Source organism: Trifolium pratense, linkage group LG7 (assembly GCF_020283565.1).
Source record: "Trifolium pratense cultivar HEN17-A07 linkage group LG7, ARS_RC_1.1, whole genome shotgun sequence".
Lineage (NCBI taxonomy): Eukaryota > Viridiplantae > Streptophyta > Magnoliopsida > Fabales > Fabaceae > Trifolium > Trifolium pratense.
The window spans coordinates 37622754-37694842 of NC_060065.1; the positions used below are offsets into that span (position 1 = coordinate 37622754).

The 72089-nt window shown below is 31.5% G+C and overlaps 5 protein-coding genes across 24 annotated transcripts; 3 read left to right on the forward strand and 2 right to left on the reverse strand.

The window, feature by feature from the left end:
* The first annotated feature begins 1030 nt into the window (after nt 1-1030).
* Nucleotides 1031-6893, forward strand: LOC123898127 (protein N-terminal asparagine amidohydrolase). Its single transcript, XM_045949015.1, has 9 exons — nt 1031-1226; nt 3011-3187; nt 3676-3740; nt 3864-3963; nt 4087-4125; nt 4227-4418; nt 5203-5381; nt 5812-5931; nt 6373-6893. The coding sequence occupies exons 1-9, from the start codon at nt 1161-1163 to the stop codon at nt 6476-6478; spliced, it is 1044 nt and encodes a 347-aa protein (XP_045804971.1). The 5' UTR covers nt 1031-1160; the 3' UTR covers nt 6479-6893.
* A 2282-nt stretch (nt 6894-9175) lies between these two features.
* LOC123897490 (proteasome subunit alpha type-6) lies at nt 9176-16133 on the reverse strand. 4 transcript variants are annotated; one of them, XM_045948151.1, is made up of 10 exons: nt 15764-16133; nt 15014-15119; nt 14796-14890; nt 14629-14710; nt 13801-13897; nt 12065-12123; nt 11837-11919; nt 11038-11133; nt 10573-10632; nt 9176-9504 (listed from the first exon to the last, which is right to left on the reverse strand). In XM_045948151.1, exons 2-10 carry the CDS (start codon nt 15087-15089, stop codon nt 9412-9414), a joined length of 741 nt encoding a protein of 246 aa, XP_045804107.1. In that variant the 5' UTR covers nt 15090-15119; nt 15764-16133; the 3' UTR covers nt 9176-9411. The 4 variants fall into 4 exon arrangements, with proteins under 4 accessions (XP_045804107.1, XP_045804108.1, XP_045804109.1 ...); XM_045948152.1 differs by having other exon boundaries at nt 15014-15226; nt 15764-15920; XM_045948153.1 differs by having other exon boundaries at nt 15014-15124; nt 15784-15917.
* A 2427-nt stretch (nt 16134-18560) lies between these two features.
* LOC123897553 (protein FLX-like 1) lies at nt 18561-28227 on the forward strand. 17 transcript variants are annotated; one of them, XR_006805065.1, is made up of 9 exons: nt 18569-19249; nt 19804-19973; nt 20134-20216; nt 24746-24807; nt 25880-26060; nt 26864-26943; nt 27042-27597; nt 27904-27928; nt 28057-28223. XR_006805065.1 is itself a non-coding variant. In XM_045948244.1 (4 exons), exons 1-4 carry the CDS (start codon nt 18639-18641, stop codon nt 22736-22738), a joined length of 963 nt encoding a protein of 320 aa, XP_045804200.1. In that variant the 5' UTR covers nt 18561-18638; the 3' UTR covers nt 22739-23046. The 17 variants fall into 17 exon arrangements, 1 of the variants encoding a protein (XP_045804200.1); XR_006805066.1 differs by having other exon boundaries at nt 27042-27220; nt 27351-27597; nt 27904-28223; XR_006805071.1 differs by lacking the exons at nt 27904-27928; nt 28057-28223 and having other exon boundaries at nt 18561-19249; nt 25880-26064; nt 27042-27220; nt 27533-27820.
* An 8702-nt stretch (nt 28228-36929) lies between these two features.
* LOC123899415 lies at nt 36930-44080 on the forward strand. Its single transcript, XM_045950530.1, has 7 exons — nt 36930-37637; nt 37973-38025; nt 38126-38171; nt 41423-41500; nt 42308-42415; nt 42862-42941; nt 43789-44080. Exons 1-7 carry the CDS (start codon nt 37242-37244, stop codon nt 43862-43864), a joined length of 837 nt encoding a protein of 278 aa, XP_045806486.1. The 5' UTR covers nt 36930-37241; the 3' UTR covers nt 43865-44080.
* Nucleotides 44081-66298: 22218 nt separating this feature from the next.
* Nucleotides 66299-69417, reverse strand: LOC123897654 (homeobox-leucine zipper protein HOX11-like). Its single transcript, XM_045948371.1, has 4 exons — nt 69009-69417; nt 68402-68793; nt 67604-67683; nt 66299-66807 (listed from the first exon to the last, which is right to left on the reverse strand). Exons 1-4 carry the CDS (start codon nt 69286-69288, stop codon nt 66474-66476), a joined length of 1086 nt encoding a protein of 361 aa, XP_045804327.1. The 5' UTR covers nt 69289-69417; the 3' UTR covers nt 66299-66473.
* Between the last annotated feature and the right edge of the window lie 2672 nt (nt 69418-72089).

Genomic DNA, 72089 nt, shown 5'->3' on the forward strand with positions numbered 1-72089 from the left:
TGTTTGGTGATACAACAGGATATGATAAGTTAATCCTGAAGCTTATCCTATCCTATCTCTCTAGTTATAATTCTTATCCTGAATTTGAGCTGGTTTACCAGCAGGATAGGATAAGAAAAAAAATTACTGATTTATTTTATAAAATATATTTTAAAATACATAAAATAAAATTAATAAAATATAAATAATAAAATAATTAATTTTTAAATATATATATATATATATGTGTGTGTAATTTTCTCACAGGGGTAATTTTGTAATTTATATATTCTAAAAAATCAAAATTTTACTAAAATTATAATATTTTAAAGTAAAATGATTATTAAAAAATTGACAAATAGGGATATTAATTTAAATTTTATAAAAAATTAAATATAATTCTTTTGCAATAGTAGTTTTATTATTTACGTATGAGATGTATCATATATTTATTTGGCTTATCTAACATGTATATATTATTGAGTTATTTATTTGATCATGATTCATATAAAAAATTAAACTTGATTATTTTCTCATGATTTTTATTTTAAATTATATAAAGTTATTTGATTACTTATTTATATTTTTTATTTATAACATTCAAAGTATTACAAAATAATTTTTAAAAAATAACAATTATTTTACAAGAGTAATTTTGTCAATTAAATATGTTATATAACTTATCATATTATTATGAGCAAATATGTATTAAAAACAAAATATAATAGTTATCATGTTTGTTATTGTGTGCACCAAACACAGGATATGATAACTGAGTATAACTGTTATCCTGCTGTTATCATATCGTATCATTATCCTGTTTTATATCTTATCCTGTCATTATGCTATCGTGCGCACCAAACGGGCCCTTAGAGTATATTTTTTCTCAAAACGACCTAGTATAACTTGAATTGAAATCGAGGGAGCATCAAACACTTCGAAGTTAATAGCTAATTTATAAACCAGTTTATCAGTTATCGGCCAAAAAAAAAAAAAATTAACTTATGAATCAAAATTACTCGTGCTGAGCTGAGTAGTACTATATTACTAATAGTGAGCGCAGCACATGCAGCTGTTGAAGAAGCTTATTTTCAACGCCAAACCAAACCCCATCCATCATTTTCTTCTCTCATTCTATTCTCTCCCCATTCATCTACCCATTCCATTCTCTACCCTAAATCATGATATTGATTGATGGCCTTCCATTCTCTACCCATTCATCTTCAACGTCCACATCCCATTCTCAGGTCAGTTCTTTCTTCCACTTTTCCTCTTCCCTTGCAAATTTCCACATTCCAGTTGCAAATCCAAATTTCTTCATTTATTAGGTACCTGTTTTTCCCTATTCATCATAAACAACAAAAAATTGTAAACAAATAATATTCGATTTTACGTTGCTATTTGCTTTTTTTTTTTTTCTTTTTTTTCGCAGCCAGTTAAATCTGGTTTGGACTTCTGACATCAAATAGTTTTAGCCCTCTCTTGATCGCGCGCAGTTGCGGGGATCAAACCTGTTATTTGCTATTTTAAATTGAAAGGAATATATATTAGTACATCACAAAATGAGTAAGCGCAATAGAGAAATACTGACAAACCCCCAAAGGGAGAAGTAACCAAGTACAAAAACTAACTGCAATTTTTCTGCAACCTATATTATGGCTCTGTTTGGCAAAACATTATAAGCTTATATAATTAAAAAGATCTCTCAGAAGCTTATAGCTATTTTTTACTACCTTATAGTGTTTTTAATAAGCTAATTCAGGTAGCTTTTTTTTACTACCTTATAGCTTTTTCTTTTCTTTTTTTGTCAAAAAGCTAATTCAGGTAGCTTATAGCTTATATTTTTTTTGCTATCTTAATTGAAAAGAAAAAATATCAATTAAACATTTTTTATGTCATTTCATATTCATAGGTCAACAAAACAACTAATTTTTTACCAAAAAGAGAGTATTCTAGAAATGATGAGCTTGTTTGGTTTTGGTTTTATTACATGTGCCCAAAGCTTTTAATCTGTGACTACGATTGCGGTCGTGGCATTAAGATTTTAATGTCGATGCCCGACCTCAATTGTGGCGACAACATAAGGCGTATTTGGCTACAATTTTCCAAAATATCAAGGATTGTAACTGAGGATTTAAATCTTTTACATGCTTATTAATTCATAATTAATATGAATTTTTCTATTTTTGTTTTCATCACTTTAGTGGTGAAGGGTTCATTCAAGTCATTGTAGAGAGTTAACTAGGTAACTTTTTCAAATTTCAATAGCTTACGTGATTGAGAAGAAGCTTTCTGATTATATAACTTTTTTTTTATTTAAGGATGTGGCTGATTCAATGAGTTTTACTGAGAATAAAATCTAAAAATTGCCACTTACTAAAAAATGCTAACCTACGCCTCGAAGGAAAGGAATTACAGAAAGCTTGCAGTGATGTCACTGATTATTACTCATGTTATGCCAATGAACAAAATTGTCAAATAGCGGCTTCTATAGCAGAGTGAAATTTGAACAAATTGCTATTGTTCCGCAATGCGCTATTAGTATAAAGTGTTGTCAGATGATTGCTATTGTGGCGCTATAACATCATTATAGTGTGGCAGAACTTGAACAAACCACTATTTTCCACAATGCATGATTGACAACACTGCCAATAAATAGCTCTTGTGAGTTATTGGCTGCATAATGGTGAATCAGGGGTTTGTCGTGAAACTAAGAGCCTGTTTGAAACAATTTTGGTTTTTAGTTTTTAAAATGTGGTTTATAAATGTATTTTAGAAAACTGTTTTTAAAAAGATAAAAGCAAAACTCCTTAAACCTGTTTTACTTTTTCAGTTTTAAAAACTGATACACAGAAAACAATTTTTGAAAGCACTTTCGTAAAATTGGATTACCAATCAAGTTTTTTAGTTTTTAATTTTTAAAAACTAAAAAACTGTTTTTGAGAAGGGAATCAAACAGACCCTAAATATCTGATTTTAGAATCATTGGATAAACATGTGAAAAGATCTAGCTTTATGTGCTTATGAACAGGGAGTAGATATTCTACTTGCTTTGTTGAAAAATCCCATTCTGGTATCTGCCTCAAGCTCTTTGAAGGAAAATCCAGAGAGGAAGTTCTCGGCATCTGAGGAGTCTACTCCAGAGAGATCAAAATGGGTTTATTTATTCCAAAGAGAATATGCTACTGTTGATCCAGCATTTGTCAATGTACGCAACTTTTTGACCCTTTGTAATGCTGTTAAGCTTATATCTAATATTATTTCGAGAGTAAATATTTTATTTTTTCTTTAGTGATACATAAGAGATGATGCATGTTTAGTTGTATATTTAGTTTTAAGTTGGTCTGTACTTCATTGTAGCATGCAACTATTAATCTTTTGCATGCAATTACTTCATACTTGATTAGATTGTGTTTGTGAGTGACATAACCTTGGAATTTCTGTTACCTGTTGGCATTCGTTTTTGTTAGAGAAACTTTTACAGAAGAATGAGCAAAATCCTAGGAGACTCTTTAAAATATGATGTTTTAAATCATTTTCTAACTTCCAAATTAAATCAATAACTCCATGCCATTACTTTTTTAATTATGTTAGCAAGTTTTACGTTTCAAATTCAATCAGTTGTACCATGTCTGACAATTCTTCAGTGACATTGTATTTATCTGCTTTTTTTTCCTCCTTCCCATGCATCAATAGTTTGTTGGCACTGATGAAGCGACAACGTGTGTAGGAGTTGTTATTCGAAACCCAAAGAATGGAATGTAAGGATTGAGAATTAGTTAATATATAGATTAAAAGTCTACTGTATTTCAAGTTTTACAGATTCTTCCACTGGTTTTCAAATTTCAATTACTTATTTTATCATTTTTAATTTGATACGGCAGGACATCGGTTTCCCATATGGATTCACCAAAGGTTGTAGAAACAGGCCTCTCTCAAATGTTATCACTACTTGTTGACGGCAGTTTGGAGACTGAGTTTGATGTGCTTTTCATATTCTTTGTTTCTCTACTATAGGGATTTAGTTTGTCATTTGGTAGTTTAATTACTCCTTTTATCTAACATATTTTCTGATGTAAAACATTTGCTTTATTGATAAAAATGTAGGTGCATCTAATTGGAGGTTTTGAAGAAGTCTCACCACAAGTCTGACCAGGGTCTTATGCTTTGATAGTGAATTTTCAATTTGTAGTTTCCGCTCAGAGACTGAATGATTCAAGTTGAATATGTTGTGACCTTTTGTGCAGCATGATAATGGTGGCGATGTGTCAGAAAGTGATGCAGATTTGGATAGTTATTCCCTTCCTTTGTGCTCAAAGATTGTTCACACTTTATGGTCAAGAGAGGAGAAGTTTCACATTCGAACTACCTGTGTTCTTGGACATAATACCAAAAGGGATTCTGAAGGAAACACTTATCCTATTTTTAATGGATTTGTGGTTAGTTTTTGCTTTTAAATATTCTCATTTCAGCTTGTTCATATACAATATTTGATAAACCTCTTACTTTCCATCATTACAAAACATATATACTTATTAAGGAATCATAGGTTTGACTGCTCGGGTTGGATGAGAAAGACGGATAAAGATCATAAACTGAAAATATAATTGATTGCATTGTTACGTTACCTTAAGCTAGTACTAGTATTGATACTAAGAATTATGTATAAGCCTAAGCCCCCTAACAATAAGACTAATAACCTTTTATAATATATTGAAACAGCTCATAAATTGCTTCCATGATCAGATAATTGATTATTCTACAATATCTTAAAATTTGTAAAATAATATAATTATATGCTAAATATTATCCACATACATCATCATTCATCAATGAAAATCTTAATTTTGTTCTGTCATTTCTAAAATTTATGTTATATCAATCGATGCATAATAATTCGAACTATTAATTGAAAACTTTAGTGATCAACATATGAGCGTGTATTTCTTTCTACCACTAATGAATTTGTTTGGATGTATTAGTTAATAACATACTAATTTTGATAAAATATAAAATAACTTGAGCTGGGTCAAAACACAAGTTAAACTTTCGAACTGCTTATAACTGGATAACATTTTCTGTATTATAAAATTCTATACAACATTTTCAAACCATTAAATGGGATTCTTATTTATTACATCCCACCGTATCCCTACATATGTGTCCTGTCATATCTTACAATGTTTCTGGGCTTCTTACATTACATCCTATTCACCATTACAGGTGGAGACTGCAACAGGAACTGTCATCCCTGCATGTTTTGATAGAAGTTCTAGATGCCCAGATGAAATTGTCAGAAGAATACGAGTTTCTGCTTCTTATGAAGATACTAGTTGGAATGGGAAGTTGCTAGCGACATATGACACTGCTACCGACTGCTTCAAAATTGCTCCTTGTTCCTGGTAATGAGGTTTCGTAAATTGTTCTTCTAACCGACAAGGAAAAAATACATACGAGCACAATACTGAAATAAGATTGAATAATAAAAACACTTCTTTAAAGTGTAATTTCCCTAAAGTGAGCATGTAATTGTTTGTCAATCTGAAAAAAGCATGCAATGCAAGTATGTTGTACATTCCCTTATATGAAAGGTGGATACACCTTGTTCTAAGGTCATGTTTTAATAAACAACTTACTTAATCGTTTATCATATAAGTTCTTCGAAGAGCTTTATTATCCATTAATAAATTGTGCTAGGTCTTCACATTGGTGAATTTTTTTTCCATCCAATGTATGATGTATTTTTCCTTATTGCTGATCTTTATATATCGTTGAACGAAATCCTTTTTTATATTCTGATATACTGATGCTTTGTGGCCCCATCTTATTTAGGACTCGGCGCCAATATCAAATTGCTTTGTCACTTCAGCATTATTCTGATTCAGAAATTCTTTCAATCTGTTCTACCTCGCCTACTGCTGAGGGCCCAGATTTTGTGGATAATTTAAGAAGGTAAAATTTTGATTAGTTTTGATTTAATATTATCTTATTTAAAAGTTCAGTGTTTGATGTGTTTGATAACAAAGTTTTTAGCATTATTACTTTATGTTATTGTAAATAATCCATTGTATATAAATGTTCCAAGGGTAACATGCTTCCAAAGACAGGCTCTAATACCTAATTAACAGTCAGATTTATACTTTTAATTTCTATGGAATAAATTTTGAGTAGCTATTTTCACATCACATATTTATGGATCTGATTTTCTTCTTTGGTATATTACTTGGTAGAAGCCATGGAGTTTTTGCAGGATTATAATCATTTGCTCGTTTTTATGCATGAGTACTAGCAGAATAATAAAATAAAATGAGATCTAAATATAGATATTGTTTTCGAGAACTTCATTTTTAATTGAAAATTGTATGAAATAATGATCACCTTGTCCATCTTCAGGCAGTGGAACTACTTGATTGAGCATCCACATTGGATGGAAACCTTTCCCAAGAAGCAACCTCGCATTTTTACAAGGAGTGCTGATGGAAGGTGGAAAAAGTGTTGATGATGTTTTATCGTTACTTGGCTAACATTATTCAAGACATGAATGAAGTTTGTCTCGTCTCAAAAGGGACATTTGCTCACATGCTATCCGGTAGCATGCATCAAGCTTTCTATGCTGAAAATGCATTTTAGCCAATTAGGAAACTGCAGATCTTAAGGGAATTAATAAAGTTTTCCTGAACATTTGAATTTTGAGTTTATAATATGATCATAGTAGTTACGAGTGAAATATAAGACTGTCAATAGTAAAATATAAGACTGCATTGACAGGTCACCTCACACCTCCTCTTAGACCGTCTTCAATGCTTCTTTCTTCTTACATTTTAAGGAGCTTCAATAATGGTTCGTAAATTTTTGCAGTGTTGATTGAAGGAGCTTGAAATAGCAATCATAGTGCAGAGTCTGTTCAATAAAAACATGTTCATAGCAATTGTGGGTTGGTTATAACCACTCATGATGAATCTCACAACATTCCTCCTAGCAATAGCCAAATTGTGTCATCCCAATCATTTTTTATCATACATTAGTGGCAAGTATGAGATGCTGATCCTACGTTACCTAATGCATCACAAGAATTTGTCATGTTAAATCATTCACTAATAATGTGGAACACCTTCCACAAGTTTTGATTTTCCCATTTCTCTTATGAAAGGTGTAATAAGGTATATAATTGTGTGGCATCTAAACTGAACCATCAAACAAGTGGTTCACTAGTGGATCGCTTTTATACACCAGATTTCTAATGTAGTCCACCTTATCATAAGTTTTGCTAACATCAATCTTTAGTGTTAACTCACCTCTGTGCCCGGTAGTTTTTCTCTTCAAAGCATGAATCACATTGATGGCAATAAGAGCATTATCAAGAATCAATCTACCATCCAAAAATGTTGACTGCTCCTGGGAAACACACTTATCGAGATAAATCTTCAACCTATTAGCAAGCACTTTAGATATCATCTTATAGAGGACGTTACAGAGAGATATAGGACGCAGGTCTTTCATAGACATCGGATTGTCACATTTAGGAATGAGACAAATGTTTGTTTCGTTAAGACTCGTGGGGGAGTACCCCCACTCCAACCAGTTAGATGCTGCCAAAAAAATATCATCACCACATTGCTCCCAGAACCTCTGATAAAAAGCTAGATTAAATCCATCAGGCCCTGGGGATTTATCCGAATGCATCTAAAACAAAGCTTGTTGAATTTCAACCTTTGTAATAGGCTCTACAAGGTAGATATTATCCTCATCTGTCACACGCCTCTGGATTAGATTAAGGACCGGTTCCTGTTCGCCATTCTTAGACTTAAAAAGAGCATAAAAATATTGTTTCGCTACCCCACAAAGCTCCTCTTGAGTATGAACCTCGGTGCCGCCTTCATCGACAAGTTTACTAACCTTCTTTTTTCTTGTGACGAGCAGTTGTCGACTTATGGAAAAAACTAGTATTCATATCACCTTTAAGCCAATGCATCTTCGTGCGTTGTTTCCAATAGTCCTCTTCTTGAACCATCAGAAGAGCATGTCGGTCATGAATCTCCTGATATCGTTTGCCTTCCTCCTCCCCCTGGTTTCCCCTTAACACTGTCATCTCTCTTACACATTCATCTATTTCCTCCTTAAATTTCACCTTTTTATGTTTCCCCATCTTTGTAGTCTATTAGCGCATCTAGCTACACGGTCCACCACCTCAATATTCTCGTGAACGCCCCAGCCATCAAGCACTACCTCCTCTAAATCGGGTTCTCTCAACCAACTATTCTCAAAGCGAAAAGAACCATTGAACCGAGATCTAAAAGAATGAGTACATTGCAACAATATCGGACTATGGTTTGAATTTGAGGCTAAAAGGTTAGATAACCTCACATTAGGAAAAAGATGGAGCCAACTTGTACTAGCCATCGCCCTGTCCAACCTTATGTTATCTATTTTTTTTACACACAAAAAATTTGATTGGATTTTTAGATAAAAAGAAAAAAATTGTGGGAGAAGTAACAAATAAAGTGGAGTTTTGTGGTTACATTGGGCATTTAACTCATATTAATTATATGTTGGTTCCAAAAATGTAACAAATTAATTTATATGATTTAGTGGTAAATGTAATAAGAATTGTAACTAAAAGGTTAAGGGTTCGAATCTTGATGAGAAATTTTTTAGCATTTTTCCACTAACTTTTTTTAATAAAGACACAAAATAACCCTAAATTAATTATGTGTCAAAAATGAAAAAGGGGCAAATTGGAAATTTCATATGTATCTTATCTTGTTATATAGTAGAAGATATTGCATAAATAGTCCATATAAATTTTTAAAAAAAAATTAAAAATCATTTGATGTGTTATTAGAACCTACCAAAATTAACAGTATTTAATAAAAATTCATAAACCGTTAATCTTGATAAATCTCAATAACATATCAAATGATTTTCAATTTTTTTTAAAATTTATATAAATGATCTATACAATATAAATTTTCTATCCAACTGTGAATTTTATAAAATTAGTATTCGTTAGAGTTATTGACAACTGGTGCACAGTGCACCACTTGTCCAACTCTTCCATTTTTGCCAAAGCCCTTTTTTAATCAAAATTTAAAAATTTGAGAATGAAATTGAAGATTACATGGGAATATTACAGTTACAGTATCTAATTTTGTTGACAAATTTCTAAATCGACCATGATGTATAACAGATAACGCAATCAGACAAAAGATTGAACCAGCTTTGCTCAATTTTTTCCCACACATGGGTTGGACAATTCAGGGATACAAGAGGAAACATGATTGATCGGCAAGCTCCAATTCGTAATAGAAACATAAATACAATGTTCAACATCAGTATTGAGTAAGTAGATACTCAAATATAACAAAAGGACATATTGATTTAGTGATCTCAGACAACAAGTAAATGATATAATCTAACATCAGTATTAAGAACTCAATCACGCTCGCTGATGGCAGTCAAGTGTTCATCAATTTCCTCGGTGGTCAAAACTCTAAACTCTGGTTTGTCATTTTGCACCACTCCAACCTATAAAAAGCAAAATACAACAATTTACATTAAAATCCTGGTGAAAAGCACTTGTTACAAATTTTAATCATTCCACAAAAATTTCAACAGTGATATGTGCCACAGCAACTATGTAATTTTAAAATAACTAAAGAATCTTATTGTAGAACAGCTAAAAATTACAATACATTGCACGAAAAACAAACCAATACTTATATTAGTTATTAATCATCCACAAAAAGTATGCCCTGTAATCAATCAACAACGACGTGCAACATGACAGGAACAGAAATTAGATTATAGACTATCATATAGGGATGACAATGAAAAATGACTAATGGACCCTATAGTGACATGCTAATATAATCCACAATGGGTAAGGGTAATTGCTCGCTTGATGATTAAAAAGTAATTAATCGCTAAAATGAGCGAGTGCTGGTGTAGGTACCTTAGTACACACATCCCATTATAATACCAGTAATAATTATTATATATTACTACATAGTTTTAATATTAACTTTGAAAATAACATAAATGCATGTTTATGAAATTGATCTAGAAGTTTGTTGTAACATTTAATCAATATTAAAAAATAATATTATGCATTGTATTTAATAAGCTTGTTGTATTTTAATCTTGTTAAATAGTTTAGTTTTAAATGGTCCAATGATTAGTCTGAAAGGTCTTTGAATATATTTTTTAGTTGGACTGTTAACCAATACTCTTTTTTTATGATAATTTGTCATAGTTAATTACAATGCAAGTAATAGTTAGGTATCCAGAAGGTAGGGTATTAAAAGTGCAACCTACACTGATACGAGTCAGAGTACAAGTGCTTTTCAAAATGTAGGTGTAGAGACAAAGATCATAGTACCCATGCAAGTATAAAAACTGCATGGCTATAGTTAGATGAGAAGGAATAAGTAGCTGCAAATAATCTACAATTGAAGATAATAAATTATTTGGCACTTCAGGGACTAGACAAGAATGAAATCCTTAGATAATTAAAATACAGACTTAATTTACTAAATTTCAATGAACAATGATGGTGTCACAAAGGTATTTGAGCATTTAAAAATGAAATTCTACCTCAATCTCAGTGGCCTTAAAATCCTCTTGAAGAACTGATTGCAAGGCAGAAATTGCAGTCTGAATACAAAAGCAGAGAGAACATATAATTAGAACCTTAAAAGCATGATCAAGTAACTTTTAGACAAAATTGATATGCACTCGACATAATAAACATAATAATAATAATAGCATAGTAAATACAATTTTATTTTTTGCAAAAGGCATAGTAAATACTTAATAAGAAACATTTTAAATTAGTTGGCCAGAAACGGGATAAAAAAATTTTTATTGTTTATTATCCTCAATAGATGGAAAAAAATGTTCAACATGTTTAAATATATCCTTGAAAGCACGCAAGTTCTCAATGACAACTAAGAACATAGTAGTCTCCTTTGTTTCCTACCAAAAAAACAGCTAAGCCTAAAAGACTGTCAATGAAATAATGTGAAAAATCAAGAGGGAAATAAAAAGCAAAAATGTTACCTGAACTGTCTCGTCATAGGTAAATGAAGGGTCGTTCTTCATCTTCTTTTCCAAGAAATTAATTGCCTCTTGATCCTTCGATCCAGCACTTGTGGCCTGAGTACATCATAATAAAATCTTAGAAAACAAACATTTGATTTCTGTCTACGAGTGCATATAATTACACAAACAGATCCTGAACATGTGAAGTAACGATGAAACAAGGAACAGTGTTCCTTACTTTCAAAGCATTAGAGGTTCAAATTTAATATGCATATGCATCACTATCTATAGTTGTTATCCGGGTAAAGATTTAAATTAGCCACTCATTAGATAAGTATTTATCATATATCCACTTGTATATAAACTATTTCTATAATCAGAGAGGTTAAACTATTTTAATATAAGCTCTAAAACTTGCTTTAGTCATTCACAACCCCCTTTACTATTTTATGATTATAATAATAGTAGTTCACAATGCATAAGATATTATGATAGATAATAGCTCCTTTAAAATCCGCAATTCAATTTAGAAAAGTAAAGCAATCTTAAAAATAAAATCAGCGACATAAACATACATAACAAATCATGGATATGTTAGAAATTAGAATATCAAGTGCTAATTTTCTTATCAATGGTTGAAAATTGAAATGTCATATTTCAATTTCTAAAGTATGCGATCAACTTTTAAGGTAGTAAAATTATATTGAAAAGAAAATCGTAAATTTTTATGCAATTAAATTATTGTGAGCAAGAAATTATCGTATGCACAGAAGAAAAACATTGACGTTGATCAAAGAAGATATGATCTCCTATGTACCTTGTGACCAAAGTAATGACCGGCGGGGTCACATTTGTAAAGCTGAGGTCCATTTTCGTCATCAATACCCAAGACCATGGCAACTTTGCAGCACGATAGATTTGAAATCATAGAAAGAGAAAATGATATCAATAATGACAGTACATATTTGAATTATAAAACATCATACAAGACTAGTTATATAATCATTCGTCCGAGATTGCAGTGAAAAGGCTAAGAAAAATTTACCTACTCCAAGTGGTCTCATATAAGCATGTTGAGTATAGACTTGTGATTTGTCTGCAATCCTGTTAGTGTAAAAGAATACAAAAGTCAGATACAACAAAAAAAAAAATTATCGACAAATTGTAAAAGCCTAAAAGATGTAAAGTCCTGTTGACAAAAGTTAAAATTATAATAATCAGGTTATTGCAATCTGTGAGCATGGTGTGAATTTTTTAAAAATAATTACTGTAGTTGCAGTAGCCAAGAAGCACATTCATGGTGCTCAATTGTTCGAAATATGTCCTGATTATGCACGGGTTTTTTCAGGAGGTGCCTGATAGAAACTGGCAGACATAGAAACTGACTGATCTAACAGTGCCATGCCACTTGCCAGAAGAAATTTTTTATTTAGCACATTTTATATAACTATTTCATAATCCAAAGAAAAACATATAACAGCATAGACAAAAATAATGTTGCGGTTTCAAATGTTTGAGCGAGCAGCCATGTTACGTTACATAGACCTCTTTGACACTCCTTTTAGAGATTGTAAAAGTGAATCCTAATAGAATAGAACAGACTAACCAATGATAATACAATGCATCCATACCCGGTAATGAAATCGAAAGCAAAAAGATGATAATTTATGAAGAACAACTAATGATAGTACTATAATAAAAACACTGCCAGAACCATGGAACCACTTGACATTCTTTCTCAAGAATTCCGGGAGTCAACTAAAGCATCCCTAGAACTCAAGCTCTACAGGTGCCCCGAATAAATGATATGGTATACTATCATTCGGTTACAAATATTTAATCATAATTGGCGCTATTCCGGTGACTGGGTGAAAACCTTGACATCATTATTACATGAACAACTAACAAGCAAAGCACATAACTGCAAAGAGAGAAAAGAAAAGTACAAGCCACTCAATTCAAACACTATTGACTTTACTACAAGATTTATACAATTAGGGGTTTATATTTTTATTTGGTGAATAAAATTTGAAGTTTAGGGGATGGCACCCAAGACTCCATTATTGCAAGGCATGGGAAAGCCACCAAAATGAAAAATCAAATAACACTTGCAGAGGATATACATTTATTTTTACCCCCTAGAGACGAGTCAAAACTAAAAGAAAGCGATTTGCAACCCTCAATTATCATGCCCAAATGAGGCATTTGATATGTGGATCTTTTCAATTCATGGGAATCCGGAATCGTGCTTTTTTGGGAATCATATTTCCTGGAAATGGCTAAAATTGCACTTGATGTGCTTAAAAACTTCACAGGAATTATGACAAATTGAAAATGTTTGCAGAAAGTTTCTCGCCTTCGTGTAAATCATGGATTTCCATTTCCCACCCCTCCCTTCCGTTTGGTAATATTTTGTCATGAAACATGATTGAAAATACATTCTTAGGAATATTGGTTTCCTGGGAATATTTTTTGAAAGATTCATACCAAATATGGCCTTCTTATACCGCTTAAGATTCTAAGAAAATTTATAATTTCTCTCCTACTCCACCCCCCGTAAAGTTAAATTGCCATGTTTACTATTGAAATAACTTTTCATTATTTATTATAGGATCCTGTCAGAACCACATTTGAGTAATCAATAGTTGGGGCTCCAATGACTTGCTAATAGTCATAGGTATATTGTTTTCTACATCAGAATATGTGAACAACATCTGTTTGGAACAAAAAGTAACAATAACTTATGCATTGTTTTAATACATTAGATGCTGAAAGAATTACCATTTAGCCAACACATCAACAGGCATCTCATATCCATATTTATGGCGAAACTCGGCTGCTTCATTTCTTGCTTGTTGAACCAGTGTCCTAGCATCAGCTGGAAAGAAGGGTTTCAATAGTACAAAGTGAAGGTGAGCTTAGTATGTTAAGATATTTTGTTCAATATATATATATATATATATATATATATATATATATATATATATATATATAAGCAAATATTCAGTTTCTCAGGTTGAAATATAAATATCTTATCATATGTCATATTAAACTGATAGAGAAACAATATATCATTGTCTATATATACTAACTCTGTAATCATATATCTAGTTGGCCATAGGCATGCAGCAGCTGCAGCACCCACAACTTTGATGGTAACATTCAGGTCTACTAGAACTATTTTCCCATCATTAATCATACTTTGGATTGAATTGCTTGGATTTCGTGACCAACATCAACACCCCAAATAAAAAATAGATGAGTGAGGCTTTACCATAGGTTTGGCTTCAGAAATTATCTCAAATAGCCCAAACCACCACAGTCAAGGGGAACGTTAAACATTCTAATATAAACATAATTGCCTTGTTATTTCCCCACTAATTGACAAGCTGTTTTAGGATGGAATCAGGTTATTCAAATCTTATATATATATATATATATATATATATATATATATATATATATATATATATATATATATATATATATATATATATATATATATATATAATTTACATAAACCAGAACTATATTTTTAACTGAAAATGTATGCAAAATAGATACACGGACCTACAACAAAATGATTAAGACATGCGACGAAAAACATACCTGTCATGCCAGTTGCCAGTAAACCAAGGTACTTTGTGATGGGAAAGAGGTGTGTAACACTTGTCTGATCCAAGAGCTTGTCCTACAATAAACATTTCAACTTAAGCATTCAGCCCAAATACTCATAAAAGCATAATAAAGTCTAACAGTCAACTTCTTGTACTCACCGGAACCTTTTTTTGAGTAACGACGCAAACAGAATCCTTTCCTCGGACACCAATCGAGGTTATCCCTGCAGCCTTAACAGCCTTGAAAGCATACTCTGTTTAACACATTGAAAATTCCACAAGTTAACCTACCAAACTAGTCAACTATTTCCAAACAAGTGAAGTAAAACAAACACAATAGGAAATTTTCGTGAATCTAAGGTGATCAAATTACGTACCCACTTGAAAGAGACGCCCCTCGGGGGAGAAAATAGTGATGTGACGATCGTAACCTCCTCCACTTCCTCGACTCATGTTTTTGGGTTACTTTGACCTTAGGAATTCCTAGTGGCAACAAGAAAAGAGACTGAAGTAATGATTTTTCTTTCTTTCAGAAAAGACAAGAAACAAGAAGATGAGGTTCTCCTACTTAAAGTATTGATTTCAGCTTTCTGCCAAAGAAAAGTGTTCTACATAAGGTTGTGAACAAATTGGGAAACTATAACCTATGAAGCACGGACACAGAGGACAAACACAGTCATAATAATTTGATAAAATGACATAATTTAATGTAACCATGTGTATTTGTGTCCGACTAATTCGAGGAGTGTTTGTGCTTTGTAGACTATAATATAAAAAAGTTTTCGTTGTTTTGGTTCCATTGATTTTGGAACTATCAACCAACAAAATTAATTGCAAAATTGTTAACATAACTAAGGCTATTTTATGAATAACATTAAACTTAATTATTTCTTTTTGTGATATGAAAGAATTTTTTTTCTTTCTATAGAACAGATCCACTATAGTTCAGTTCGTTTTCCGTAATGATCTATTTATTACTCATATTCAGGATGAACAAAAAATACAATCATGCACAGATCTATATTGTCAATCGCACCGCTTGGCAGCAGTGGCTATCGCGGTGGAATCGCATCCTCACGCGGTAAAGAGGAAGAAAAATCCGAAAAGGAAAAAGAGAAAAGAGAAACCTGGTTGATGATGATGATGATGATGATGATGATGATGATGATGAGTTTGTCACAACTCCGACTGGGTTGATATCAGTTCGACTCCCAATTCACTAAGCTGCTTCAGTTTCGTTGTTTTAGGGTTTTGATTTATAGATTTCAATTTTATTTTTTTTCAATACCATCGGGTTTTACAAAAATAAATAAATAAATAGGTGGATTCTAGGGTGATGGATCAATTAAGTCCTTCATCGGTGATGCATATAAAATTTACCGTTAGATCTAATTAACGGTTTAGATCGCTTGAAATTAAAAATGAGAACAACTAGATATTTTCACACACAACTCTACCTCTATCTCTTCTACGTTTGCTTTCTGTTTGCAAATGGAAGTAGCAGAACTAGTTTTCTTTTCTACTAACCAAATTAGTTTCTTTTAACCCTTTTCGCTTTTGTTTGTGTTTAAGGGTAGAAGATATTCTTCTCCCCAATTGTTTAATAGTGAGAATTTAATTTAAGAAAGAGGAGTGCTAGCAACACACTCTTTAACAAACACACTCTAACACACTTTTTTTTTTATTAGTTAAAATTTATATGGGTCCCATAAAAGTTATATGGGTCCATATTTTTTATGGGACCCATGTGAATTTCAACCAATAAAAGAGAGTGTGTTTGAGTGTGTTTATTAAAGAGTTTGTTGCTAGCATTATTCTTTAAGAAATTGATCCAAACAAAGCAAAACAGAACAAAGAAAAGTATTTGTCGGCTTCGTTCAATCTCACTTATGATGTGACCAGTGTTTATTATGTTAATTAACATAAACGAATGCATCCAAACACTTAACTTGAGAGGACCCATATGGACATCCCATTATATAGGCAGGAGCCCGAGTTTGAACCCGGAACACTCCACTTATTCACCTTTAAGGTGGATTTTTTAGCTAACAGACTACTTGACAAAAAAAAAACTAATCATTGTGCTCGTGCGATAAATAATTGTATATCGATTATATCATATATCATTGACTAATAAACAGAGTATTTCATATGCGTATAAATAAAAATACAAACAATCTTACAAGGTCAATAATTTGTTTTTGAATTGCCATAATCATTACTCCCTCAATCCTCTGCCAAGATAGAGGAAAGACGAATAAGAAACACTCAAATCGTATTAAAATGATTATCTTTTGGAGCCACTACCTATATATCGTGAAATATATATTTAAAGAATTTCCTCAATCCTCTTTTGTAAGCCAAAATTCATTTCCGCACATTTATTAAGGAGTAAGTTTTTGTCTTAATTTCATGTGATATTTTTATTAAAATTCTTAAAATGACCTTATAATTTGCATTATAACTCTACAATCATGTTAAAAAAAATAGAACAATTAATTATGGTACTTTTGGAAGAATATAACATTTAAATAAAGTCGACTTTGGCAACTTTTACTTATATTTAAGGCCAATTTTTTTTTTTTTACTTTTGTTTATAAATAAGACCGGACGGAATAATGTCTAATTAACGTGTACAAGGAAGGTCAATAAGACACAAATTCCCGCATAAATGTAAATCCAAGCTGGAAAAAAAAATCAGGGTGCGTTTGATCTATAAAAGAATGGTTACTGGACAAAACAGTACTTGACAAGTGACTGAGTTACATAACAACTTTTTGTACTGCACTCTGTTCGATGATCACTGCACAGGACAAGCAGTTTTGTACCGTACCTTGTTTATAACATATTAAGTACTGGACAAAATAATACAAAATTTACCATAATATCTTTTTTATACATCCTCCAAACAAGAAGGAAATAAAAATATGTGTTCATCATCCATTACAACTGCATAAGAAAAAACAATTAAAAAAACCATCAAGTAAAAGTGCTATAAAAATTAATCATACGGTGAATGAAGCAAAGATGAACATGAATTTGTGTGTATTGGTAGTAACATGCATATGAAGACAAAACAAACTAAACAGGATAAAGATAAACAATAAAAATTACAAAACTATTGGAAATGGATAGATAAATTGCAAAGCATAAAGCATGAAGCGTAGAGACATGATTGATTAAAGCTAAATCATAATCCATTTATCAAGAATTAATCTCACATTGTTCAAACAAAATACAATTCAAATCCCCTAAAAATTCAATCTAAAGAACTTACCAATTCATGGCAATGAGAAGAAATACAGGTAGAAGAAAAGAAGATTGAATCATCACAAGATGTTTGGAGGTGTTTCCACCCTTAATTCCTTGCTAAAATCCACTTCCAATAAGCTCCAATGACCAATTTTGCTTCCAAAATGCGTAACCCCTTTCCAATGGGTATTTTTCTCTTCAAATAGTGCAAAAATGGGTCAAAAGGGTCGCGCCTGCGCTAGGCACAAGATCTGCTGCGCCAGCCGCGGCTAACAGCAAGAAAAAGGTGAAAAATACAACTTAATTGCGCTAGGCGCAACATTTGGGGAGCAAGGCGCAACATTTTCAGCAACAATTTTTGACAGTTTTTTAGAGCTTCAGCAACACTTTTTGACAGTTTTTCCTTATTTCTTCAAACAAAAATCAACTCTCCAAAACCATGAATTTTACTTATTCTAAACTTAAAAATCATCAAAAGATCCTCTAAAATTTCCTTGAATTAAGTCACTTTTAGTGTGTAATAACAAAGTTATCAATATATCATCCTTTATATGAATATTTACCCAAAATTATTGTTAAACTATCGTTTAATATTACTCAAGAATTTTCATATACCTTACATTATTGCGATTATCATATCCTAATTTATAATTACATATCTATCTTAGGCACGGGTTGATTTTTTAAAACACTCAACCATAGTTCCACCGTCTCATATTAGGCTTTAACTTTCCACAAATCGTTCAAACCATGTCAAACAGAAACCGCGGCCACCCTCATCCTCCTCCACCACCACACGCCGCCTTATCTCCACAAATCCACGATCCAATCTTCGCCATGCGAGGTGGTGGAGGAGGCCATCCTCCACACCCATCCCTTCTAGAAGATTTCCGTGAATCTCAATTAGGGTTAGGTCACCGCCCTCTCCAACTCCACCCCGCTGCCGTCATCGAGGAGCGTCTCGCTGTTCAGCACGGAGAGATTCAAGGTCTATTAGGTGACAATCAGAGATTTGCGGCCACTCATGTGGCACTGAAACAGGAGCTTGAGGCTGCTCAACATGAATTGCAGAGAATGGCGCATTTTAAGGATTCTCTTAGGGCTGATACTGAGGTTCGGATGAGGGAATTGTATGAGAAGGCGGGTCAATTGGAGGCTGAGCTTCGTGGCGCCGAGGCAGCTAGGGCTGAACTTCAACAGATTCACGGTGATGTCAAAGAGCTCACTGCTGTTAGGCAGGATTTGTCTGGACAAGTGCAGGCTATGTCGCAGGATTTGGCGAGGATGACTGCTGATTTGAAACGAATGCCGGCTTTGAGAGCTGATGTTGATGCTATGAAACAAGAATTGCAACGTGCAAGGTAGTACTAGTACTAGAGTTTGATGTTTTAAATTGTTGTTGCGGCTGCGTGCCATTGTTGTTACCTTGTGATCCTTGATATTGAGAATAATTGCGTATGAATATTGAATATGATTGATGAGACCGAAATTACAGTTGTGTTGCAGTCACCGTGATGAGGAAAAATCTTGATATTATGTGATTATTATATATGCTGCATATGAATATGATTTAGTTATGAATTTTTTGAGTTATGTAGTTGGACATCTATTTGTGGAATAATTACTGAATACTGAATCCTATACATGGAAATTGTCAATATATCTACAAAAGTTGCAATTCTATAATCGATAATAGAGAGAACATTTTCACAACCATTAGTAGAGATAGTTATAGGGATCGAGTGATACTTCTTTGAAATGATGTCCTAATCCTATTATAGACGACAGATCATTTAAGTCTAAATAATTTTAATGGTTGTCGTATAGCATTATGTTTTGAATGTTAGGTGTGAGTCAGGTGAGGCTGGGTCTATATTAACACTATTCTTATTTTTTGTTGCCTCTTTCCCTTTAGAGCTGCCATTGAATATGAGAAGAAAGGATTCACGGAAAACTATGAACATGGTCAAGTGATGGAGAAGAAGTTGATTGCCATGGCTCGGGAGATGGAGAAGCTTCGTGCAGAGATTGCAAATGCAGAAAAAAGAGCACGTGCCACCGCTGCCGCCGCTGCTGGGAATCCAGGTATACGATTGTGCACGTCAGCACGTGTGTGTATTTATATCTGCCATGTGGAATTTCTGCTGATTAATCGACTAAATTTTACTTTTTCCCTGAAAATTAAGAATTTAGACTAATAGTGTTCTAACTTGTTTGATGTCCTTTGCTATGATTTTATTTGTAGGTCAAGGGTATAATGCAAATTATGGCACTGCTGAGACTGGATATGCTGGAAATCCTTACCCTGCCTATTATGGCATGAATCAGGTAACATAACATTTGTTATATTTCTTGGTCGGTTAACATTTGTTTTTTTTCCTTCCAAATGTATCTTCTTGAGCATAGTTAACCTTATAATATGCATTTGATCTGAGCTGATGAAATAAGTGGACCTTCCCTCATCATAGGATTGTTCAGTACTTTTGGTTGAATTGGGAGGAACAGCACAGCTGCATATTAGTAAAACCTTTAATTTGGAGATGGCAAATAATTTTCATATGATTTACTAATAGACTAGGTAAAATTGATTAATTTCTGATAGTTAATGGATTGCCTACCCTAGAATATCCGTTTGCTATCCACCAGTGACTCTGCTTCAACAGCCATTTAACATGTAATTAAACTCAATTGTGGATACCAATCATTGCTACTGTACTATGTGGCAGGATCAAACATGTCATTGATAGTGTGTGTACAAATACAAATTTCATGACCACAGGAGGATACATGCATATGTGAAAGATCTTTTCTATTGGTTGCATGTTATTATGTTCCCTAGTTGATCGTTAAGCGGATCGCCCGAGCGTCATTTGAATTGAAGCTACTTTCCCAAGCTTAAATTTATCTTGTGTAACAACATAAGGTGTAATGTCATCTTCAATGAGGTGCTTGCTGGTTAAACACCACCGACCATTGGGGTCATTCTAGTTCTTGATAAGAGCTAATAAGAACCAGTGTTTATTAAGGCACTCTTTTGAAGTGTAGAGAGGTATAGTGCTAGAATTAAGTTAAAATGTTAATGAATTGTAAGATGTGAGGTCATAATAAAGCCTATTTGGTAATTTTTTTTAAGGTACTGGGTTGAAGAGATGTGATGCTTAAGTTGTAAAAGGTAAAAATGAGCGGTGTATCCATAACCACTCCAGATCCCCAAAATGTAAAAATGTCGGGGGTTGGAGATACTCCAAGGGCCGTTGGGTTGAAATTGAACCTTACAAGTAGAGACAATTTTATTTTTTCCAGCCATTTTTTTTAACACGCTCTATTATCCAATTGTGAAGCAAGTAGAGCAAGTATTGATCTAGTGGCAGAATAGAACAGACTTCAAGAGGTAGCAACACATTTGGATCTTGAAACCATCAAATGTTAATTCCCAGGTTTCAAACCTCAAGGACAAGGTTGACCGTTTAGAAGAGGATATTGTTAGGCATGGGCCCTGAGCTCAATAGAAGCGATTAGGAAAGGAGGCATTGATAGTTTTATTAGAAACTGAGTTGTTTAGTTATGAACGGAGTGGTCCTATGTAAAGAGGTTTTTTCCTCTTGTTATTTTCATCGATTAGAAATCTTTCTTTTCGTCGAGTTTGCATACGAAACCTGATCTGTTTTTACCTAGTTTTCCTCTTACACATCAATATTGTAGTATTTATTTTTTATCTGGAGTTATTTTCCCCTTTTTTCCTGTATATGAAAGCTTTGTGCAAGATTCAGATGGTGAAATTTGTTGGTTAGAGGTTGTTATTATTAGGGCCCTTGCCTGACTTCCACCTGTTCTAGTGTTGTCAGTTTGTCGCCATGGTATTATATTATGGCACTGGATTTTCTGCCAGCCATTATAGGTCACAATGCCTATTCCATAGGTTGCAATGCCGTGTTTATATGGTGATTTTTTGGTTGACCTCCATAATTCGCCATTGATATCTAACCTCCAGAATATCATGTTTGATCTCTGAAACTATTAGGACCCCATAAATTTATTGAATAGAAAGAACACTTTTATCAAGAAAATTGGAAAGAATAGGGAGAGGAAATACTCAATGAATGATCTCCATCTTTTGGTGCCAAGAACGAAACCAAAACATTGTCACATCATCCATGCTCAATGCTCATGAACGCCCATTGCAATTTATGGAACCCATGAATTTCTTGCACCTCACATTTTTTTCCTCTTCCCTTGCAATCCACCTATTGTGGTCTATCCTCGTATGTATTGGCAGCTTCACCTTATGCACTTCCTCCATCTCGGGCAAAGCAACACCAGCACTCCTCGGTGATTTGACATGTTGGGCCAATTGTTAGGACCCCCGAAACTAGATTGAATAGAAACTAGAAAGAACACTTCAAATAGGAAATAATAGGGAGAGGAAATTCTCCTCCAAGCATTTCCCCTTCTACAATAAAGTCACTACTCTATTCGCTAAAAGTTTATAGTACACGATGAATGATCTCTATCCTTGCATTTTTTTATTTATAAAAATATTCTAACTAACGTTTCTCTAACAACTCTTAACTACTCTAATTCCACCCTCTTCTATATCCTAACAGAAACTGGTCAGTTTGAATTGGTCAATTTGTTATCTGTGGATGACAAAGTTGTATTGCATAGCTTAGTTCATTCAATACCCTAAATGCATTTGATTAGTTCATTTACAACCCTAAATGAATTTGACTATATGTTGGTGGAAATTTCAGGCACAGCCTGGTGTCGAGAATTTTCAGCAGTATGCACCAGCACCTGGACCTGTTGCTTGGGGTGCATATGACATGCAGCGAGCTCAGGGACATCGATAGGCTTCTATCCTGTTAAGAAATCTATAACCGGTATCCTGGGCTGCAACTTTCTAGATTGGTTAGGGGTTCTACTCATGGGCATCATGGGAAATTGTTTCGTAGATGCTCCTCAAAATGTATTTTTATTAGAAGGCTCACATTAGCTTGATCATGCAGTATATGATGTTTGTCTATGATGTCAATTAATGGATATTTTGCTTTATAATAGCTTATTTTTGAAGTGTGGCACTTATGCTAAGCTTGCTCCTTTGTTTTCAGCTTAAGTTTTCTTCTACGTCTATCTCATATTGATAATTTAAGGTTGGATATCATCAACAGTGTTGACCTACAGTTAAGATTTTATGTAAATATTAGATACTTGTTAACCATCACCACCACCAAGGAGAGAACACGGGAAATAGAAGTTGATCTTCTTTCGTCCTTCAGTTGTAATAGGTTTTCTAGAAATGATTTGAATTGCTTAAAATATACAATCTCTTTGAAGCTTGTTTTAAATTAAAAACTGAAAGTAGTTGGGTTTTATGTAATTATCAGCTGCTTGGCAATCATCACTAGCTGTCGAGAAAGCATGAACATAAAATTGTTCTTGTGAATTTTTTTCATGATTGGCTTTCTAGGAATCAGAGTGAAATTGCTTAGCACACGAAATCTCTGGTTAAGCTCTTGATAGTTAGGAAACCGAAAATATTTGCGGATCCTGTTGTACCTTAACACACAATTTTTTTTTTTTGTACACTTTGATTCTTTATTCTATGTTGCTATGCTATACATTACGAACTTGAGTTTAAGAAATACTTCTTGTAGCCATTTTACTTTATAATTTGCTCTAATCTGTAGCTTTTATATTAATGAGACTTATGTACCTGTTCAATGTTGTTGTTTTATATTAATGAGACTTATGCATTGCATTTTGTAGTTCTGGCCGCAGTTACTATTACTGTTAATTAGTCTATCCTCTTACTGCCTGCCTTATCTTCAAATACATGTGTTAGCCCTTTCATATCATTCACTAGTAAGGGTCTAAGGAGAAAATCTTACTTCATTTCAAGTTTCCTCTTTTTAAATCTAAAAAACTGTCTGCTATGTGTCAAAATAATAATTAAAGAGAAGTTCCTAAAATGGCGTGCATTTAAGTGAGAGGCCTCTGGTGAATTTGAATTTATAATGATAATTCTGTCCTCTGTTGTTTGTTATTGTCAAATATCCTTGGCATTCCCCTCTGTAGAGTTATTCCTCACAGCGGCAGCTTATAGAAAGATGAATCCATTAAAATTGGGGGTAGGTCAATCCAGCCATAACGACATCTTGTTGGGTCCTTGGAAATTCTTTTCTAGGTGTACACCTCTTTTAGTCCATTGACTTAAAAGCAACTAATGGCGATCTCATCTGATTTTTGGAGGATAATTCATTTTCAAGGGTGATCACTGTCCATCATCTCTCTTGTGCATCGTTCACTTACCATAATTTTTTATACTGAACGGCCATTTATTTGATATTCCATTCCTAAAAACTTGTGTGACAGAAAATCTCATGAGCTTGTGTTCCTTCTTTTCTTCCTTGTTTTTGTTGTTATGCATTGTAATTTTTTATTGGAGAATTTAGACTTTCGGTTATTCTATAGTTTCTCAGACAGATAGATAGATAGATAGATAGATAGATATGAAATGTCATTCTTTTATCCGGTGACATCCTATTGTTTACATTTTTTGAAGTATTAAAATGTTGAGAATCCATAGTTCATGTTATGAGCTTGCTGTAGCTGGAAATGTAGTAAAATGGTCTGAAGATTTAAAATCTTGTGATAGAAAGGTCTTGTTCAAAAGGAACATTTTACAGCACAGTCATAAGAACAACAATGCTCATGGTTCTACATATTGGGTGGTAGTAGCAACTATTGGGAAAAGGTTTTTTGATTTTTTGGTTGTATCTGTCTTGTTTTAATTTTGTATGATGGTTTTCCTGTTTTTAACTTGTGCTTTATTATGACGTGAATTGTTTTATTTCTAGGGTTATGAACTTGGGGCCCAAACTCCTGTCTGACGCTGTTACAGTCACATCTGCATGTTGAGGTATGTTCTATTTTCCACTTTTTTGTATCTTGATACACGGTTTCTGATAGGATCCAAAGTAATAAGGTAACTAACTAACTAACTAACTAACTAACTAACAGATAACACAGTAGAAAATAATGATGGAAATGGATGATTGTATTAATAAGGAATGGATCTTCCAGATTCAGTGTAAATCTGGGTAAGGTACAATGGGTATAAACTATGAAAAGAAATGAATAAACTGTGAAGATAGAGAGCCACTTCAAATCCGATAAATATCTAGTTGCCCTGAGTTTTTTTTTAATCTGAAAATGCTGCTTGTGGTGCTAAATTAGTAAATACCATCATGATCATCTCCACTAAGGGCCCGTTTGGATTTGGCTTATTTTTGAGAGTATGAAAATAGTTTATGCAAATAAATAAAGTTTTATGTTAATTCATAAGTTTTCACCGACAAAAATAGTATCTTTATAAGTTGTTTTCTCATAAACTACCTTGAAAAACTTATAATAATGCATAAAAACTTATTTATTTGTATAAGTTGTTTCGCATAAGCTCAAAAAAAAGTCAATCCAAATGGGCCCTAATAACAATATATTATTTTCTACATATACAACACGATAATTATATTAGTTAGTGGAGGAATGTTTATACAACGCAAAATGTTTGCCTTATTGTGGATCAAACTAAAATTCTGAGGGACTTTGCTTGTATATGCCAAACCATGGTAAAAATAAATAAATTTGTAGCAGTTCTTATTAATAACAACATCCCTCATATTTCCCCCCTCCTTTTTTCTAGCTTCCATATATATATATATATATGGGGAGGGATCAAATTACACCGGTGTAACATTTGAGTAATGTTACACCGCTCAATAACGTTTCAACGAATACAAATTTTACAAAATCCACCGTTGGATTGAAAGTTTATATCATATAGATCATCCATGTTCAATTCTATAAAAATCTAAAATCATTTGATATGTTATTGAGATTGATCAAGCTTAACGGTATATCATATTATTTTCCTCTAAATCATTTTTATTTATCTTTATCTCTCTAAATCATTTCATTTTTCTTTGTTGAAGTAGGATGCATGTTGGATAGGATCGTAGTCCCAAAAATTCAGGAGTTGAGATCCTCTCCATTTCTCAAAAGAAATAGAGTGGTCCATTTATGAGAGAGAGGCACATGTGGAAGATTAATACCATCGGAGACGCTCTCATGTGTGGGCCACATGCTAATTTGGAATGGTTGATAGATAGAATGGTTGGTAAGAATAAATCTCATAGCAAAATTTATTTTTACTCATTTAATTAAGAATCATTTTATAAATTAAAAAATAGAAGTAATAAGCTCTCAAAAAAGAAGATAAAATATAGTAGTGTATGTGAGTATGAGATTCATCCAACCGTTATCAATCATCCAGGTTTCCTAGAAATATAGATTGCCATGAATACAACGACAGTACTCTAGTGTTGTGAATAGAGAGGTACATACCATGGCTAGTTTTCATTCTTCATAGTTCTTTCAAGTTTAACGTTTTTGGTGATTTTTATTTATGGATTTATGAAAATTGATTTGAGTAAAGTTAACATCTATTTTCTTCTTTATCTGTTTGATTATTTAATATCAATTTGGTAAACAATCGTAAAAGTTTTGTAGTTTTACTCTTGATACTGTTTGACTGACTCTATAGAGAATTGGTGTCTTAGGCCTAATTGGGAGTGATTGACTGCATAGGCCTTATGTTGTAATATGATAGATTGGGGGAACTTTCTTGTTCTGTTTGTATTTCCAATGGCATATCTTATGCCTTGAGCCTTATTAATAAAATTCCATTTAATTGTCCAAAACAAATTTGCTAGTTTTCATTGTTCATACCTCAAAATCTAGTTCTTTCATTTATGGATTTATGAAATATTGATTTGAGTAAAGTTAACATTTCTTTTCTTCTTTATCTGTTTGATTATTTAATATCAATTTGGTAAACAATTAGTGAGTATATAGAGCTTTAATTTATTAAAAAAATTGGTTTCAATAATACTGAGAAGGTGATTGTTGATTTACAGAAGCCCATGACCCGTTAGATCCAACTGCAAATATTACCATCAAATGGGATGTAATGAGTTGGGCTGCATATGGCTACCAAGTAAGTGTATTCTGCCGCCACGAACTTAATCAAGGAAAACCAACATGAAACCCTTGCTCCTGTCATTAAATCGGACTACTTTTATTTCATGATCTAAGCATGCTCGCTGGACCACCGTCTATTCTGCCGCAGTGAAGCCGTTTCTGACGACAAGGGTTTTCATCCATTCTACGCATACCACTTGCCATGGGTCTCCTCTGTCTCTGCAATATTCATATCCTGCTTCTTTTCATTTTTTGCATTTGAGAGCCATGGATCACACTACTTTTTTAATATTGTAAGCATATGTATTAGTAATTATTCGGAGTTTGATTCATACTCTATCTTTGTTCTTTTTCACAGTTTGCATATTCTTTTGAAGGTAACAAAATATCTCTCCTTTGTTTTTTTTTTTTTTTTTAATTTAGGCTTCAAGAAAAAGATGAAGACAAGAGAGAAATGAACACATCACAAGTTTCTTTTATTCTTTTTTAGTTTTTGTTCTTAATAAATGACTGATTTTGAAGTCTAGATTAGCATTAGATTATTTAGATGTATTGAAGCAGGTGAATTTCATTTTGAGTTATTGTTATCTTTCTTTGAATGACAGATTTTGAAGTCTAATGTGGCAGGATCGAAGTGGGAGGAATGCAGTGTGACAATATATGAGTTGAAGTTGCTATTCTATTCTTTTCTTTTCTTTTCATTTTGTTCATGCTCTGTTTTTTTTTTTTTTTGAACAATTTTTTTTCATTAATGGTGGTGGTAGTTTTTATTATGTTTCAAAATTGAGATTGTATTAGTAGCGTAGCTTCTAGAAATATATTTTGTATCCTTTGTTTTGGCTAGACCCACCTACCACATCTATTTATTGAATACATTTACGGTAGGATCCAAATATAGTTTGTTTTTTGGTTTGTCCTTATAAATTTTTAGTTTGTGATTGTTAATATGGTTTATGTGGTTGATTGGATTTGACAGATTCAAGACCAGCTATCGATCCAAGGTATTTGTCTTTTACATATTTTTGGAGCAACAACAGCTTTGGAGAAACACTTGAATTATACTATAAACACTAATTGAGATTTTGAAAAACCTATTAAAACTGCCATTTATGGAAAGTTGGATGTACAGGTTTTTTTCCAAGGATATGTCATCGAGCAATGCATCTTCTTGCATATCACAAAAGAATACTATGTATGAATATGTATGATAAGGAAATTCAATTAATTGTATGTGCCGCAAAAGAGGAGCAATAATACTGCCCTGAGCTTGCAATTGTTTCTTTCCAATGCTATTTTTTTTTTGTCAGAAACTTTGTCTATATAATAACCATATTTATAATCATAAAAAGTATAAATTTTTCTTCATTCGTTAACTGTGATAAATCTAATAAAAGTTCTTATGTTAAAACAAATTCACAATTCAAAGATGTCACTTATATGACCCATGCGAATGCACGGGCAAAACGTCTAGTAATGTCAAAATTTACCAAGTGAATTATATTCATAGACTATGGGGATGAACATTTTACAAGTATATGAATTAATGTTTAATATAAATTACTTATAAATTTTAAAATGTTAAAATTTAATTTTAAACATAGAAAAATAAAATTTCAAGATTTGGTCCTTTGATCCTTGACTAGGGCGTATAGAATTTAATACACACTTTCATTTTTTGGTGGAACAATTATTTCTCATAGGAACCGAAAGATCAACACAAAAAATATATTATATAAACCTTCAAAAATAAGATAACCAAATGTCCAACTAAATTTATTACTAAAACTTTTACATTTTATACTAATTATTATTAAAATAATATAAAAAATATATAATATTAAATAATTTATATTTTTATAAGTAAACACTAACCTGTGCGAACGCACGGGTAATTTACACAAGTTAGTGAATAAAGTTCAATCTATTTTTTTTTTGTTATTGTTGAATTATGCAATCAATAGTTATTATTGATGATTTCAAGTGATTTGCATACGTAGAGTATTATTTTCAGATATGTAATTTAATTTTTAAATTTTCAAATTATTGCTTATTATGACTTAAATTTTATATGCAACATGATATTTTTTATTTAATTTATATATTATAAATTTTTTAACAGTCCACCTTAAAATAAAATCCTAGTTCCGCCACTGTTTCCATCAAAATAAAACTCTTCATAAGCTTCGCATAAACTAACTTCCAGCCCTTATACATCACACGAGTCACAACTCACAACCAAATGAAAGATTATGCAAAAAATCACATGAATGATGAAATTCCATTTGGTATTATGAGAAGAATTTGGCAAAAAAGGGTATGAATTAGAATCAGGAGGTGGCAGCATACATTCATCACCATCCTTGATCCTTTGTGTTCTTGTCCTTCTTCATAAGCAGGGACCGATCCAGAGATTTACGAGACGGAGATCGAAAAATATATTATTAAAGGTTAAATAAAATATTTTAAACTCACTTGAAATTGGTCTATTGGTGCTGGCTTGGGACCTTGGAGTATGCTCCTTTCAAGATTTCATGTTCGATTCCCTCCGGTGCCAATTTCGGTGGGCTAGTCCATACAGAGCAAAAACACTCTGGCTTTAAATGGGACCCTCACAAGTGGGAGGTGAGATTGGTCCCCTTGAATTAGTCGGTTCTAGGGCCAGATACCAAGTTTTCAAAAAAAAAAAAAAAATTAATAATAGATTTTTGGTAACCCTCCGGTTTTCAGGAAAATAGGGATGGTCATATGAAATTCGGCAGCAAGATAAATCTGACAAAAAATTATTCCTTCTAAAAATAGAACCCGATTTCTTTCAAATGATTTTTCATAACAAAAACTTATTAACTGTACTCATTCATTTGATTGAAATATTACACTGATTAAAATATTATAATAGATAAATACATTTAATATATACTATTATTTAGTGGCTTTAACATTTTCTTTTAAAATTAATGGTTGTAACAATATATATACTATGACTTAAAAAAGACATATTATTTGATATTAAAATATACAGTATAGACAAAGCATGTTCATAAATACTACTATGTATTCATCATAGCAAGAGGTAATGAACGAGAGGGAGGGAGGGGCTGAAGCCCCCTCTTGCCCTCCTAAGATCCGTTCATGTGCATAAGCACCTCAGATTGTACATTTCCTTTAGCCCCATGTAATATTTGTGGCCGTCTGATCAAAATCAAAAGTCAAAAATTTAAACTCGGTTTTTAATAATGTTTTTATAAAAATAATCATCTTAAAATTTGATTCATTCGATATTGATCAAGCAACCACAAATGTCTTGATGCTAAAATGCATGCATTTTATGCAAAAACCAATTTGGTATTAGAGAAGCCAAAATTAGATAAGAGTTTCATTTTTTTTCTCTAATTTTTGTTGCTATATAACTCAAGTAAACTTAACAAAACTTAACATCGTATCTTCTAACCGACCAACATTGAAGATACTTTTGTTTGAGTGGTCAAAGGAAGCTCTCAGAAGATAATAAGAACTTGTGTGAGATGAATTTAACAAGGGACATACAATTGATATATTGGACATCTATTTATTAATTAATCATTTATTTCATTTCAGTGTTTGGATATTTTCTAAATAAAAAGAAATACGTGACACATATTTATATACATAAAAAAAGATGTTGGGAATTTGCCTTAGAATTGATGCTGAAAACTCAGAAACAGGAAAAAGCAGAAAACTGGTGCTTGCTGTCAACTGAGCCGGGCGCAGGAAAGCTGAGCCGGGCGCATGAAGCGTTTAGAAAAAGGTGTTGGCTGCTGTCTTCTGCGCCGGGCGCAGGGCATGCTGAGCCGGGCGCAGGTGCGCGATTATATATGTGTTGTTTGCGTTTTCTGAGGTACCGAGTGTGTTTTTAGGGTTTCCAAGGCCAACAAAAGACTAGGGTTAATAGAGAAACATCTTGGGAAGACTCTAGGGTTAGAGAAACATTCTATCACCTTGGGAAACACTTGTAATTGAATTTCTTGGTCACGGGAAGAAATTCGGGACTTGGGTAGAATTAGGGAATTGTCTAATTCTTGTAACTCTTGTGGTGAATTTCATTGTAATCAAGGTTTCTATTAATAGTGGAACGGAGAGTGACTCTCTCCCTCAGAGTAGGTCGGTTTTGACTGAACTGGGTAAACAATATCTCGTGTTCTTTACGTTTTCGCGGTTTATCTTTTGTTATTATTATTATTGTCATTCTCGCTTGTTGATTGCTTTAATCCATTTGCTCAACACACATCAAGGTATTGGTGTGATTTTCAATCCGAATTCACAACAATTGGCGCCAACCGTGGGGCAAGGATCAAAGGATTAAGGTATCATGGGTTCTAAGTGGGAAATTGAGAAGTTCACCGGGAGTAACGACTTCGGGTTGTGGAAGGTGAAGGTTAGGGCAATTTTATTAACTCAACAAAAGTGCGATGAAGCTTATGAGGAAGGCTATGAGAGTGCGGGAGCACTCATAGTCACAAGCTGGGAACCATAGATGATTGTTCGGCCTGGAGAGGCGGTGGAATAATACTCAACATCAGCCTGGAGAGGCGGTGATAAGAATACTCAGGCACGGCCTGGAGAGGCGGTGGAATAATACTCAACATCAGCCTGGAGAGGCGGTGATAAGAATACTCAATATCGGCCTGGAGAGGTGGTGGAATAATACTCAGGTTACTACTGAAACAACAACTTTATTATGAGATGTGAAGATGCTAGTGGAAGTTGGGAATCGATGGAGTTTAAGTCGTTGACTTTGGATGCTCCTGTCACATGTGTTTGAAGAATGAATATTTTGAAGTCCTAGAGCTAGTTGAAGGTGGATTTGTTCACTTTGAAGACGGGAAAACTTGTAAGGTTCAAGGTATGGTGAGATTAATTTACATGATGTGTGGTATATTCCTAACCTTAATGTGGTCATGCATTTTGTTACTAGTGGAAATTCTCATGATATGATAAAGTTGTGAAACTTCGGGTGAACTTGTGGGTGACATGAGTTGAAGTGTGTTTCAAAGTAGTGGAAAAATCTTGCGTTACAAGGTGAGAGTCATAATGGAAATACCGGTTTGAATCTTTGGTGGAGGAATCTCGGTTTGAGGTGGAGTTTGTTACTAGTGAGACTAGAGGAAGACAAACAATCAACAATAGCTCTTAACTATCTAGGAGATAGGGAGGAGAGTGATATTGTTGGACCAAAGAAGTGTATAGATATGGAGACCTTGTGGGCGGCTTGTGGAACTTACCTAAAATTCCAAGGTTAAGTTGAGAGGCAAGCAAATTCTTCGAGAGTACGTGAGACATTTCGGGGTTCGAAGAGGGTATGGTGGAGCTTGTTGGACTATCTAAAATCCGATGATAGTTGGGAGCAAGTGTTTCTTCAGGAGGACGGACTTAGCTACTCCGGGGGCTGAAGATGGTACGGTGTAACTTGTGGATTGTCCTAAAAATCCAAGGGCAATGAGAGGCAAGCTTTTTCGGGAGTACGGAGAGGTAGACTCCGAGGCCGAAGAGGGTGTGGTGTTAATCATGTGGGAGTAGCATGATGGTTGATGGAATGTTGGCACCATCATCAATTAAAAGACAAGGTGGAGATTGTTGGGAATTTGCCTTAGAATTGATGCTGAAAACTCAGAAACAGGAAAAAGCAGAAAACTAGTGCTTGATGTCAACTGAGCCGGGCGCAGGAAAGCTGAGCCGGGCGCAAGAAGCGTTTAGAAAAAGGTGTTGGCTGTTGTCTTCTGTGCCGGGCGCAGGGCATGCTGAGCCGGGCGCAGGTGCGCGATTATATATGTGCTGTTTGCGTTTTCTGAGGTACCGGGTGTGTTTTTAGGGTTTCTAAGGCCAACAAAAGACTAGGGTTAATAGAGAAACATCTTGGGAAGACTCTAGGGTTGGAGAAACATTCTATCACCTTGGGAAACACTTATTAATTGAATTTCTTGGTCACGGGAAGAAATTCGGGACTTGGGTAGAATTAGGGAATTGTCTAATTCTTGTAACTTTTGTGGTGAATTTCATTGTAATCAAGGTTTCTATTAATAGTGGAACGGAGAGTGGCTCTCTCCCTCAGAGTAGGTCGGTTTTGACTGAACTGGGTAAACAATATCTCGTGTTCTTTACGTTTTCGCGGTTTATCTTTTGTTATTATTATTATTGTCGTTCTCGCTTGTTGATTGCTTTAATCCATTTGCTCCACACACATCAAGGTATTGGTGTGATTTTCAATCCAAATTCACAACAAAAGACAAGATAAATATTTGTTTCTTTGAGTCTAGCTCAGTTGGTACGGAACATTGCATTCTTTGAGTCTAGCTCAGTTGGTACGAACCCCGAACATACCATTTATCCACTTAAGAGTGAAATTTCTAGCAATTGGACTATTTGACGAAAAAAAAGGACAAATATATATATATATATATATATATATATATATATATATATATATATATATATATATATATATCACTAAGAAAAATGCTTCTTAGTACGAACGAAACATGAGAATTGATCATGGCCATTGAATTTGTATACCAACTGCACCATGATTTCCGCTCCAACCAAATATTATATGCATGTTCTTTTTTATTTTTTCTTTAAGGTGTAATTCTTGCACTTCGTTTACATCACGGTTCGTACCAAATAGCACAGCTGTATCACTAATAGATAAAAAACACGATACAAGTAGTTAAAAAAAAACAAAAGGACAAATATATATATATATATATATATATATATATATATATATATATATATATATATATATATATATGGGTTTTGCTAACGTACACCCACTTATTTTTTAGAAGGTGTGTATTAGCAAGTCATAACTAAAAAGTGGTAACATACACCTTGAGGTGCATGTTGCTAAAACATTCATTCTAAAAAATAAGTGGGTGTACGTTAGCAACTCCTATAAGCATTTGCTATAATACACCCACTAATTTTTTAGAAGGTGTGTTTTAGCAACTAATAACTAAAAAGTGATTAAATACACCCTAAGGTGTACGTTGCTAATGCACACCTTCATAAAAATGGGTGGGTGTGTTATAGCGGTTTTGCAGATTTTTTTTTTTAAAAAAATAAAAAAAAAACCAAAACAACGTCGTTTTAATTTTTTTTTTTAAAAAAAATCTGAAACAAAACAACGATGTCCTAGGAATAGGAAATGTTTTTGTTTTTCATCTATTTTTCATTTGGTTTGAATTATAAATTTTATTTTATTTTGACTTGTGATATTTTATCTTTTTAATGTGTGAAATTATGAAATATTGAACAATTATTCATATATATTTATTTATATATTAATTAAAATATATATTTAATTAAAAATGGTTCGACCCCGATTGAATCCGGTCCGACCAATTGAACCTTGAACCGGTGAGCTCGCCGGTTCGATGACCGGTCCGGTTCTGACAACCTTGGTTTTATATATGCAGAGTGCTGGGTTCAAATCCCGATAATCCCACTTATTCATAAAATTTTTAACCACCATACTACTTAAAAAAAAACTTTTCTGTACAATAACACTTAATAGTTAATGTTGCACTTTTCTATTCCATAGGATATCTATTGACTATATGTCTATATGTAGTTCAACACATATGGTTATATGCAAAGTGCGTTAATTATGTGATTAAAGAGTTGAATATGAATCTTATAAAAGAAATAAATTTGAGAGTTTGATATCGAGGAAATTTTCATAGTATTTACATTGAATTGTTGATTAAAAAGATAGTAAATGATTACACGAATTGCTCTAATATAATATAGAGCTTGTAAGGACTTATCAAACTAACTCAGTAACTCCAACTATTTTCTAACTATCGATTAAATCTATATTAACTTCTATATGTAATAAAGTGTATTGAATATGAGCACAATGGATAGTCCAACTAAAAAATACATAGGAGTAGAACCCAGTCAAATTACAGGCAAGCTAGATTATTCAAGTTATTTGATTTTCTACGAACAAAGCTAAACTACTATCTGTAAATTTAAATTTCTAAAGTTAAATATATTTTTGGTCCCTATAGTTTTACATAATTTTCGTTTTAGTTCATGAAGTTTATTTTCACATTTTTTAGTCCAGAAGTTTCAACAGTTAATGGTTTTAGTCCCTGTCGTTAGGGACAGATTTAGTGTGGCGGTAGCCGACCCCACTTGCCTATTATATTTTTAGTTAATACTAGAATTATTTATGCAATGTGACACTATATATATATATATATATATATATATATATATATATATATATATATATATATATATATATATATATATATGTGATATTATCATTTTTATATAGTCAATTTATTACACATAACATATATAAAATTAATAAGACTAATTTATAATACTAATGAGTATCTTAAGAGTATTGACTAATAAACCAAAATAAGTAATTTTGTATAAGAAAATGTTAAAATTATATAAATAACAATTTATATTTTTTTACGTTGTAATTTTGACCCCACTTACTAAAATTCATGGATTCGTCCTTACCTGTCGTCCATATGGTTTAACGGAGGATGATATGACAGCGACGTGGCACAGCCACATGTATTTATTATTTTTTAGGCCGTTGGTGAGACAATTCCTTAGGTTTCGCCCGTTGACTTGAGTTTGAATTCGGATGGGTCTATCGGGTTTGGATTTTTTTGCAATCCCTAGTAACATCCCTTGGTTAGAGAATTCCTTTTACCAAAAGTTACAATGTTTGGCCAATAGCAACATATCCAACAATTGCATGTTTTCATTCTGCAACAATTCATGAAGTGTTGCAACTAACAAATTCAAAATTCAAAAACACTAGCATGTAGTACTCATTTTCACTTTCTTGTCATTTTGGAACATACTCATTGTAATTAATGCTCATAAATTACAACACTATACACATGAATGAATAAAGATAGATTGTTGTCCCACACTATGCTTTCGCGCAATAACTCTATCTCAGTGTAGACTCACTCTTTTTTCAAATAAAATACTAATTCCCATATATATATATATTGATAAGATAATTGCCATATATCTTTAGGAGTCGAGATCCGTTGACACCAGGTGTCAAAGTTTCGTTTGACACCAAATCTCATCCGTGAATTTTCTTTAATCTAATGGACTATATTTAATCATCTAACTCCAATTTTTAATCCCTGATTTGGTAATTCTCTAGTCATTATTGCTATAGAACCCAAATAAGAAAAATATGCTTTGCTGACGGTTTGCTTTCTATTATCTTCTTTAACAACAACATCAATGAAAAAATCATCAAAGAAAAACAAAAACAAAAACAAAACTCTAATGAAACACATACAAAACTTTAATTAAAATCACCAAACGTAAACTCAACTAATGGGTATGTTAATTGAATTTTTGTGCAAGAAAAACACTTCCCTCACATAATTCAAAATTGATAAATAATGTTAGTTTTAATTCATAGTTTTTATATCCAATCGGAATATTGACATCTTTCATTGAATAATTCTTAAAGCTTGTAATTGTTTTGAGTATGAATGTGGAAATCAAAGAAACTTTTTTATCAATATGTGAAAGCAAAATCTGTGACCATAGAGAGATACCACATCAGGGAGAGAGAGAGAGAGAAAAATAATTAATGGTGAGGAGTTTTAGAAGGAAAATAAAATCTGCATTTTAATTAAAATCATATCTTTTTTATTTTAAGAAATAATTGTGTGTTTTACGCAACAAAATTGGTTATTAAGTGAATAAATACAAACCTTTAAATTAAACAAATTCACGGATGAGATTTGGTGTCAAACTAAACTTTGACAACGGATCCTCACTCTATTTTTAGACTTTATGCTTCTAATCCAGAAGAATAAACTCCAAGAAACCTAATTTAAGTTTAAATCACAAAACATAAAACATATTTCTATTTTAACTCTTGACATCAAAATATCCAAACTCTCCAAAGCATTATAACTAGTTATTACTAGTACTAGTATAGTAACGCTCAAAATTTCCACTATCAAAGATAAACTTAATCTTGATTATACATTATTAAGTATTAACTATCCATTTTTAGCCATGATTCTTTAATCCCACTCCCACTCCCACAACACTTACGTTACACAATTTCCTTCAGGTCCCACACCGAAAAAATTCAAAACCCAACCAAACCCTTCTTTTTTCCTTTTTAATTTTTTTGCCCTTTTATTAATTATTTCCTTTCCCTCCTTTTTCTCTCCAATCTTTCACACAATAAAATCGAAAACTCAGAAAATTCTTCACCTTCACTTCATCACACAGTTCGTTTCAACTATTCATAATCGTAAAACGATGTCGTTAGATCCAGCTACAACCGTCACAACAACAACCGCCACGTCATCAAGACCTAATTCACCGTTCCCGAATCCGAACACAAAACCGCTTCATCATTACGCATCGAATTCTCAACAACAAACCCTTTCTGTTCGTTCTCCGAATCCTCCTTTTCTTTACCGTTTCGGTTCTCCTTCACGCGCCACCGCTAATCACTCTGTTGGTGGTTATCCTCCCCCGCCGCAGCAACCGCAGCCGCCGCTTTTGTATTCCCACGGCGGAGTTCGCGGTGGTATGAATTTGGATTATCTAAGTCAAGCTTTGCCCGTGACGAGACCTCTCTCGCACGTGCAGTTTCCTCATCTTGCTGCTGCTGCTGCTACTTCTTCTCCTACTGTTAAAGGACACCTCAAGGTTTCAATTTTCGACTTTGATTTTTTTATTTTGATTTTTTTTTTTTTTGAATTGTCTGTGAAAATTGATTTTGATGAAGGGTAAAAAGGAGAATGAAAAATTGGAATTCAATGGTGATTATGATTTTTCCTTTTTGTTATGAGGTGGAATTTAATTACAATTGTATAAATTGGATACAATGTTTGTGGATGGTGAATTTAATTTCTGATTTGAAATTTTTCTTGTTATTGTGATTACTGATACTGATTTTCTATCAGGTTATCAGAAGGTTTTTTGAGCTGAATTTGAAGTGTTGTTTTAATTTTTGATGAAATTTTGTTTTATTTTTGTTTTAGGTTGGTAGATCTACGGTTTCTGATGTCAACGGCCATAAAGATTCAAGCGCGAGGTAAATTTTTTTGGATGATTTGTGTTGTATTCAATTTGGTGTTTTGTAATGTTTTATTTTGGTTATGGAGTTTGATTGATGTTTCTGATGTGTTTCTCAGGGAAAGAAGCAGAGATGATACACTTACTGTTGTCCGAGACCGAAAAGTGAGCCCTAATTCTCTTACTTTACAATCTTTGCGTTATATTATATACATCGTTTACAATTGAACCCTAATTCTGTTAATGCATTCATCTGCGTTTAGTTTGCGAGTATAAAATGCTTTTCCCTTTTGTGTGTGTGTGACATGGAAAATTCAACAGATTGCACATACTTGTTTGGTTTATTTTTTGAAACACAGTATAGGAATTGCATATTCTTGTTACTGCTAATCATATCTGTATTACTGTGTCCTAGTCTTATTTTGACTTTCTTATTTAGATTTCTTTGTAAAAATGCCTTCATGATATGTCAACAATTATAAACCGGATTGATAAAAAACCAAAAAAATAATATCATAGGTCTCATAGTAACATATATCATAAACTACTACTAGTCTTATGGGAAAAAATGAGACAGAGAGTAAGGTGAAGATAATAACATGAGTATGACCTATCGAAAAAACTGCAAAAAGGGAAGAAAAAAAAAAGGTGACATCAGAAGTGAGGAAATGATTATTAAATCAAAAAATTAGAACTGAAAAGGAAAAATGTGAACAAAAGGAGATAATATAAAGTAAGAAGAAAATTAGAATGAGCCAAAAATATAATTTGCAGCGTAAATAAGATAGAATGCAGATAAAGTACATAAAAAATTGAAAAGGAAGATGATTTGCTTACTGGAAGAGGAAGCTCATGTTCGTCAGAGAGTGGAGATTGTTGGATGCTAGAGATGGTCCGAGAAAGGTTGCTGAAGATGAGAGGTTGAGAACAAAGAGTGATGAAGAATTGTGAGTAGTGTATGAGAATGAGACTGCTAAAAGTGATCAAACATTAAACTTTGTAGTTTTTACCCACAGGTCACCAGTTCCTTGTTGAGTCATGCGATCCAGCTCTCCTGCCATTGGTGCCATTGGTTCCATGAGAATTATGACTTCTTTAGTCTGCTAGAGAAACAAAGTTACCCAACAATGCCATATACGACTGGTTATCAAAATTCTGCCAAGCCATGGCACCATAGTGCTGCAATGGTGGCAATCTAATAAACATGAATTCATTTTTTCCCTGTGATTTTGCAGTTATCATATAAAACTTCAGCCATAGATCTTCCCATCAAGTTCACTTACCAAGTTGGTTTATAGCTCTTCATTTAGTCTTTTAGTAGAAGGAAAGAGTTCCCTAGCAAGACAAGAAGTGAAGGAAAGATATGGAGATTAATGATTCATTAGTCATGGACATTATAAATTGATAGACGAGTATATTGTGTTTGCAGTGAGAGGCTGTATTGAGTTAAGTGAAAATTAACAGAACTGAAATCTCATATTTTGAAAAAATTGTAAAATGAAAAGCTTGTTGTGACAACAGAGAGGCTCAGCTATATAACCAAGCTATCCATCTAGCTGTAACTAATAACTAACTGTAAGTATACTCCAATAGATACTCAACTAAGAATAAAGAGGAAGAAGTGGTTTTCATTAGTTTTATTATGTCAAATATAGAGGTCTAATAGGGCATTCATAATTCAAATTTACAGAATGAAGGGAGGGTGTGGAGAACTATAGCAAGTTATAGGATGTAACTTATCTATGAGAAGTTTGGTGTATGGAATAGCTTTATAGAAAAGGTAAATGTAAATAGAATTTATGTGGTAAATGCTATTAAGTTTTTGAATGTGTAACTGTTTTGTCCAATTGTGGACATAGCTGCGCCAAAACAGTATGATGTGGCAAGTTTTTTTGACAAAACACCATTTGATGGCCATGGCATGGTGACTTACTATGGCGGGTGCTATTTCTGTGTATAGCAGTTCTGGCTGTGATGGAGAATATAGCTGCTATTCACCTAAAAAATATAAAAGAGACAGTATAGGTGATTTGTTTTAAGGCAAATGTTAACATGTGCACCTAAGGTACATGTTAACAATACAAATATAGAAATATTCTCTCGAAACATGTATATTATATCTTTTAAGCATTAAATTTGTTTGTAATATTAAATGCAAATTTCTAATTATAGATACCTTAATATGTGCCCTATATGCACAACGTTAACAGCACCCTTGTTTTAATCCCTAATAACCCGTGAAGGCCAAAACGGGGGAAAAATGCAAGAAACCACACTAACAGAAATGAGCATATATGCGCTCTCACTTGTTGGCATCTTTGCTGCCTACTCACATGAAATAGGGGTGCTGCAGCAGGAGAGGGATTGGAAGGTGTTGAATTGGAATTTATGGAATGTTGGGAAAGAGATAAACGTGGGATATTTGATGGAGGAACAATGAGAATGCGAAAAAGAGAGACAGAGACTGGAGCAGATTGAGGAGGAGGTGATGTGGTGGGAAAGAGATCTTGATAATGAAATCTAGATTCAATGAAAACATCATTTGAGATAAAAAAAAATCAGTAGGGGAAAGACCTTTGTAGCCTTTATGTTATGTTGAGTAACCTAGACAAAGACATTCATAAGAATGAAAATCAAGCTTGTGAGGGTTATAAGGCTTGATTAAAGGAAAGCAGGCACAGCCAAAAACTTTTAAAACTGGTAATCAGGTTGCTGGTCGAATAGAATAATATTAGGAATGTCCTGATTTAGAGAAGCTGTGGGAAGTCTATTGATAAGATGAACAGTTGAGAAAGCATGGTCCCAAAATTTGGGAGAGATGCATGACTTGGGACTTGGGAGAGTAGGACCTAAATCTACTATATGTCTATTATTTCTTTCCACTACACCATTTTGATGGGGAGTCTAAGTGACTGACTTGGAAGGATGCCCCGAGATGCTGAACGCAGATACTTAAGAAAAATGCTTGGCGGCGGGATGCTTGTACTGGACAATTTAACTCCGACGAATTTGTTGGTTGGGTCACCATGACAACTAGGGCCGTCGTTACTGGATAGGCGATGAAACAACTAGGGTATGAGACTGACAACTACGTTTGGCAGACTTCATTTTTGTCTGGCCTATTGATCATGATCTCTAATACCAAGTTAAGAATAATGTTTTGGTTCTGAATAGCTTGAGAGATTAGCTCTGAACATGATTTTAGGGATTAAATTTGGTCTATATTCTAAGTGATTACATAATATATTATACCTGGAAATAGAAAATGTTTACATAGAAGAAAATATGTCAATCAAATATTTTATTAATCAACCTATATCTCAAGAAGCCCAGCATTTTTTTTTAATTATTTTTGCTTTCTATTGTGGTATTTTTCTTTTTTGTTTCGGTAATCATGCTGTATTTCAAATTTTTAGGTCAGAATAACAGAGGATGCTTCTCTGTATGCACTTTGTAGATCATGGATGAGAAACGGTGTACATGAAGAAAGCCAGGTATCCGCTTCTGAGGTCAAGCATGTAATAATAAATTACTATATTATTCTGATATTCTAGTATGATCTTGAGGAAATGATACTGATTGCATACATGCTTTGGTGATTTATAAAAGCAGCATCAACTATTGCCAAACTTTTGCTATTATTGAACTCACACTTTAGATGCTTTTCAATGAAATTACTGATAATAAATAAGTTTAAGTTGAGGAGACTTGATAAATGTTTGTTTGGCCCAGTCCTTTTCACTGTAAATAAGGGATTGCAATTTTTGATCAAGTTAAAGATTTATTTGCATAATTTGTATGAATATTAATTTTTAAAGTGTACACAGTGATTAGTTGATCTTAATTCTATGAAGAATTGGAGATGCATGATATTTTCTATCATTTGGCAATTTTGGAAACGAATGAAATTAGTAAATCCTTAAGAAAAATATAATTTAATGGTTTATTTTGGCTTATATATGTTCTTTTCACGTGGCACACATTGCATCCAGCAGTAAGGCAATGCAATAGGGTTTAAGTGAAGGGTGGAGTATGGACAAGGGAGGGTCCTGTTTACAATGCTTCAATTTTAACTTGACTATACAGTCAGGGTTTTAAAACCATGGCTAGGATATTGCTCTCCCGGACACTGTCAGTTAGAATCAGATGTAGTTATGCTCGAATTTATGGATTAGTGTGTTATGGCAAATGACTTAATTCGTAGGGCTGAGTATTTTATATACATCTGCTTATTTCGATGTGTTATTTGGCTATTTGTTTATTTATTTATTTATAAGCTTATGTTTCATTATACTTGACAGCCACTACAGAAAGATGTAACGATGGCACTTCCCAAACCATCACCTGCATCTATGGTGGATACCTGTACCTCGAACAAGAAAGATGATGAAAATGAAGATGAGCAAGAGGTTTGTTTTTCTTGTTAACTGCATATTGAAGTCATTTGTGAAAATTTATGGACTTGAAAATATATTTCCGAATTGCTTACCTTTTCATTTATATTATTATTATTATAAAATTGATTTTCAATATATCATTATCAGGGATTATGTGAACAGTCTACTTCAAGTATTTACAATTTCCTAATCTAAATATGTACAGAGACAATCTATTAAAATATACTTAGGGATATGGTAGTTAGGAAATAGGGTAATATTTCCACACGGATAATAACCATTTCTTTGATATAATATAATGTGTTGTCAAATTAAGTTTTATTTGATAGTGCAGTCCTCATGCGGATCTTTTAAAATGATGCTTCGTTTGAAACTGGAGTTCTTTTGCTTCAATTTTCTATCATGTCATCATCCCACTTATCCATATTCTTTGAGTTGATACCCATCTCTGCTTTCAGGATGAGAAGTCTGTTGAGCACTTATCAACACAAGATCTATTGAAGAGACATATTAAACGTGCGAAAAGAGTTAGAGCACAGTAAGTTTGATTTTTTAACACTCCCTTTCACCTTTTTTTATTTATTCATCATCTTATGATTTGTGATCAGAACATTGCATGACTGACTGGATTAGCAATGCATTATAAACTGTGACATAACTGCCTACTGAATGTTGTTGATTAACCATTTAGATTATGTCAAATTGTGAATCCAAACAATATTACATGAAATATCCGAATTGCTCAAGTGTTAACTGACAGTTAGCAGGGCGGCTTTATATATGCTTCTGATTTACGTGGTTCATAAATAAGTAATTAAGCTAGCACTTATACTACTTCCTATGATACATTGAATCAATTCTGACCTCATAATTAAGCACTCCCTTTCACCTGTTGATCTTATCAAAAACATGGTGATATTGTAAATTTTTTATGTTAATATTGGTTCAAATTTGAACCTAAATGCAATAGATTAATTGACTGTTCATGTACAGGAATTTGCTTTTCTAAATTGTGAATTTCTTCCCTTCTCTGGTTTCTCTGAATTAATATATATTTGGACGTATATTGCCTTGTGTATGATGGATGATGGCATTTTTTTTTTTAAAAAAAATTGGACTTGTATTTAGACAGCTTAATTTATTTTTGTCATAATCTTTGCACTATAGATATAGTTTGTTATTTTAGCATATACATAGTTTCTATGCTTTTGTCAAAAGTGTTTGTTCCTGCATTGTTTCAATGACTGCCATTGTATTTTTCTTTGAGAATGTTCTCTTTGTACCCCTTTGGGTAGATTCTAGATCCCAAAAGATTTATAGGGATATTACATCCAGAAAGTCTTATAACTAACATTGTTATTGTTTCTTCCTTATGTTGCTTGAAGTTTGAGGGAAGAACGGTCGCAGCGCATTGCAAGATACAGAAGTAGGCTTAGGCTTTTGGTTCCTCCACCCGCCTGAACAGTTTAGAAATGACATAGCTGCTGGGAACTTACCTTGCTGTGACCCTAAAGACATCAGGGTTATCAGATGACTCTTCATTGTAGTGTATTTAATTTAAAACTGTTTGTGGTTCCTTAAAGAACAATATTTATTTTTAGCAGTAGTAGCCGATGTAAAAATCTATTTGGAAATGGATGTAGATTTTTCATCGTTTCTCTATAATAATTTCTGCTATGGCTGGTCTTTGAACAATAAAATTGTAGTAGTTAGGGTTTGAATGAGTAGCAATGAATCAGAAAACTTGGAGTATTAAGTAAAAGCAGAATTAGTTCCCTACAAAATTGGACCTTGCCAATTAGGATAGCATGACTAAACATATGATCATGAAATAGAGTTGGCATAACATATTTCACAAGTTAATGTATTTATGCATTTAATCAGCAGCACATTAGCAATTAGGATAGCATGGTAAATAACATAGACCTCTAATCAGTAAACAGTAAGAAAATGAGACGATCAATATTAAACCATTTGTTCTTTGGAGCTTAAACACTATGATTTGCCAGTAACAGCGATTGTTTAATAGGCCGTAAAGTATTGCCTTAAGATCATCTAATCTAACAGCCATGAAAGACTTTTTGATTAGTTGACGACTACATACAAATCTTTATTCCAGAGACATAAAAGAAAACGAAAGGTACTTTTCTCATTAATGATGAATCATGAATAAGCTCTACGAAAAAGTGGAACAAAAAATAAATGCATATTTCTATGCCTTCTGCTTAAGGAGAAGTATAATTTATGATAAAAGAAGAAGATCAAGACCAAAATAAGTTTCAACTTACAAACAACTGAACTTACAAGTTGTCAAGAATTATGTAATAATATTAATAAGCAGTTTATGAAGCAACATATTATCTTTACATGTTAACTGGTATTTGGTGGTCCTTGTATATTGTTTGGAAAATCTCTGCTTCTAGGCAATGATCCTGAATGGATTTGATTCATTGCACCTTGCATCCCTTGAAGGGAAAAAAGTTATTCTCCAAATTCCTTCCAAAAGATTTCCGCCCACCTATATGAGCAGCGACAGGATTTGGCTCGCCATATCGTGACAGATACATATTTAACCTAATCTCAAATAAAAGATTGTAGTTTCTAACACATTCATACTTGTGCTACTATTATTTGGTAACTACGGTGAAACATTTCCAAAAATCAAAGATTGTAGTGTAAGGGTTAATCAATCGAGAATTAATTTTAAAAAACCAAAGATGTTAAATTTGAAATTCCAAAATAGATATGAATGTGCTGAGAATAGGTACCTGGTTTAAAAAATGGGCAATTTAAGAATCGGGGCATCCATCATTATGAAGTTGCAGTTCAATTTATAATATCACCATCGATCATCATAATTTGAATGTGAGAAATCTTCCCCCAATCATCACCTTTAGGCTTCTTACATCGCTCTTTGAGCGAAAAACAATCTCTAATTTCTAGAGTTGAAATGGATTTAGGCAGACCCTCCATCGATAAGCATTGAAGGCTGGGACATAGAATGATACAAATTTAGGATAATTTTTAATTTCCAGATGTTTAAGGCTACAAATCATTTCAAGATTACTACACTTTTGCTCTTATGCTTTTGCATTTTCTACACAATTTCCTATCGTTTCTATGGTTTCAGGGCCGCTTTGCCGATGCTTTACTTAAAGAACTTGCGGGAATAAGTATACCACCAGAAAGGCTATATGGTCTGGGAACAGGGTTAGTATTGCTATTTGATATCTTTGGGCATAATACTTCATTTAATTGATAAATTTGTTTTCCTCAAACCATCTTATATTTTCTCACTAGTCCTAAGGTAGAAGTGCTGAAGAAGCTTCAAAACATGCCAGAACACCTGTAAACCTTACTCCAACAGCTCCTGTTCTCAGAACTTGTGTCCATATCATGGCAAGTTCAGCTACCTTGTGTCTAAAAACTATATTGGAAGAGTTCACTTAAGTTCTAAAACTGGAAAACGTGCAGCACAATACAAACTCTAAACTTAAGCTCTACCATTGGACTTTTCCCTAATAGTACTAATACTCACTCTTTATATGATTCAAATCTATCTGATGACATATGTAAAAAAACTAGTTTTTTACCACTGCGTTCGCACGGATGATACTCTTTTATTATGAATTTAATTGATATGCACCGACGATGTAAAATAATTTTACACTGTTAACCAATACCAACCACGTTTTCCGCCACTTCACCCCACTTTCTTGACATGACATGGCAAAATGATGATTATTTATTGGACGATCGTGTAAAACTATTTTACACCGTCAATGCATATCAATTAAACTCTATTTAACTGTTGTACACTGTCGGTGTAAAGATTCTTTACACATACATCCAATGATGCATTGCCACATCATTTAATGAATGTGACACATCATGTGTTTTTAAATACCATACATGATGTGTCAGTATATTATTGGATGCATGTGTAAAATAACTTTACACTGACGGTGCATATAAATTAAATTCTATACCTTTACCCCTACCAATTATTTTTATTTTCAATTTTACCCTTTTTATCATTTTACTTAACCCTTACAAATTTTTTTTTCGGAACAACAAAATTATTCGGTAGTCAAAATTTCGTAGCGGAACACATAAGAAAAGAGATCCGGTAAATGAAATGGAGATAGTTACCGGAGAAGTTTGTGAAAGTATTCCAGAAGGTTTGCCACGGTTAAACCGTGGCTAAACACATACCGTGGCTAAAATACACCGTCTGGATTTCAAGCGAAGGATTTGCAGAGAAGGCTACTCAATTTGCGCTTGAGAATAGAAGATGTAAGGGCCATTCTTTTACCTTGAGACAAATGAATAGCAATCAGAAAAATCACGCAAATCGAAAACAGAATCAGAACATGAAGGAAAAACAAATCTTGATCACCATAAACAAAGAAAACCCACATGCTCAAGCTCAAAAAGATCACATTTTTCTTCTTCTATGTACAAGTATGTTTCCTTCTTTCTTTACCTTTGTAAAATGTACCATTTCCATTTCAAATTATACCTTTTAGAGCTGATTGTGATCTCTGGTTTTGACACATATCGTTGCTTTTCATTACGTATATAACAAATTGGCTGATCGCAGAGATACTAAGCTTCATGTTGCAAAAGATTCTAAATAGAACTCAAATAGAACTTGAAGGCTTTTTAGACTCTGACTGGTGTGGAGACAAAAATGATAAAAGGAGCACATCAGGGTACTGGTTCAGGTTCAAAAATTCACCTATTTCGTGGTCTTCAAAGAAGCAAAACATAGTGGCATTATCTAGCTGTGAGGCAGAGTATGTAGCAGCAGCACAAGCAGCATGTCAAGCAGTTTGGCTTGAATCCTTGCTTGAAGAATTGAAGATCAGTTATGTGAAGCCCATGAGGTTGAATGTTGACAACAAATCTGCAATCAGTTTGGCCAAAAATCCTATTGCACATGGAAGGTCAAAACACATAGAGACCAAGTATCACTTTCTAAGAGATCAAGTCAGCAAGGACAAACTAACTGTGGTTCACTGCAGAACCAATCTTCAAGTAGCAGATATCTTAACCAAGCCACTGAGGGCTGACAAGTTTAAAGAGTTAAGGAACATGTTGGGTATTATGAAAGCAGAGAGATTGAATTGAAGGGGAGTGTTGAAGAACAATTCAATCAGTTGCATAAGATGTTGTACCAGATGCTGAAGCATTTGTCCCTCTGTTTTTGTTAGTTACTTGCTTTGCAAGATAGTTGTTAGTTTGTTAGTTATAACAGGTTGTTGTAACTACTTTTGGTTTGTTGGTTAGTTAGTAACTAACCTGAGTTAGTTACTCTTGTTAATTTGTTAACCAAGCAATACACTACAATTTGTATCTCTATAAATTGTATTCATATGATCAATAAAATCAATGCTTATTGATGAAACTATTCACTCTCTCACTCTCTTCCACTCTAACAAAGACTACGCACCGTCAATGTAATTTAATTTTACACTGACAACTAATAAGAATGAAGTATTCTTCCACATCATATTAAGAAAGTGGGGTTTAGTGAGATGATGTGACGGAAAACATGGTTGATATTAGTTGACAGGGTAAAATTATTTTACACTGTCGGTACATATTCTTTTTTCTCAAAGATTTTTACGTTAAAAATCTTTTACTTAAAAGATAACATGCAAAACTTTTACTACATGGCATGATTGGAGTCATGCTAATGAGTATGATATTTGAACAACTATTTTATGATAATTGATTGATACATGATGACATATTATGTTATCGACTACGAATGTATCGATACAGTTGGCAATTAGAAAATTAACATGTGAGACATTTAAGAATCATATATACTAGAATATTTAGAAATATTCATGTAATGGCATTTAAGATACATAACATAAGAAGCCTGTTATCATATTATAGACAAGTAGAAAATATTTACTCCATGTACCAAATATATATATATCAACAAGTGTGTTGATGCCTTGGCTAATTTAGGGTGTTCGCTTGATTATAACAGTCTTTAATGATGTTTATCCGGTATCAATTAGTGAGATACTCGTTTATGATAATTATATGGGAATCTCTACCCCTAAATTAATTACTTTGTAATTTCTTCTTTTGGACTTATTGCCCTCTTTAATACAAAAAAAAAAAGAAGAAGTATATTTCGCGTTATTAAAAACACATACATTCATTTGACATATTCATACGAGCAACTCAATTCAAGGGTTAACTGAATTGCAAGTTGCATCTCCACCGTTGCATGCATTTGATCCGCTGTCACGCACGAGTCAAAACAATCAATTAAAACTATAGTTTAGGGAAGTGACAAGAGTGTCGTATAGCAAGGACTCTTTATCGGTGTTTAACGAATATTAGAATCAATGAGAAATTATGAAAAAGGGGGTTTTCGGTTTGTGACAACAGTAACAAAGATGATGCTTCAAAAAAAAAAAACAGTAACAAAGATGATGAATTTAATTAATATAAAGGCAATCAATCCATTGGTTTTAGGAAATCTTGTTTATCATCTATCATAGGTTCTCATAAGAATGTTCGTTTAGTTTATGCTTCGACTGATTATAGAACTAATTTAACAAGCGAAAATCAGTTTTATAAAGAATTTGTTGATTAAGCATCAGCGTGTTCAATTAACTATGGGGATGATCAAGCGTCACCGATAACACAGATAAGATCATAACAATAATTCGTTCAACCCTTTTTGCAAGCGAAAAAGCATATAACAATTTTCTATTCAAATTAATTTAAACAAGCGATGAATTAATTCGAATAGTCTCGATAGTATGAATATGAAACAGAATAATTAAGCATCAATTGTATCAAACTCATACACAAAAGGGAGACACGAAAATTGATATATGATAAGCATAAACATATGAATTGATATTAAAACCGAACATCAAGAATCAAGAACAAGATTCCTTACACCAATGGATCAATAGAAAGTTTAGTTCTCCATAGCAAGTAGACGCCTAGGGTTCTGATTTCGAGAATGACAGAATGAGCAGCCCTAGCTTCATTTTTCAGTTTAAATATTACATGGAAACGGGCCTTAAAAGAATTGGGCCGAAAAACATAACTTGTCTTGCAAATTAATTATTTTTATCAAATCTGAGACAAAAACGTAATTCTTTGACATATTTGCGCTCCGAATTGGCTTCATGCTTCAACATAAAAGTTGTAGATATTTATCTTAGTTTTTCAACGCACCTTACCGCGCCTCAATCCGATATTCGTAGCTCCAGTTATGACCTGCAGACTGAGAGGGTGTTAAAGTACTGTTTATTCATAAAATAAATGCGAAAATAAAATAAAGCTAAAAATAAACTTAAATATAAAAGGGTAAATACCTATTTACCCCCCTGCAAAATTAAGGATTTTTCGTTTATCCCCTTACACGAATTTTTTTCCCATTTGCCCCATAAATAGACAAGTGAGCATCTGACTGTGCATCTTTGCTTACGTGGCATGCACACGTGGAAATGCATTAAATTTTTATTTATTTTAAAAAATCCACGTCAGTTAATATATTTTTTTAAAAAAAATAATAATAAATTTTTTTGAAAAAAAATTTCTTAAAACTTTAATATATTTTTTTACTACCAAAAAAATTCAAGAAAAAATATTTTTTTAAAAAACAAAATTCTTAAAACTTTATTATTCTTTTGTTAATAAATTTTTTTCAGAATTTTTATAAATAATAAAAAATAATTTTAACAAATAAATTTTAAAAATAATAAACTTATTTTTAAAAATTTATTTTCTATTATTTTTACAAATTTATAAAACTTAAGTATTAATTTTTTTTTACAGTAAAAAAAATTATTAAAGAAAACATAATAGTAAAGTTTTAAGAGTTTTTTTATAAAAGAAAATTATTATTTTTTTGATAGTAAGAAAAGTTATTAAAAAAAACATAATAATAAATTTTTTAAGAGTTTTTTTATAAAAAAAATATTACTGTTTTTGACCTTCAAAAAAAATTATTATAAAATAATAATAATAAATTTTTAAGAAGTTTTTTTTTTAAAAAAAAAATTCAATTTTATTTTTTTTAAAATATTAACTGACGTGGATTTTTAAAAATAAATATAAATTTAATGTATTTCCACGTGTGCATGCCACGTAAAAAAAAATTTCATCTAGGGGGCAAAATGAAAAAATCTTGACATTGCAGGGGGATAAACAGAAAAAAAAATCAGCACAGGGAGGTAAACGAAAAATCCCAAATTTTGAAGGGGGTAAATAGACATTTACCCAATATAAAAACACATTAAAATAGTAAAAATAATAAAATAAACTATATGAATACATAAGTACAATAGTAGAAGAATGTGTATTAAAATGCACCGATACATTCATTTGTAAAGTGAAAAGATTTCTAACATTTTGGCCATCTCTATTCAATGTGAAATTGTTTACAAAAACTAACTGTACAGAATTATTAAATACATCTTTTAGTAAAAAAAAAAACTTCTAGATTAAAAATTCATTTTGAGATTATCTCTCTATCGTTATTTTTTACACTTTTAAATGGTGGTATATGTACGTGAAAGGATTCTCTCAAGTATAAAAAAAAATTTGAGGAAATAATGTGAAACAATAGACCATTAGATGATAAATATAAAATAATATTTTAATTTTAAAAAATGAAAAAAAGGTGATTGATGATTGAAATGCGAAAATTAAGAATAATTGAGGAAAACAAAATTGAGAGATTCATTCTCGTATACTTACTACTCCCTCCGGTCCTTTTTATAAGAAACACTTAGGGCAAAAAATTTGGTCCTTTTTATAAGAAACTTTGACCAATTTTCAAATGTTTTAAATGTTCAATTTCACTTATGCCCTTATTTATTATGAGAGAGAATTTAAAAATAAGTAAGTTAGTTGAATAAAGAGTAATTAAATAAGGGTATACATGGAATAAATTTAAATTTATAAGAGTATTAAATGAAAATAACTATCTTAAATGTGTTTCATTGGTCTGTGTGATTTTTTCAAAGTGTTCCTTATAAAAAGGATCGGAGGGAGTATTTTTTAAACAACATAAAGTGGGTACTATCTTGATGTCTACAATTGATATTGATGTTCTCGTCACAAGGTAATAAAAATAGAGAAATATGACTGTTAATCATTCTTTATGTTCAAAAAGAGCGTAGTGAAATCATGCATGAAATAAGACACAAATCGTAGCACAAATCATTGGGTGACATATAATAGTGGCAGTTGAACTTTTCTATTAAGCTTATTAGATCATGTCTATTATTTTTTTTCCTTTAATCTTGAAAGTTCCCAAGGAAGATAAGAAATGAATGGGTCCATGGTCGGTTGAATATTTAATCATAAGCTTTGCTTTTGTATGTTGGTTTTTAACCCTAATATATTATTAATTATATCTCTGCATAACATGAATAAAAATCAATAAAAAAAATTAAATAATAAAAACACCATATATATATATATATATATATATATATATATATATATATATATATATATATATATATATATATATAGAACATCGAAAATAAACACCAAAATAAAAACCCTAATTAAAATCCATCTCATAATTAGAAAGCCACTTCTCAACTTCCACGCCACAAGAGACTTTGCTTTTGCATGGTATGCACTGTGTTCTCAACATTTGTGCGTGGCCACCCGTATATAACAAATATTAGTTTCAATATTTGAATGCCAACGCATGCCTTGCATGAATAATCAACTACTTTCATGTCATGAGTTCTAGCTGCTTAATCATAGAAAATGATGTCTTTGTCTTTTACAGTTTATATTATATACTAGTAGTCATCACTTCAGTTTTATCTGTTTCAATAAACTATCCCACACCCGTGCGATGCACGGGTATTATGCGATATTTTATATTGTAATGTTAAAAAATCATTCGTATAAATTGAAATAATAAGTATTATGAAAATTATAATAATAACATCAATAACAACAAAATAATAATAATAAAAAAGTGATGTAAATATAAGATAGATATTAAAGATGTGTTTATACATTTCGAAAAGATTACAATGGATCATATTGCATCTACCAAAATAAGTTGATAATCCATAAATTGTCATGTCGTTATGAAAACGGTTTGTGGTCATACTCATACACTGTGCATTTGATTCTTAATTGGACACTATAATTCAATATATAGTATAAAAGATTAATTAGTGTGTATAATTTAGTAAAACCTATTATTATTAGTGATGTGACATTATTGAGTGGTTTAATTTGATATAAGTGACTGACGTGGATTAGAGTTAGATTAGTGGTTGCACAACTATCTAGGAATTATATATATATAGATAGATAGATGTTTATACATTTATAAAACTTATTTATACATCACATTTGAAGTTACTTTGGTATCTTCTTCATTAACATTGATTATCAATATCTTTAACTCATTCTTCAAAATAACTATGGAAATGATAACATATAATTGACCATGGAAAAGAATCAATGTTGAAACATAAGTTTTTATTTATATTATAAATCTCATTGGAGAATTCTGAGTTAGATAAACTACTTCATTATCTCTTACCAAAAAACTACTGTATTATCGAATTTGACATTTATATTAATTTGAAACTTATTGGAGCAAAGATAAACCAACTTAACTCATACTCAAATATCGAATATGATAAAAATCATACAGGGCATAACAACCATTAGTAAAATTTATTTTATCTATTTTTTTTACTAACATTAGAAAGTAGTTATGACAATCGACCAACTCCTCATATTTATAAAGATTGGACAAAAGATTATTAGCAAAAACATTAATTTTTTTGAAAAAAAGACAATAACATACACAAAATAATAAAATGAACAAAAAAATTTAAAATGAATAATAACCCAAAATAATAATAATAATAATAATAATAATTACAATTAGTACCCCACATTAAATGGATGTAAGTGGATGATGTGGCTAAATGAAAGATTTTCATTGGTTTGTGGATAAGGGTTTAGATAGACAATTTCACAACTATCTTAAATTTATATATATAGATCACCCTATATAACAAATATGTGGAGTAACCATTTGTGACGTGAGAAATGAAGAGGATTATTATGGAATATCTATGTTAACACTACAAATTTTTTTTGTATTTTCTACGAAATTTTTCGAGGAAGTTCCTAGAAAACACAATCATTTTTGAGAATTTTTTTCTAGGAAACCACTTGTCAGGGAAGCATGTTTTACAAGAAGACATTTTTTAGGATTTCTTCGTCGCTAACCAACTTTAAGTCAACCTACTTTCCTAGGAAGATTTCGCCGCTAACCATCTTAATGTCAGCCTCAAACTATTTTTAATTCAACGGTGGATTTTATAAAATTTATATGGGTTAAAATATTATTGATAGATGTAACATTTGGTGTCAAACTAATTAATGTCATTTGATCTTGACCCTTAATATTTACATTAAAAAAAATATTATCTTTTTTTAAAAAAAAAAAAATAAAAAAAAAAAATTATCTCATTCTCTCTTTTGAAAGATAAAATTGTAAAAGCAATACTCCGTATTTTTTCTCAAAAGGATTTTACATTTAGAGGTGGGGGTAGTATTTTTGTTGTTGTTACTGTAATATATTACTCTTATATTCTAAATACGTCAACTCTATTATGTACTAGTATCTAAAAATGAAACTTCCTTTTATACTCCAACTGTCCCAAAATATAAGACCTAGTTGACCACTGCATGCACGCTAATGCACAATTTTGATCACTAATATCTTTAATTTTTTACTCCCTCTGGCCAATATTTATAGGCAAAAGTGTGTTGTTTCACACATATTAAGAAATTTGATAGTTTTACTAAATTACCCCTTATAATACATTAAATTTGCATTGAAATTTGTAGCAATGTCAAAAAGTAGAACAATTAATTAGGGCTACTTTTGGAATGATAACATTTAATAAAGTTACTTTTGGTAACTTTTGCTTATATTTGAGGCCACATTTTTTCATTGATTTTTGCTTATAAATAAGGCTGGAGGGATTATTTGTAAACATTATAAAAACTTAATATTTTGAAAATATTAATCAAAACAAATCAAATAGAATCTCATATTCTAATATTTACATCTATATGTTATTAAAAGAAATACGATCAAAACAAGGTAAATAAATACTCCCTCTGACCTTATTTATAGGCAAATTTCTCTCGTTTCACGCATATTAAGAAAGTTATTATTTTTACTAAACTACCCCTTACAATACATTAAATTTGTATTGGAATTATAAAATAATGTTAAAAGTAGAACAATAATTAGGGATACTTTTGGAATAATAGCATTAAATATAGTTAATTTTTTGTAACTTTTCATTATATTTTAGACCAAATTTTATTGTTGACTTTTATTTATAAATAAGGCTGGAGAAAATAATACATTTAGTCAAAATATTTCTTACTCCCTCCGTCCCAAAAAGAATGACCCAGTTGACCGAAACACGCATGCCAATGCATAACTTTGGCGACTAATATCTTTAATTGTATAATAGTAAAAATTATAAAAAATTGATATTTTGAAAATACTCATCGAGACGAATCTAACAACATCTTATATGTTAATATTTATTTTTATTTATTAGTAGAAAAATATGGTCAAAACAATATATATGAATAGTGCATATATTCAAAATGGATCATTCTTTTTGGGACGGAGGGAGTATATATCAGGACGGGGAAGTATCTGGGATCGGATGGAGTGAGTAATATCACAAGAATGGACACCATAAAACACTAGGGACCCCCCTGATTAGCATCCCTAAGATGGGAAGACATGCGTGTCGCAAAAGGCATGTATTCTACCATTAATAAACCATAATGAAAAGTGTACTTCCCTCGTGCATTCTCATAATTGGGGTACCCCACTTTAGGGGACAAAATTTATCAATGTGGCATTCTTGTCCCAAGTCCCAAGTCCCAAGTCCCATTTCTCACCCCTCTTCAAGTCCCACAAGAGAAGCGCAAAAGCCGTGCAATTGCGCCCTATCAATGCTTCCACATTATATACTCGCGCTCTTTCATCGTCCCAAAATATAAAAATTTAATCGACATATTTCAATACATAAAATATATAGCTTTGATTAGAAATATATTTAATTATTTGTTAGTAAAAATTATAAAAATTTAATATTTTAAAAAAAATTATCAAAATAAATCAAACAAAACCTTATATAATAATATTTACATTTATATACTTTTAGAAAAATACAGTCAAAACAAGACATAAATAATGCATTTAATCAAAGTATGTTTTATAAAATGGGACGGAGTAAAATTTTTGACAAAAATTACAGCTATTTTTTCTAATATAATTATAGCTGATTTTTTATATTGATAGTAATTTTTTTTAACAAGACAAAATGAGATATATTAATAAAAACAGTATCCTCAGCACAAGATCTGTCAAAGTAGACTACAAAGATTTATAAAGAGTCAAAGAAAGAGAATCTCATAAACAAGTCATACAAAATCCAGACAAAGCAAAAGACTAAACAACCAGTTAATATAATATTAATAATATTAAGTCTTAACAACTGATATATTTGAAAATAAAGTAATAAGTATATTTAAAAATTTCTTAAAAAAATATATATTTAAAAATTTGTAGAATATCTAATATTTTAAGGACAAATATTTTTCATAAAAGGTCTTATAATTAGTGACAAAATGGATCGATATCCAATACTACTACTCACATTTTATTTTACAACTAATAAATACTTCCTGCTTCTTATTTAGGATTTTTTTTTTCTTTTTCAATTTTGCTCTTCATATATGATTTTTAAATGTTTCATAGATTATTAATTTCTTTACAAAAATCTATTCTTATTTTTAGTGATAAATATAAAAGATAATTTGACTAAAATTAATGTGTGTGTGTGTGTGTATATATATATATATTATTTAAAAACATATTAAATTTAAATTAAATAGAATTTGATTTCTATTTATATTATTTACAATTGGAGGAAATATTTAGTATTTAATGGAATATTGAAAATATTTATTTATTATTTTTGTAATATCAATAATTATTATATTGGTCCTTTTAATAAATGACATATCACTTTGTAGACTGTTGATTGTGGTTATGCTTTTGGTAGGTTTGCATCATAATTTGCAGTCCAAGACAACACATCAGATGGTCGTTCGCGTGTCAAACATTGGTTTTCCATATGTTACATTTTGTTCGCTATTGTTCTGAACCTAGAAAGGAGAGTCGCCGTGGTCGTTATGCTGTTTTAGAGGAGGGAGTTTTAATTGGATAATTTATGTGTTGATAGTCGATTCATACCTTTGTGCGTTGTTTTGTTGGTTGCTACCCATGAGAGTTAGACTCATCAAGACCCAATATTTGCCTGATATGTTTGAAAGGGCTCTGTACGTAGGCACTCTGTGTTGACAGTACTCTAGTGGTCGATGGTATCTTTGGTAATTCTTGTGCTCATGGGACTCGGCTCCGTTCATCGACCATCCCTCAGATCTGGCTCCCAATTAGTTTTAGGTTGCTTTAACAAGATTTGATTCGTCGGCGGTTGGTATAAATATCTCTCTTTACCGGGTCTATTTCAATATTCGTATCATTACATGATTTCAGACCGTTAGCTTAAAAAAAATCAATACTTGCTGCTTGCAAAGAGTAGTGGGCACGTGAGTCGTTTCGTGCTGACGGTCGGTTCATTCGCCTTAATTTATTAGGGCCTTATATTTTGTCTTTTAGGATTAACTAAGAGTTTGTATGCTTAATGTTTCTATATTATTTCCTTGGGGTATGACCTAGTCCCCTGTTGTAATTATCTTATTTTTCTTTTTTTTAATAATAATATGAGGACCAGGAAGAGTAATGAATAACGATGCCAACATAGTTGGGATATATATATCATTACCTTGACATCTGTATGCTTTTAATTATACAACCTCCTGTTAATATAGAAGGATTTAAAATCCAAAAAGATAGTGATGAATTTATTAGTATATTAGATGAAAAGCTTAAACAATTACGTTTGAGTGTCATTAATAAAGACAACAGTTTATCAGAATCTGATGAACCCGTTAATTTGAAAGATGTTGATCAATTAGCAGCTATGTTTGCTAATCAGGATATTAATGAAACTGTTAACATAAATCCTGTTTATGCTTCTAGAGCTTTAAATAAGCATTATTATAAAAGACCTTCTCATCAAGATTTACTTTTTGAGGAAACAGAAACTTTCCAGAATTCTTATTCTGGAAAATCCATTTATGAATGGAATATAGATGGATTAAATGATAAGCAAATCATTGATATAATACATAGAATGATTATGTATTCCACTGTCTGTAAACAACAAGGTAATTCAGACAGCTCTATAGCCTCCTTTATTACTACGGGTTTTGTCGGTCAACTCAGAGTAATTTATATTAACTCCGTCATTTTTATTGCGAAGGGATTGCCTTACCTTTTCACTAAATAAGTGAGGTAGACCATCAATAAATTTTGATTTCCAATGAACTGAATTAGGATTAGTTAATTGAAAAACTCTAGACAAGAATGTGTCTTTATACCACCTAAAATGTGTTAAAGATGGACATCTAAGGTTTTGAAGAAAGGTATTCAGCTTCTCAGCTATGGGAATATTGGTTCCAACAAAATGTTGAAGAATAGAGAGACACAGTGTATAAACTGCATCTTCTTCACCGGTCATAGCTGTGGTAGCCAACATAGAACTACTAGATTCTTCTAGTTTAATAATTTTTTTATGAGAAAGAATTTCTTTCTTTTGGGCATCACTAAGATAATGATCCCACCAGCCTCTGTTGAAATCTAGATAATGGAGGTGTATTGTTGCAAAAAAATATTAATATTAATATGCAAAAATAACACTTATTTTTTTAGTCAGAAACGCTTATTTTTAACAAATTTATTATATAATTCCATTTTTTTAATGATCCGGCTAAGTTCATATAGAATACTGATTAAAAAATCAAAACAAGTAAATTTTACAGTAAAAATAATGTTTTTAAAAGGTTAACTAGCAGGACACCCGTGCGTCCGCACGGGAGTCGCGGCGTTGCCGCTCCTCACTTGGTAAGATGAAAGGATATAATATTTGGTAAAAAAAAAAAGAAAAAGAACAATGGTAAAACCATCACAAAAAAACTTTAGGTCTCCGTATTAATTTAGGAATATAAATATAGATAATGTAGAAATTATGAAGAAAAAAAATAGGCTACCATATTAATATATTAGTAAAAACATAGGTGTTGAAAAATCACAAAAAAAACTTATGTCCATGTATTAATATATGAGTATAAATATAGTCCCGTAAAAATTATTAAAAAATAGGCAATCATATTAAAATGTTAGTGAAAATATAGGATAGGTCTCGCAACAGCCATCAAAATAATTAGGTCATCGTATTAAATATGAGTATAACCAGAAAAATTGTAAAAAAAAATAGACAACTTATTTTTTATTTTATTTTTGTTTCAAACAACTTAATTAATATATAATTAAAAGTATAAGTCCCGTAGAAACCACACAAACAAAAAAGTTTCCATATTAATATATGAGTTTAAATATAGGTCCCGCAGATGTTATAAAAGAATGGGCAAACTTATTAATATGAGTAAAACACATAGGTTCCCATGTACAAAAAAAAAAAACACATAGGTCCCCAGAAATCACACAAAAGATTAGGATCTCGTATTAATATATAATTATAAATATAGGTCTAAAAAAAATAGTAAAAAATTGAAAACTTCACTTAATAACATAAAATAGTAATTTATTGGGAAGTAGATTAAAAGATTAAAAAATAGAAAGATATAATATTTGGTAAAAAAAATAGAAAAAGAACAATGGTAAAACTATCACAAAAAAACCTTATGTCTCCATATTAATATTTGAATATAAATGATAATGTAGAAATTATGGAAAAATAGGTTACCTTATTAATATATTAGTAAAAACATAGGCCTTGTAAAAACCACCAAAAAATTAGGTCCATGTATTAAATATATGAGTATAAATATATCATTTTAAAATTATTAAAAAATAGGTAACCTTGTTAATATGTTAGTGAAAATATAGGTCTCACAAAAATCATCAAAATAATTAGGTCACCGTATTAAATATGAGTATAACCCGTAAAATTGTAAAACAAAATAGGCAACTTAATTAATATATAAATAAAAGTATAAGCTCCGTAGAAATCACAAAAAAAAAAGTTTCCATATTAATATATGAGTATTTTATAGGTTCCGTATATGTTATAAAAGAACGGACAAACGTATTAATCGTATTAATATGAGTAAAAAACATAGGTCCCGCATAAACCACACAGAAGATCAGGTTATCGTATATTAATATATGAGTATAAATATAAGTTCACAAAAAATAGTTAAAAACTGTAAATTTTATTAATAAGAGTAAAAACATAGGCTCTGCGTACGTGTATGATATAAACTGTTGTTGTTTTGTTTGGCACACCTTGTGCCAATCATGACTCATTATTAATAATAAAATTCATTTTAGTTTGTTAAAAAAAAAAACACAGGCACCGCAGAAATCACACAAAAGATTATATCCTTCTGTTAATGCATGAGTATAAATATATGTCAAGAATGAACAACCTTATTAATATATTAATAAAAAAAAATATATGACTCGTAAAAATGAACAAAATAATTAGGTCCTTGTATTAATATTTGATCTAGTATAACCCATACAATTATAAAAAAATAAACAACTTTATTAATATATGATTAAAATTATAAGTCTCGTACAAATAAAAAAAAAGGTTATCTTATTAATTGATGAGTATAAATATATATAATCCTACATAAATTATTAAAGAACATGAAATCTTATTAATAAGAGGAAAAACATATGCCACTTTTTGCTTTTTCATAGCCGCCCCACAACAACAACATAGTAAACCCTACTTTTTGCTTTTTATTCTTGTTCATCTTTCAAAGAGGGGTGATTTTGGATCAATTTTGATCTAAAATCACCCCTTTTTGATTGTTTTATTTTTTTTTTATTTAAAGGCTTTAATGCAGTTTTGGTCCCCCTATTTTCAATTTCTTGAAGTTTTGATCCCCCTATTTTAAAAACCAACTTTTTGGTCCCCCTATTTTAATTTTTCTTGAGCTTTGATCCCCACTCCATTTTAGGGTCAATTTTGATGACATGTCAAGGTCATTAATGACATGACATTGCACACTTGGCAAAAACATTATCCATGTCATCAATTTAGTATTTATCTTGTTTTATGGATTAATGTTTGTTCTTCATTTATTTTCTGCAACTCAATATTAAAAATATGATCTTCCACTCTTTGGGTTTTAGGGTTTGTTGTTGTGGATGAAACTTATTTTGAAGGAAGGGTTAATAGTAATGGAGTGAATGATGGTGTTGATAGAAACATATGACGAAGGATGGCGATGGCGTTGAAGATATGATTAAAGAGAGGGATAAAAAATATCAATCACTAATTAATATATTTAACTTTTTTTTATAGATTCTTTTAATTTTCTTAATATTTAAAATATATTTATTGAAATGGAAGAAAAAGTTTAATGACAAGAATATTGTTTTGACCAAGTATGTCATGTCATTAATAGACATGTCATCAAAATTGACCATAAAATGGAGTGCGGGACCAAAACTCAAGAAAAATTAAAATAGGGGGACAAAAAAGTTGGTTTTTAAAATAGGGGGATCAAAACTTAAAAAAATTGAAAATAGGGGACCAAAACTCCATTTAAGCCTTATTTAAATAAGTGATTTTTCACACATTCTTATGTTTCATTTGAGTTTTCTTTTGTTGTTCTTGTCTGATGTTGTTTTAATCCCGTCTTAGTGCAGAGTTTTTTTGTCTTGAGTTCGCGTCTTGGTACGGTGTCCGGTTTAATTCCGTTGTAGTACAATGTTTGTTTTGTTCAGATTTGCTCCGATTCAGATTCAGTGCAGATTCACACGTACTCTACTTACTTGAATAAATGAATATTGTTTGTTGTTAGTCTAAAAAAAAATAAATAAACATAGGTCTCGTAAAATTCACACGAAAGATTATGTCCTCATATTAATATATGACTATAACTCGTAAAATTATAAAAAAAATAAACAACTTTACTAATATATGAGTAAAAATATAAGACCCGTAGATATATCCATAAAAATTAGGTTCCCGTATTAATTTGAATATAACCCGTAAAATTATTTAAAAAAAATAGGCAACATAATATTTTAGTCCTTTTTTTCTCCAATAATTTTCTTCCGCATAGAAAAATCTCATAAGAACGAAAGTCATATCTTTCTTATTATATCTTTCTTGTGTGATTTGTTTATGGTTTTGTTTCTCGGACTCTTTGTAAACTTTTGTAGTCTACCTCGGTACGTCTTGTGTTTGGGAGGTTTTCTATGTTACTATATCTCATTTTGGTTTGTTAAAAAAAATATTAGTCCTTATATCAAAAACAAAAAATCTTTAAAAAAAAAAAACTTCTAAAAAATGTCATTTATTTTTCAACTATTTTCAACTTTGTATTTAATTTTTATTGTTTTTTTTAAACTAAATGTATCATTCACGCGCAACTGTAGAGAATAATCCTCTTGAGGTAACTGGCAATTTTTATTGTTTTTGTCTCACCATTTTTTTACGGGAGTTTTTCAGTTTTTCTCCCACCATATTCTTGTATTAAATTAATTAAATTTATTGAGTTGAACTACAAATTGAAAATTAACTTAATTAAATATTGGATTGAAGTCCATAAATCAAGTTGAGTGAATCTAAAATAATGAAACATAAACAATAAATGATAAAATTACACTAAAGAAAGGGTTGGACTCAAATAAAATATCATAAATAAATGGAAACAACACCATGTACCTCTATATTGTAAAAAAAAAAAAATAAACACTTTCCCTTTCTTCTTTTAACTTAACTCATGTTGATTATATGTTGGTTCCAAAAATATAATAAATTAATTCATATGGCTTAGTGGTAAATCTAATAAGAAGTGTAACTAAAAGGTTAAGGGTTCGATTCCTACTAAGAAATTTTTTAGCATTTTTCTACTAACTTTTTTTAATAAAGACACAAAATAACCCTGAATTGATTATGTGTCAAAAAATGAAAAAGGGGCAAATTAAGGATTTCATATGTACCTTCTTTTCTTATATAGTAGATTATCCAATAAACATTAGCTAGCATATCTTTTTTAAAACAAATCTAACTACTATTCCTGGGCATTAGTAAAAAAAAAATAGTATGATCTTGTGTATTTAATATATCAAATTTTAAAATATTAAAATAATTTTTTTAATTTAAAGTTTATTTTTTTTATAATTTATAACTACTAGTATTTAATTTATTTTTATGAAATGTTTCTTTTAACTAATATCCGATAGCCACTTGTTAGCCTCATTTATTGGAGGGTTAAATAAGTAAATGGTCCCTACAGTTTTTCAGAATTTTATTTTTAGTCTCTAAAGAATTATTTTTTTGCATTTTTGTATCCTTGAAATATTTTTTGTCATGATTTTTGGTCCATATTTTTCATTCAAATCGTTCATATCATTCGAATTTTTTTTTAAGGTCATGTTGAGTACATTACATGAATCTCTCTTGCAAAAGTTTAATTTTTTTTTTATCTTATGTTAAAAAATTCTAAATTTTTATCGAATATATTTTTATAATATTATAAATATGAATACAAAAAAAGATTAAAAAACTTAAAAGTATACAAGAGTTTGATTAAAAGTATTAACCAGAAGTTGTGGTAGAAATTTTTTCCAGAAGCAAAAAGTGTGAACAAAATTTTTAATATATTAAAACGAAATTTTGAAAAAACTATAGGACCATCTATTTATTTAACCCTTTATTTTAACTACTCCCGTTAAACATGTGAATTTTTTTCTTTTTATAATTCGCATGAATATTGTTATAAGAGCAATAATGGGTATACTACTAGTATTGTCCGGGAGATGATTGTCTCTATTGACATGTTTCTCACTATATAATTAAAAATATTAATCGTTAAAGTTATGCATTGACATGCATGACGCAATCAACTGACTCACTCATTATGGGACGGAGGTAGAGGTGGGAACAGGCCAGACCGGCCTACATGGCCTTAAGGCCTAGCCTACATAGGCTCAGGCCAGGCCAGCCTATTTCTTTAAATAGAGCAGGCCAATGCTTTTTTATAAGCCTATTTAGCTAAAAATGCCAGGCCGCAGGCCATTAAAAAAGCCTTTGAGGCCTACTAGGCCGGCCTATTTAAGTTAACATGAATAATATTTTTATTACGATTATTATTTATATATTAAAATTTATACTTTGATTAAATTATAAATCTATTAACTTTTTAAGTAATTTAAGTTTATTAATCTACATTAGTTTTTAACATATACTGTATAAATGTATTATTATAAACTAGAATTGAAATATGATGACATATATAGTCAAATTCTCTAAAATATCAAATTGAACATTATTTTATTAGTTCATAAGTATATTTCAAAATAAATATAATTATTTATTTAAATATGTTCATATGAAATAGGCTTTTAAACAGGCTAACAGGCCACATCAGACTTTCAAAAGGCCAGGCTCAGGCCTAGAATTTAAGCCTATGATAGGCCACAGGCCAGGCTCAGACCTTCGATTTTTTGACAGGTCAGGCTCAGGCTTGGCAAAGCCTAGCTCGACCTAGCCTATTCCCACCTCTAGACGGAGGAAGTACCATTGATTTTATTTTTTTAGAAATAATTGATCATGACCAAAAAGAAATGAATGGTGGATATCAACATTGGATTTTTTCGGGTGATATCCACGGGAGACGATCCTCTCTCGTATTGTGCCACATAGTAGTATAATAAATGAACGAACTTAATGAACCCCCCACCACACCTATATCTTTGACTCTATCTCTTCTCTCTCTCTCTAGTCTGAATCCTTTCATGATGATGAGTGACTGCTGCTAAGGTTGAAGTCTTCAAGAACGAAATCATTAAAAAGCAAACTGATTAATGGGTTTGAAAATCTCTTGGTTTTGTTCTCAAAAAGTAGCCTTAAACCACGCCCTTCGCCTCCTCACCCCATGACCATTAGGTCATACCCTACCTAACTCTGACTTCACCTTTATTGTAATTTTCCACCAACAATATTCATGTGAAAGTGAAATCTTAATCTTCTCTAATCAACGAGTAGTATCTTGATTTTTATTTGTATCAATAAAAAATAAAAAATAAACTTTTTCTATATTAAGGACTATAGAGGGAGTAAAAAAAATGTTTATTAAATTAAAGAAACTTATAATTTGGAGCAGCACGAGTAGTAAAACTTTCTAAATTTGATTCCTTAACAAGTGCCCCTGGGGCACTATTTAGTATTTGCCTATATATATATAAAAGTTACTATTATATTACTATGACCAAAATTGAACTAGTTACTAAATCATTTCTATTATGGATAAATATTATTTGATCATGGAAAAGCAAAATTTAATTAGTTGTTACTAAAATTTGCTTGGAAAATTTGATTAATTTCTTTTTTTGTTTGGAATTAAAATCTAACAATGGAGTTGGATAGGTGTATAGATTAGTATGTAGGGAAGGGAAGCCTATGATTGATGCAGTTGTCTGTTGGTATGTCTACATGCTATCTAACTAACACATTTTTTTTTTGATGTAACAGGTTACATTTTTTTTTATCTTCAATTATTAATTTTTAATATTTAAAAAAAAATTGGTTTGTTAAAAATAAAATAAAAAACTTGGTATTTTCATAAATTTTCATAATTTGATCACAAATCTTAGTATTGAAGGAATTTTAGCTAGATTGTACATTCTCCTTAATTTTGAGGTATTTCTTATGATGTAAATTTATAGTTTTTTTATAAAAATTATTTCATTTTTTGAATTTATTAAACAACTTGATCTAGTTTGACTTCGATGAATGCTTGTTTTCACAATCATCCAAGTAATTTTGTGGTTGGATTGATAAGTTGACAGCAACATGGATGCTTTCAACTTTAGAGGGGGAAACATTGAGCTTTTGCATTATATATGGAAAAGATTAGGTTTAGAGTCTTTAAAATTGTGATTTAATTATTGTGGTCTTGTGGAAGCAATCCGTGTTGCTGCCAACTTATCAATCCAACCACAAAATTAATGTACATTTTTTTTAATAAACAAAATTAATGTGTGATTTATATACATCAAATATATTTGTTATTCAATAATCTAAAAAATGAGTTGTTTTTATATAAAAAAAAGGGGGAAATTGTCGGTAATTATAAACACTCTTTAAAAAAAATATGTCGACAAATATAATCCCCTTTGCAAGTTATCACTAAATACATTTATTATTTTTTACAAATATAACCCCACAGTACTTTGCATTAGAATATGTTGAAAAATTAATTATAAATATATATTTTCATAAAGGGCAATTTAATCGTAATTGTAATATTTATTAATTACATTCAACTTTTTTTTAATATATGTAAAAAATGTCAATAAATACTTGACCGGAAATATATTAATGAAAAAAACGTACAATATAGAAGAAATCAATATAGATTTTCTATCACAAAAACCAGAATCAATTTCCTGTCATTTTGAATATCTATCGTCACATGTTTAAAATTTTCTTCTCCCTTCTCCCTAATCCGTTTGGTATGATGGAAAGAAAGTAAAAGGAAAGAAAATTACGAAAATCGATGAATGAACTTGAATTGTAAAGTAGTCCAAATTCATCCATTGAAATGCGTAATTTCTTTTCCTTCATCTTTTTTTCCGCTCAACCAAACGGAACCTGAAAGGAATAAAGAAGGAATATCCAAAGAAATTTAAACTAGAGAAAACAAAAATCCAATTATCATAAATTCTATACCAACTCCCATACAAACAAAGGGAGCAAAAAGAAAAAGAAAACACTATCACCCTCTCACAAATTAATTAAATTCCCTATGTACACAAAATGAAATAAATTTCATTTCCAACAACTTCACTATATAATCATTAATCAATTCAATTCAATTCATGATGTTGTTTTTGAAACCTTGGTTTTCCAAAAGGGAATCCAATATTGACCTTTGAAGTGGAATCATCACTTGTTTTGTTATTAGCATTGATTGTGGTATTTGTAGTGACAGAAGAAGTTGCGGTAGAATTGGTTGCTACACGTTCACATGAAGGACACATAGTTAAAGTAGTTGCTGGTAATTGCATTTGAAATGGATTTGAAGTTTTTAAAGCTCTTAATTCTTGAAGTTCCTTGTGTAGCCTCCTATTCTCTTCTGTTAATGTCTCACAACATCTCTTTAAATATTCACAGTCTACTTCTGTTTGCTTCAACTTAGTCCTGCGCACCAACACATAAATTATTATCATTATTATTATTACGTATGAACAAAAAGTAAACGAACAACAAGTTGCGCCGCTAAAACTTTCCATATAGCAAAACCCAATCTAATTAATATATATTCATATTTAAAAATAAAGGTTTACAATAGCAACATCAATATTTTTTATGTGTCTACAATATTATATGTAACATGTTAACATACCTCAAAAAAAATGTTAACATACTACGTCATAAGAACATATTATTAAGCTACCTAAAATTAAAAATTTAGTATTTAATAATAAACAAAATTGAATATTTAAACATTGAATAGACAAATTTCAAAAAAATATTTCCATTTTTGTATAGTTTTTTTTGGGTACAAACCATTTTTGTTTACATGAGCTTTAAAATACATCTTAGTATTTTCATATTATATTTGTATATTCTTACAAAATTAAGTTGGCTTAGGTCCTTGAAGTATGATCCTCTTACGATTTTAGGTTCGAACATCTCTTGTGTCAATTTCAGTAGGCTAATCCATACAGAGCAAAAAAACTCCGACTTTAAATGAACCATCGCAAGTGGACGATGAAATTAGTTCTCTCGAATTAGTCGTCCTAAGACCAAATACCGAATTTTATAAATAAAACAAAACAAAATTAAGTTGTACTCCTATTGGATAGGTGGCATTTGACTGTTGTTTAGAATGAAAAAGGTGATTTGAAAACTTTGTTGACAAGAAAAGTGCAAAACAAAAATTTATAAAAAAACAAGATAGTAATTGTTAGTACATAAGATAAGATGACTGTACCTTGCTCTTCTGTTTTGGAACCAAACTTCTACTTGGCGAGGTCGAAGATTGAGTTGTTTTGCAAGAGCCAATTTTTGTTTCTACACCACAATTGTTCACATTAATTAAAGATATGTCTAAATTAAAACATTAATTTAAACCTACATAACAACAGTTCACATTAAAGATGTGTCTATGTCTGATTACAACATGTTGCATATATTAATTTATCAAAAAAAAAAAATGTTCCATATATTAGTGATTCACCATATTTTTAAAAAATTACACTTAATATTTTTTTGTAAAATTACAGTTGATCGCCGTGATTCTAACTTACCATAACATAATATTAAAGATATAAAGATACACTAGTATTTGATTATCTAGTATGGTGTTTATGTTCATGATTTAAACATATTATCTTATGAGTGCTAAAATCATAGAATTAGAAAATATAAATAAATTTCTACCAAAATAAATAAATTATAAAAATTAAAACAAGAAAAAACACAATTTTTACATCATGAGGGGAAAAAACACAATTCTCCCTCCGTCCCATAATCCCATAATATAGCCAAAAAAATATTTTCATGCTTATTAAGAAAAGTAAAATATGATAATTTTAAGATTAATTTTTGGTGTGTTTGTTGAAATAAGTTTAATGAGAAAATATAAAAATAATTTTTATTGGTTATTGATTATAAAAAAAAAGAAGACAGAAAATAAATTAAATAAAAGTTTATCTTAAAAATGATAGAAAGATAGTTTTTTTTCTTATAATTTATGACATGAAAAAGTGATATGAGAAGGAGGGAATACAGGATTAAGAGTGTGGTGTTCTTTGAAACTCTCTTCAAGAAAAGCAGATTGATCTTTTGAGAGCCTAAGCTTCTTCCTTGTGTTTCCACCACCACAGTTATCATCTTCATCACTAGCTCTTGAACAGTTTCTTTGATCATAACCTTCACCATCACCATCAGAAAACTCTCTTTTGTTCCCTCCTGAGCCACTCAAACTCCCACCACCACGGCCGCCACTTCCTCCTTGATTGTATATACAGAGATCCATTTGAAAATAAGACGCTGCGCTATTAGGTGATGATGAAAGCGTGGCTTCATCATCCGCCATAACAACCGCTGTCACCGGTGGAACCACGTTCACATCCAAACCCCTTGAAGAACCACCAAACTCAGTTGATAATAATCTACCAACTGCCACAACAATAAAAACCAATATTATATATCATTGATCTTGTTCAATGTTTTAAAAATCGAACCAGACAATCCAAAAGTTTCACATATTACATATCTGGTCCGATTTTTAAAACATTGATTTCATGTCGACCCTTTAACTAATTATGAGAGAAAAACAAGAGGAAATAAAAAAGATAACAACTTTGGTAACTTTTTAAGAAGTGGGTTATTACCATTTTGAGAAGGAGGATGCCATGGTAATGAGAGTTGAGGAAGAAGATCAAGCTGATGCAATAATACAGGGTTTGGATTTTCAGTGTCCCTTTTAGTCTTTTCATCATCTTCTTCTTCTTCTTCTTGTTGAAGTTGATCTCTTTGTGCAGTGTTGATCGGACCAATTGATAAAGTGGTGTTGAAGCCTAAACCAAGTTCTTTGGAAGCTTCATGAGGATGCTTTTCCATTAAACCAATTAGAGGCTTTGAAGAATCTCCTAAGCTTAAACCAAGCTCCATGATTTTTTTTCTCTATTTGTGCATAGGGGAGAAGGAATTAATAGAGAGAGAGAGAGAGAGAGAGAGAGAGAGAGAGAATAAAGAATGTTAGTGGGGAAAGGGATTTGTAGTTTGGACTAATAAATGAAGAGGAAAAGGTTGAAAGAGAAGAGTCTTTATAATCATAGAAAAGAGAGAGTGTCCAACGTGATCATAGCAAGACCAAAATGGTCACTTTTTTTTTCTTTAAAAAAATATAAAAAAACAATGTGTGGTGGCTATTTTCTTTTAGGGTTAAATAATTTTTATTTTAATTCTTCTAAATATAATCCAGTATTAATTACTATTTTTACTTTAATTATAATTTTTTCTTTCAAATTTTAGTCTTTTTAAAAATTTTGTTATCAATTAAACAAAAGTTTATGCATTATATTATATTTTAATTGACTTTTTTGATAGCAGGTTATTGTCATTATTATTTTAAAATATTATTAATTTAACTACTTAATTTTTAAATTAGTAATTTTTGGAAAACGTTAAAAATTGTCTCCGAGGTACATTTTAAACATCTTAATAGAAAATTTAGGATGGTAAAACGGGTCAACCCACCCACCACAAATCATTTAAAATCGGTTCTAACGGGGGGCAGGCCAACGAGAGGCAGTAGGTTGAATATCTCACTCCACCCCGTGTTATATATGGCGGGCTACCCCACCTATTTTAAAAAAAAATTATTAAATAAAAAATTCACAAAGACAATATAAAAATAATTATATTAAATCACATTTTATGTAACAAAAATATGTATATATTAAGTCTCTAAAAATTGTCATCCGAAAGTTCATAATACATCATATAATATCTAGATTAAGACAAAAAGACAACAAAAAAAAAAGTTAATGAGTTCACCTATGCAAAAAATATTAGAAGCCTGAGTTTTAAACTAGTCAAAAATTTTAAATCTTTATTTTTTTCTTCTCTATTTTATATGAGTCAAAAATATAAGATAAGTTTTTTAATTTTGTTTGTAACTTATACATAAAAAGAGGTGAAAAAAATTTCTTTTTGTTACTACTAGGCCGACGGGTCAAATCGCACCGCGCCAACTCACCCTACCAAAAATAGCACGCTAAATGGGCCGACCCAATAGCCACAACTTATTTTGCCATCCCTAAGGAAAACCAATTAAGAAAATGTTCGATTTTTTCTTTTTAATTAAGACATAATGACATTAAAGGGAATAGAAGACGCGCCAAGAATGACATAACTCGTAAGACCTAATCCTTTACCCAAATGCTCTATCATATATATATAATAAAGAAAAAATAACAAGTACAAGAGGGGAGGGGAGGGGGGCGAACCTAACCCTTAGAAACAAAATAAAACAATAATAAAAAAAAAGTAAAACAAGAAAAAACACAAACGGAATCTTAAATTAGATAATCTATAACGATTTCTAAAACAATTATCCTGGATAAAGCTGGTGAATGAACAACCGTCAACACGGAAACACCCAAGTACCATAAACTCCCTGCCACAAACGGCAACAAGCAAAATCTCACTCTTTCGAGCCAATCAGGTCAAAATCAACACGTAGACTGATACAAATGTAAGGGTGAACCTTCAATGTAAGTGCACGTATATTCTCGCTTGTTTGGAATGATGTAAAAAATAGTGTTAAAATACAGTGATTTGATTAAGTCAATTTTAGGTTTATAATATTTTCAAAAAGGTTTTGAAAATGCTTTGAAACTTTGTGATTTTTCAAATTTCAGGCATTTTGAACTGGTGCAAACATGGTATGAGTTGGTCCATGATTCCCAGAATCTGTACACCGGTACATAGAACCTTTGAACCAATTCGTGACTGATTTACTGAAAATCCTAGAGATTTTTGAACCAATGCAAAATGTTTTGCACCGATGTAAAATGTTTTGCATTGGTGCAAGATCTTGTTTCTTGGAAATATAAACCGCGATGCATAACCATTTTGAACCAGTGCAAAATCTTCTCTGAATTTTTTGCCGTACAATTTTTTTGCATGAACCAGTGCATGACTTTAGTGTGCACCGGTATATAAGTCTACTACACTTAAAAATTGCCTTGTCATTCACTCGATCTATTTTACCTATAAGTACCACTTTGCAAAATTGAGAGATTAACTTTTTAGAATTGTGAGAAATATTCTATAGAGAGCTTAATGTATTCTTTTGATCACATTCTTGAGAGAGTCAATGTGTGTTCTTAGAGAAATACAACAAATTTTCATCATTCATCTTCTCCAATGTTTATCATCATGATTGGGTGATTAAAGAGTTAGAGTTAACGTCCATGATTGTCAAGAGGGATTGACATTTAGTCTTAAAATTGAGAGTTTGGTCTAACTTAACCCTACAAAATCTACATGTAATGTGATGATTCTCCTCACTTATAAACACACATTCATGCAACCTCGCTACCGATGTGGGATTTCTTACACACCACCTCGCGTTCAGCGCTATTGAGCTTGATGAATGAATATAAGTGGTGGGTGGCCCATTTCAAAAAAAAAAAGTGGTGGGCGGCCCAACGGATCTTAGAGAGGCTCTGATACCATCTTAGAATTGAGAGTTGGCCATAACTCAACCCTACAAAACTGGTTTGTAAGGTGAGGATTGTCTGTTACTTATAAACCCTTGTTCAGGCCAACTCACATATGATGTGAGACTTCTTAACACACCCCTTCACGCTCAACACTATTAGGCTTGGGACGCGGATATAAATGGTGGATGACCCGATTAAAAACTTTGATAGCAAGCGGCCCAGCGGATCGTGGAAAGACTC

Coding starts and splice junctions, on each gene's coding strand:
- LOC123899415 (XM_045950530.1), top strand. CDS start 37,242: ATGTCGTTAGATCCAGCTACAACCGTCACAACAACAACCGCCACGTCA. Junction 37,638..37,972: donor CTGTTAAAGGACACCTCAAG/GTTTCAATTTTC, acceptor TTTTTGTTTTAG/GTTGGTAGATCTACGGTTTC. Junction 38,026..38,125: donor CATAAAGATTCAAGCGCGAG/GTAAATTTTTTT, acceptor TGTGTTTCTCAG/GGAAAGAAGCAGAGATGATA.
- LOC123897490 (XM_045948151.1), bottom strand. CDS start 15,089: ATGAGTCGAGGAAGTGGAGGAGGTTACGATCGTCACATCACTATTTTC. Junction 10,633..11,037: donor CCTATGACGAGACAGTTCAG/GTAACATTTTTG, acceptor TTTTGTATTCAG/ACTGCAATTTCTGCCTTGCA. Junction 9,505..10,572: donor TTAAGGCCACTGAGATTGAG/GTAGAATTTCAT, acceptor TGCTTTTTATAG/GTTGGAGTGGTGCAAAATGA.
- LOC123897553 (XM_045948244.1), top strand. CDS start 18,639: ATGTCAAACAGAAACCGCGGCCACCCTCATCCTCCTCCACCACCACAC. Junction 19,250..19,803: donor CAAGAATTGCAACGTGCAAG/GTAGTACTAGTA, acceptor CTTTCCCTTTAG/AGCTGCCATTGAATATGAGA. Junction 19,974..20,133: donor CGCCGCTGCTGGGAATCCAG/GTATACGATTGT, acceptor TTTTATTTGTAG/GTCAAGGGTATAATGCAAAT.
- LOC123898127 (XM_045949015.1), top strand. CDS start 1,161: ATGATATTGATTGATGGCCTTCCATTCTCTACCCATTCATCTTCAACG. Junction 3,188..3,675: donor TTGATCCAGCATTTGTCAAT/GTACGCAACTTT, acceptor ATGCATCAATAG/TTTGTTGGCACTGATGAAGC. Junction 5,382..5,811: donor AAAATTGCTCCTTGTTCCTG/GTAATGAGGTTT, acceptor CATCTTATTTAG/GACTCGGCGCCAATATCAAA.
- LOC123897654 (XM_045948371.1), bottom strand. CDS start 69,288: ATGGAGCTTGGTTTAAGCTTAGGAGATTCTTCAAAGCCTCTAATTGGT. Junction 68,794..69,008: donor GCATCCTCCTTCTCAAAATG/GTAATAACCCAC, acceptor TTGTTGTGGCAG/TTGGTAGATTATTATCAACT. Junction 67,684..68,401: donor AACACCACACTCTTAATCCT/GTATTCCCTCCT, acceptor ATTGTGGTGTAG/AAACAAAAATTGGCTCTTGC.